The following is a 71837-nucleotide window of genomic DNA, read 5'->3' as shown; positions in this document are numbered from 1 at the left end:
TTAAACTCTGTGCCATTCTATTCCTGTTACATCCGTAGAAAGTGAGAAAGTAGCCGGGTGTTGTATATCAGAGCCACTTAACGAGGAGCGGCCTGAAGAGGAGAACGCTCCACTGTGGGATGAAACTCACAAGGAAGAGGAGGACAATGTGTCCGACCTCGCTAAAGCCAAGGAGGCCGACAATGTGGAAGGAGACATTGATGCCTCGGAGCAAAGCGAAGTCCAACCCCCATGTGAGGACCAACAAGGCGTTAAGGACAATTCGCCGGGTGCCGAGAGCACCTCCTCTCACGCTGCTAACGCAAATGAAACGGGCTTGCACAAAATCGAAAGCACCGATTCAGAAAGCGTGGCGAAGGCCGAGGGGAGCAAGGAAGACACGAAGACTGAAGAGAGTGCTGCAGAATCTTCAGAAGTGAAAGAGTCCTCAGTAGAGGGTGATGATCAGAAAAAGAGGTTTGTTTTTTTCTGTCTACTAGAACAAAAATGGCTGTTAGAATCTTGTTACTTTGGCTCCTTTGTTAACAAGTTTGGGTCTCTTGGGAAGGTGTAATGGACTGCGCATTTCGTCCTTCATTTTATTTTTGTCCCCACCCCATTCCCCCCCACCCCCTTCTCCCTCTTGTTAACTATTTGTTAACGGTTTCGATTGCCATCTAAGACGCCTTAGTGGCATGCTTAGAGACATTTTCTCGAAAATTAGAGTCCACATTTAAGTATTTTGTTCACTTCCTGAGGCTGAGTCATTTCCAGGTGGGTATTTCTGTTAAGCTCCATTGTTGTCACATGAGTTACTTTTTTCGTTTTCTTTTTCTTTTTTTTTGGTTCCAATTTTGCTCTTTTTCTTTTTCTTCAACAGTGATGAAAAATCAGGCAAGCCCGACTCTAAAGATGATAAAGGTAAATGAATTGGATTTGCAGAAATGCATCTCTTAAAGTAAATTCTAATATGATTGGTAAAATGACGGTGTGCTTATTGGGCCGTTAGCAGGCAGTGCTGCAAGTAGCGGAAGGAACCTGTGGGTCAGCGGCCTCTCGTCAACCACAAGAGCGACTGATCTGAAGAATCTGTTCAGCAAATACGGCAAGGTTTGTGTTATTCTGACATTGTGGGGTAAACTAGTAGAGGTTGGCCGGTTTTTACAGATGCTGGTAGCTGGGTTGGATCGTACTTGCCTATAAAAAAAATGTAGTCTGAATTTTAAAAAACGACACTCCATATAAAATTTTACTGACCTTTTATTACAAAAATAGGGGGAAAACCAGTACTGAATCATGAAAATGTGCTGAAGGTAATAAATAATGAATATATTAATTATATAATTAATAAATTATAAATAAATATAATATAGCGTGCTCTGTGAACACGTTTCATCAGTGAGTCCCCCCTAGAGGCCGATTTTGTAATGACAGCAGGCCGGAATATCATTTATATAATTAGGAAATAATAAATACTAAATATAATACAGCTCTCGTTGTGGACCAGAAGCTGGGAAAACAGTACGGGTTTTTGCTGATATTTCCAGATCACCTGATTAATCAAATCACACACTGTTTTTCTACTTGAGAGATTAATAGAATAAGAACACAGCCAGTCATGTTGCAGAGAAACTGCATAGTGTAAGTCCTGTAGCAGAAAGAATGTTCTGTCTGAGAACTTGCAGCAGATGGACACTTGAGACGCTGTGTAAACAAGCATCGCTACGTCATATAAAGCAGTGTTCGAATAAGTGCATTAATATAAACCTGTGACTTGCAGCTGCATTAGTGTCAAAGCTACTCTTATAGAAATGAATCAGCACCTCCTGACCAATCAGAATTCACCAGAAATTGTGGTATACAATCAATTTGAACACCATCAGTTACTATAACTACTAGTTAATGTTACTATTATTACTGTCTTTGGGTCCTACTTAAGAATTTAGGATATTCCATAAACGAGTATAGTATAGATAGGTAGTGTTGAAGTTTTCTGCACCTCTGATTTTTAGGTGGTGGGCGCTAAAGTGGTGACGAACGCCCGGAGCCCAGGAGCTCGTTGTTATGGTTTTGTGACCATGTGCTCTACAGAGGAGGCCACCAAGTGCATCAGCCACCTGCACCGGACCGAGCTGCACGGCCGCATGATCTCTGTAGAGAGGGTGAGTGCACTCTTACAGCACAGTGTACCTTGTTTGTGCTTGGACACGTGTTGCGTTGAATATGAACGATGGAGTAGATCAGATTTCACTGTACATTGTGAAAGAGTTGAGGATAATGTGGAGTAGATGCAGCCTTTTTATTACATACAATATAAAAATATCACAGATTTGGAGCACATTTACACATTACATTTTTGAAAAATGATTTTTGTACAAATTTTTTTTTTTCGATTTTTCGAATCTAGGCCAAGAATGAGCCAGCTGGAAAGAAACCCGCCGATAAAAGCGACGCAAAGATGACAACTAGTGACAGACGGCACTCCTCGGAGTCCAAGACCGAAAAGTGAGACATGTTCATTTCTCTAAAGTGCTGTAGAAACAATGAGCAGCACTGAGTTTGACCCTGATGGTCTTGTCTTTTGTAGATCGGACGGCAAGGACGAGAAAGCCGAAGGCTCCGATGACAAAGGTGAGTAGAAAAATCGGCTAATTGTTCCAGTTTATAAATCACCTTTATAAATCTGTGGTGTGAAATCAGTTTATTTGGGATTCATCGTAGCTGTTTTTGTGTCGCAGCTGGAGAGAGGACCGTCGTCATGGACAAATCAAAAGGAGAACCTGTTATCAGCGTCAAAACCAAGAGCAAGGAGCGGGTAAATGATTCATCTGGGTTCCTGAGGCTCTTTTTTTTTTCTTTCTTTTTTTCTAATGTTCAGCTAACTATAGGTAACCATGAAGTTATGAGAAAGAGTAGTGGAAGCCAGGCTGAGAGAAGAGGTGACCATCTGTGAGCAACCGTACGGTTTCATGCCGAGGAAGAGCACCACCATTATTTGCTTTAAGAATGTTGATTAAGTATAGAGAAGGTCAGAAGAAGTTGCATTGTGTTTGTTGATTTAGAGAAAGAGTACAACAGAGTGCAGAGAGAGGAGTTGTGGTATTGTATGAGGACGTCTGGTGTGTGAGAAGTATGTGAGGGTTGTGCAGGACATGTATGAGGACAGTGTGACAGCAGCAAAGTGTGCAGTAGGAACGACAGACTGGTTTACCGTGGAGGTTTGACTGCATCAAGGATCGGCTCTAAGCCCTTTCCTGTTTGCAGTGGTAATAGACCAGTTGATGGACGAGGTCAGACAGGAGTCTCCGTAGACTGTGATGTTTGCGGATGATATTGTGATTTGTTGTGAGAGTAGGGAACAGGTTGAACAGCCTGGAGAGGTGGAGGTACACGCTGGAGAGAAGGGGAATAAAAGACAGTGGTAGTAAGTCCGAGAATGAGAGGCAGTGAAGTGGTGCGTTTGCAGGGCGAAGAGGTGAAAAGGGTGGAGGAGTTCAGGTACCTGGGGTCAACAGTGCAAATAGAGGGTGTGTTAGAGAACATGAAGGAAAGAGTGCAGGCAGGGTGGAGTGGGTGGAAAAGAGTGATAGCAGGAGTGATTTGTGATAGAAGGATCTGTAAGAGTGAAAGGGAAAGTTTATAGGACTGTGGTGAGACCTGAGATGTTTTATGGTTTAGTTTTAATTCACTAACCTTCATCTTGGAGGTTCTGCTTGTTGCCGAGTAGCATTTTGATTCTTTTCTCAGCGTTTCCGTACAAATTAAAAAACCTCGGCTTTTCGTGTGGAATGGATGGTTGGATATGTACGATTTGGCTTGTACATGCTTATTAGGTCATTTGAAGATTCTTTCTGGTTTACCCTTTGTTGGTGATTTTTGTGCGTTTCAAAGAGTACCAAGAGTCGTGACCGCAAGTCTTCGAGCCGAGAGAGGAAGGACATACTGTCTTTTGATCAAATCAAAGAGCAGCGAGAGCGTGAGAGGCAGAGGCAGCGCGAGAGAGAGGTCCGAGAGATGGAGAGACGCAGGCATTCTGGGTATGCATCTGCACGCTCACATACACTGCGTATGATCGTCACTTTATGTTGCGTTTGTATGGTGGTTATTTCGTAAACCCTTTTGCGTATCGTTGTCAAGCAGCGGCGATCGTGACGGTCGCAGCGAGCGCGAGCGCATCCGTCTGTTCCGTGAGCGCGAGGAGCGCGAGAGGCTGATGCGTAAGCGCAACTGGCTAGAGGTGGAGAAGCAGCGGCTGGACGCTGACCGCATGGAACGCGAGTTCCTTGAGCGTGAGCGCGTGCGAGTGGAGTACGAGCGCCGGCGTGAGCAGGAGCGGATTCACAGAGAGCGTGAGGAGCTGCGCAGACAGCAGGAGCAGCTTCGCTACGAGCAGGACCGCCGCCCGCTCAAGAGGCCTTACGACATGGACGGCAGGTATACGCATACATTAGTGCACCTGTACATCTAATAACATTTAACACTGATAACTGAAGAAGTAACTGGTCGGTTGGTGTGGTGTTTTGCTTATAGGAAAGACGATTGGCCGGTAAAGAGGATGCCCATGGATGAACGATATGGGCGCTCCGATTTTGGTCGTCAGGATCGATTCCAAGATTTTGACCACAGAGATCGTGGCCGCTACCAGGACGACATGTTCATGGAAAGGTAGTTTCTCCTGCTCTGCAGTTATTTTGGACTTTATTGTTGTTTTAAATACACTATTAAGCCATGGACACACAGCATCCACAACAAAATGGCTGTTGATGACTGGCTGATCCACATACAATGACTTGATTAAAATGTTGGGAGCAGTAATGTAACTTTTACATGGATCATTTTCTATAGCAGCATACCAAAATGTTTTTTATTCCTTTGTTAAAATACATTAAAATGTTTGTTTTTGTTTTAGGAGAGATGCTCCCAGAGGTGGCCTGCCTGCAGACCGAGACAGCCAGGTAAAACATGTTCTATTAAATATATGAATGATTAATACAGTAAAACCCTGTTGTGCGAGCAACTAATAGTACGAGCAAATGAAGATACGAGCGACCTTACTCTCAAAATTTTACCCTATTTTACAAACAGGTTTCAAAGGCACGGGCAAACCCACGCTGCCGGTTCCTCGGTTTCGGCCTAGGGTAGCATCAGTCGCTTAGTTGATGACGTATCACTCGGTCGCTCTCGTTGTTCAGTGCAGCAAAAACTTTACTTTTTTAGTGTTATATTTTTAGTTCACTAGAAATCTTGAAAAATGTCTCCCAAGACAATCATTGATGTGCTGTGAAAACGAAAGTTAATAGAATTACCATGGAAACCATAAGGGTTACAAGCGTGGTGTGCTTCTCACACTCGCAATCAACCACTACCACATGGGTAAGTGTTAAATTATGTTTACGTTACGGTAATTTGCGGTGTATTTTTGTTAAAATAGGCTACAAATACTTTTTAAGTGCAGAAATAAGCGATCGAATGAGATCTCGGAACGGATTAAATCGATTTTACATTCATTCCTATGGGGAAAATTTGTTCGAACGTACAAGCAAATGGTCCTACGTGCAATTTTCAGGAATGAATTATGCTCATCCAACGGGGTTTTACTGTAATAACCTAGAGCATACTGTAGGGGGTGCTGCACGACTTACAAATTGCATTTTAAATGCATTTGGACAGATGGGTATTTCCTCAGGGCCATTTTTCCTATACTGACAGGATGGTGTGTTTTGTCAGTGTGTGTATATGCTAATTTGTGTAATTGATGTGATGTTCGGTGGCTAAATCAGGAGATGAAAAGTCATGAAATACTAAAGTATAACTTGGAGCAGTAAGTGTGTAGATCTTTGTAAAATTATCTTTTCTTTCCAGCACTTTTCTGACCGGGACCGGCACAACAGAGACTCTCGGGATAACTGGAGCGGCGGAGGTGGTTTTGACAAGCGGCCAATAAATGCCCCAAGGCCAGTCCCTGGCAGGTAAAAACTCAGACCTATCACATACTGCACAAAAATTGACCTGTTCTTATTTGTTAGTAATAAATAAATTAATGGTTTAGAATATAAATCGTATTTTTTTTTGTCTTGGTGCAGAGACGGACGAGACTGGGAGCCTGGGCGTAAAATGGACGGCGACAGATCCTGGCAAGGTTGTATGTAATTTTTTTCTGTTTCAAACAGCAATTTTAGTGATAAAAGCATGTCTTCTAAACGCCAAGTATGTCTCCTGCTGGTAGTAAAAAAAAAAGAATAGGAAAGCCATCAGTTTAGAGCAGAAATTAAAAATTATAAATGGGCATGAAGCAGAAATACTGTCATAGCACCATCTTTGACTTACGATGGGGTCGTCGTTAATATATACACACTGATCAGACATAACATTGACTGGTGATTGAATAACACTGATTATCTTTTCATGTTAGTGGGTGGGATATTATTAGGCAGCGAGTGAACGTTTTGTACTCAAAGTTGATGTGTTAGAAGCAAGAAAATTTGCAAGTGTAAGGATTTGAGTTTGGCGAGGGCCCAATTGTGATGTCTAGACGACTGGGTCTGAGCATCTCCAAAACTGCAGCTCTTGTGGGTTGTTCCTGGTTTGCAGTGGTCCGTATCTATTAGCAGTGGTCCAAAGAAGGAACAGTGGTGAACCAGCCCATGGGTGGGCCGAGGCTCATCGAAGCACGTGTTGAGCAAAGACTGTACTGTGTGGTCCGATCCTACAGACAAGCAACTGTAGCTTAAATTGCTGAAGTTGTTCATGCTGTTAGTTGACAGGTCAGGACTGTTTTGACAACTAGAGGGGAACAACACAACATTAGGCAGGTGTTCATAATGTTATGCCTGATCGGTGGCTATTAAGTTATGCCTGGATGGTGTGTATAATGGAATTATATATATTACATTACACACATCATGTATATAAATGTTTTATTTGCATGTGCTCTCTAAATGAATTGTCTTGTTTCTTTCAGGACCAGATCGGGGAATGCCTGGTCAGAGTCACATGCCCAGAGGAGGAATGGCCAGGTGAGACATCTACATGGCTTTCTATTTGTCCAAAATGAGGGTCTGTTTTGTTTTGTTCGTGGTATTTGGACCTGCTAATTTTGACAGATTTGTTATAGGTGCTCCAAATTCTGCATGTGCTGCTTTATTACTCTAAATATTCCTATTTCCCCATATAACAGGGGAAAAGATTGATGCATACAATAAAAGATAAATAGCAGAGCACAGATGCATTTAAACACTATGATCAAAGTTCTTATGGTAGAAATCAGTATGTGTTGGTTTTACGGTAACCCCCAGGCATGCCTGCTCTTCACACGTCATGGTTGAAATACAAACTCTTTAGAAATGTTCCCATGCCCACTGTTTCTTGGAATTGAAAAAGAAAGTGTGTATTTGCATGATTTTGTGCACAAATACTTATCTAGTAGAGTAAAAAAAATAAATAAGAGCAGGAATTTCCCTTTCGGCAGTTGGTGGTTAAGAGAAACCTGTATTTTCACTTTTGTTCTAATTTAGTCAGGACCTATGCGAAAGCTCAGAACCTTTAGTGGGTCTGTGTATTGTTTGTTTGGGATTGTTGCTTTGCACAAATAAGGTGAAAATCTGAGTAGCAGCATAAATAGTAACACTTTTATATCTGTACCCAGCCGGGGTGGATACATGCAGACAGGAACGTCCCAGTCTCTTTCCGGAACCATGAACCGACAGAACCAGATGATGCAGGGAGGTGGCGCCGGCACTGGCACCGGGGGAAGCATACAGGGGGCCGGAGCCTTCGGTCGCCGTTACTGATCCACTTTTCCTCTCCTTTTCATCATTTTTTGTACTTGTGATTTGCAGCATGTATATAGCTTCTAAAGCTTTGTAAATTTGTTTAGCTTTTTAAGGATGCTTTCTCTTGGCCGTACACAGACTGACGAAACCATTACAAATTTCTCCCCAACCCCGAAGTTCAGATTCTTTTTTTTTTTTTTTTTTTTTTTAATTAAGGATGTCTTGGTTTTTCTAATGCTCAGGAACGTTGTGCGAAGTTGAAACCGTGCTGCAGATATAATGTATGTTTCAGTGAAGTTTTCACGTTTTTCTTTTATTTAAACGAATACAGTCGTGATTTTTCCTTTATTTCTGGTTATATGGTAATTCCATCAAACCCCTTTGTAGTAAAGTGAGTTGCGTTTGTGATGTTGACAGGTGGCGCTGTTGTGTTCTTATTTCTTTAGGACAACTGTTTGAACACTTCTTACTGTCATTTGTGTGTTTGTGTGCGTGCATGCTTGGCATTTCCCCCTGATTGAGTGAATAAAGTTGTTTCATAAAACATACCTGGTCTGTGTATGTGTGAAAATTAAAATCATTTACATTTAAGTAATATAAGGGTTGAATTTTTTTACTTTTCATTTATAATTTATTCCTATGATCTGCATTTTTTCCACAATATTTTGGGGAGTTTTGATACCAAACGCTTCTTCATTTCTTTGGCTCACTACATGGAGCCAGTTTATCCCAAAGCATTTATTCAAACCTCGTTATTTTAAAACGTAGTGTAAACCCAAGTGAATGGTTTCAGGATGTGTTTCTATTGTGTACACTACCACGCAAATCCCCCGCAACTTTGTTGTGTGGCCTTGAGCTCGGTGTTTTGATTATTTGCCCTCTCCAGACTGACGCACATTGTGCAAGGCAAATAGAAATGTACTCAAATGACCTCCACATTGTAGATGGAGCTTGACTTCACTTTATCTTCCAAAGTATTATTTAAATATTCATGAACCTCTAATGGATCATATTTTTTTTTTAGCACTTAAATGTTTTTCTTTTTTACATTTCTTTCCAAATAAAACATCATTAAAGGTCCCATAGAGGTTTTTCTTTGTTAGTTTTATCACGATCGTCTGAGGTGAAAAATCGGTGCACGTGGGGTGTAACTGCATGTAATCGTACCGAAATTCTTCGGTACAAGGCTTTCGATTTGTTACACACGTGTACCGAATGCAGTCCTTTTTTTTACCTGTGGAACATAATTAAAATCCCCGTGTTTCCTGTGGTGATTCCCTGAGTGCATTTGTTTTATTAATAAATGTAAAACTTAAAACATACACAACAATGGCAGGGTATTAAAAAGAAACGAGTTAGTAAAAAAAATGCCAAAGAATCAATATCGCTAGTGTTATTGTTAGCGTTATAGGAAGTGACTAGCGGCTAAAGCTAGCTATATGGATTTTTTGTGTTTTATGTCCAGCTTCAAGAATTTCTCTTAAAGGGAGAAAATTCTGACAATTCCTTATATCGAGGGAGTGAATGAATTAAGGATGTAAGGAAAAAAGACATTTGTTACAATATGCTGAAATAAATACAGGTAAGTGGAACATTTTTAGAAAATTACTCAATTTAATCAATAAAATGAAATGTGCATGGTATTAGTTTGATTATATATATATCATTTTCTATATTAATTAAACAAGCAGGCATTTTATTTAAAATTGTTTAAAGAAAAATGTAAATGTGCATATTCACAAATTTTAATAATATTAAGCTGCTTGCTATGTTTTGCATTTCTTTCCCCTAAATGTCCAGAAATTTAACTTGAACCATTTCTTAAAACCTGAGGTACGTACTGAACCTGGGTATACTAAAAAAATTTAAATAAAAAAATCTAATTTATATATATATATATATATATATATATATATATATATATATATATATATATATATATATTCTTCAACATACCTCACATGTGCCTTCATAATGAAGAAAAAAAAATTTGGATCTAATGAAATGTTTGCCACCAGTAAAGTTTGTGTAACAGTACTAATATGTTGTATGGGTTGTATGATACGGGATGTATGATTTTTGGGGTCCCTGATTTGACCCTGAGTCCATGTAACATTCTGAATCAATTGTTTTGTGTCAATGTCGATTTGCTTAATGTTTTTTTGTTTCCTTTCACCTCCAAAAACATTACAGTGGGTGACCTGGCCGGCCATCACCATATTATGAATGGATGTGTATCTGTAAGATTCTGTGTGTTACTGGGACTGGCTTTGGGCCAGTGTGCCCCTGACAGGATAAAGCAGACACTGGAGATGAATGAATGAATACACAATGTTGTAAACAGTTCTCTCATGCCACTTTACACTTCTGCAAGTGATACTTTCTATATTAGATCTTAAACAGACTAAGAAGCTTTTGTAAGTAAGTTTGTCTTTCCTCCACTTTTTTTTTTAGACATAAAATATTTGGCACTCAAGTCAGCTGTTTAGCAATTTGACACGTCCTTAGATTAAGAATGAAAAGTGATCTTGCAGCAAAGTGGAGGCTGGTTGAGTAAGGCGTTCTGCAGTCTGTGCTTGCTCAAGCCCGAGGAGACATTTCAGCCTTGAAGGTTTATAGGTCATCTCTTCCTGGCCGTACGACTGGAATTCATTATCCAGCAGGCTGTGGTGTAAAGGGGCTGAGTAACCTGAGGACAGCTCACATTATACCATGCTTCAAGATCAGGCTGTTTCTTGTGGACCAATCAGAGTGAAGCAGGATATTGTGGGTGGAGCCAAGATCAGGTTTACATTCCTATGGCTCTATATAATCATTCCATTTGTACTTTTAAGTCGTTTTTTTCTATCTTTAGGATGCGAAAGAGATGAACATACACATTCTGTGAAAATACAAACAGCTGAACTGCTTCACTGAACTATAACTCGAACTAATGTGACGTTCTGGATCAGAGCTTTAAGAACACTCCCTTCAGAGAACCATCCATCTTTGTTGTCTTTCTTTACTTCTTTTGTTTTTGTTTGAGTGTTTATGTGGAATCTCAGCAAACTTGTAGGAAGCAAAGTAACCAAGTACCTCCATTGAAGATATCTGTTTAGCCTAAGTGTGGATTCTTTACACACACAACAACAAAAAACACTAATTCAGTAATTACAAACATATTTATTCCCATTGTGTTTTGATTCAACAGCTATGTTTGAAATATTTTAGACACATTTTAGACATTTTTTAGATATTACATTTATTTTTAAAAAATTAGTAAATATAATAAAAAATTAGTTTTTCTTATATTTTTGTTATTATTGAAAAAAAGTAATTTTACATATTTTTAGATATTCTAGACATTTTATACGTATTTTCGATATTATTGAATTCAAAACAATAAGATTGGGATATTTTTAGACGTTTTAGATTTTATGTAGATATTTTAGATACTTTTACATAGTATTGAATTTATTCAAAAATGTGTAAAGAAATTAGATATTTTTAGATATTTTAGATATATTTGAGATATTATTGAATTTATTTTAAACAATACGTAAAGAATTAGATATTTCTAGATATTTACGACATATTTTCGAAATGTTTAGATATTTTACACATTTGATATTTTAGATATCTAAAACATCTATGTCCATTGTTATACAAATAAAACTGAGTTATATTGATAAATCATAATATTATTAATAATATAAAATAATAATGATTTGATCTAAAAATAGATATTATTTTTTAGATATTTTTAAATGGTTTTATTCCGCATGTGAAGTGAACAAACTCCTAAAACATGTATTTGTGTTGGCAGCACTGATGAGAAGTATTTCAACATTGCAAAACTTGGATGTAGGTATTCCTGGGATAACACTAGGAAAATATCTTGTTTTGGGGGAAATCTGGAAAATGCTGTCAAAATGGACGCAGTTGGGAGAAGATTGTGATCCTACAGGAAATCAGCTTCCACCTGCTCTCCCACCATAATCATTTCCTGCATTAAAACACCATTATACAATACATTCCATATAAAGTCTACCGAGACAAGGAGCTGGCGTTCTTCCCAGAAATCAGGATTTCACAGTGTCCCGTGTGAAAACACTATGTATACAATGCACGCTGGTGTTAAAGCTCAGATTTTTTCATGAAATAATAATGCAGTGCTCCAGAAGGACTAGTATTTTTCTATATAACATGTACAGCACAGGAAATAGTCTTTTTTTTATTTTTATTTGATGCCTGTCAGAAATATCTATATGAATGTTAAATGGTGAATGTTTATGGTAAATGTTCATTAACTGCACCAGAATAATCAATTCTCAGAAATAGATGTTTCCGTGAACTCTGCCTTTTCTTATTACCTCTTTACATGCCACAATTCATGCTTTAATAATGTGTTACGCCAATTCATTTTACTGCACTAATTTTATTAACAGCGATTAATGCATTTCTGTTTGACCATTTTTATTAAAAATATAAAAAGAGTGAAATTGAGTGAACCAATGGTGGCGTGGAAACGGAAGTGGTAACTCATTGGATAAGATGTTATGCTGCGCACAAGGTCGTGGGTTCAAATCCCAGCACCATCAAGCTGCCATTGCTGGGTCTTTGAGCAAGGCCCTTAACCCTAAAACTGTCGCTATGGATAAGGATGCCTGCTAAATGCCAAAAAGGAACATAAAATACAAGGAAAAACTCCCTGAGATGAAGTGTATGAGGAAGGAACCAGACTCAAAAGGTTCTTAACTGTCTGCAATAACCTCACGGATCTTTACACTGTTCATGAGCAACCATCTTCAGCAGCAGTGAGTGGTTTTCATTTGAAAAGATCTCCATTCAGAGATATTTATATTTACAATTTCAATATACTGAGGTGCAATTTCACATATATTTTTTTTACTTGATTAGTATTACTCTCATGATATATCTAAACAAGATGTTTAGTGTAGGAAGTGTAGCATCTGATTTAAAGTTCGCCAAATCGATGCCAGTGTTTGGTGGGATAATAGAATTATAACAAAATGATTAGCATTTCTATGTGTCAGCTCCGAGGGTCCTGTTATGATACTTGTTTGCTTCAATTGTATTCAGTCTTTTTAGAAAAAAGTGTCTTCCAAAGGAAACAATGAGATGGGAATGAAACTCAAAGATGAGACCCTGTCATAATGTCATGTGCATGTCTGAATTTGCCTCTGCATGTGTGTGTGTGTGTGTATGTGTGTGTTGCTTAGGCTTGTGGAAATGCATGCATTCTTTTCTATCGCATTCACAGACAATCACTAAAAACCAAACCATACCAAAGAAGCCAACATGGCTGCTGGAGCTCTGAACACTGTGAAGATCTGTGTGCTGATCTTATGGCTGGCTTCAGCGGGACACTGTGCAGGTACGACGGCTCGCCTTCTTGTCTTGTATTTATGCATGATAGTAATTTTGCAGCTGCTGGGATTGGAAAGGGCCTCGGCTCAGACGGGAGCGGTTAGCACAGTGTGGCCTGCCCGAGCACGCCTTCCACAGATATACTTTCTGTTGTTATATGAGTTTTATATAATTGATAAGATTTTGTGATATTTTGAACATATTTGTAGCTTAGTGCTGTTGAGTTCTCAAATCTAATTGGTCAGGATGTGATTACTTTGGTAGGCAAAACTATAATAGTAATCACAGGTTTAGATTAATAGACTAATTTCCTGTGGAACAACTTCTATGGATGTCTATGGTCAACACCTGTGATGGTTTTGGAGATGTTTACTGGACAATTATGGAAGGAGTCTCCAGTGTCAGCACTTTTGCTGAAATAGACTGTTTATGCTTTCGGTCCCATGATAAAAATAGATTGCGTCATAAAAGAGGTCTAGGGATGACAATCAAAGGTTTGTGGACACATTACTATCAGACCCTCCTGTATGCACTTTTTGAACACCTTATTTATGGGATTTATTTGTTCAGCCACGAGAGCACTGATGTTGACTGAAGGTTTGTGGCGTTCCAGTTAATCCCATAAATGTTCAGTGGGTTGAGGTCATGGCTTTGCACAGGCCACAGGAGTTCTTCTACACCAACCTTCACAAACCATGTCTTCATAGACCTTGCCTTATGCACAGGCGTATCGTTGTGTGGAATCAGATTTAGGCGTTTGGGTTACATTGAAGGGAAAGCTGAATGAATCAGCATATTAAAACAATATATACAATGCATTGTGTTCTTACATTTACAGCATTTGGAAGATGCCCTTATTCAGAGCTACTTAAATTTATCTCATTCATAAAACTGAGCAGCTATGGAGTTAAGAGCCTTGCTCAGGGGCCCAGGAGTGGCAGCCTGGAGTGTCTGGGACTTAAACTCATGACCTTTCTCATCCAAAGTCCCACGTCTAAACCAATGAGCAACACGAATGTGATTGTCAGGCATCTACATTAACATTCGGAAAAAAGTACTGGGAAACCTGACTTTTCCGGCTGTATGTGGTTCCTCCTAAAAAGCTGAAGGCACACAATTGTATGTCTTATCTTATGGTCAGGTGTCCACAAACCTTTGTCCATATAATATAGACGTTACAATGTACTGCTTTTTAACTGATAACAGAATTTTTGTTATTAATGCGGACGTTCCACAACATTCATTGTAACCACAAAAAGATAATTTCGACATTTCTTATTAAAATTAAAATTTATTTGAACTGAGAACGCAATGTAAACTCCTAATTTCAGAGGACTTCAGGGATATCCGGCAGCTTGTTAGATACTACGAGAGCCTCTCTTATGACAGAATCGCATTACTACAGCAGCATCGACGAGTAAGGCGTCACCTCGAACCAGAAACCCAGGAGCTCCATCTAGACTTTGAAGCTTATCAGAAGTAGGTACTTTTTTTTTAAGATGCCGCCATAACTTCTGCTGAATGCCATTTCATGAGATGTGAGTTTTATAAAGAGGTGGTTTATCTATAGGGTTTTCCGATTACGACTCAAGCCAGACTTTGATGGGTTTGCCGAAGACTTCAAGGTCCAGTCCAGCAACCAGTCATGGAAAGGCGACCTTCCTCACATGTATTCAGGAGTGCTGAAAGGTACAGGATGTATGAGTGTTTTCACAATGGAATAAGTAGACAATGGAGTAAAGACCATGAGTATGTTCACACTAGCTAGCAATAGCTGACCAATTACTTTCTAGGTATGTGTGTAACACAAAGAACAATTTCAGCAAGTGGCTTTTGAGTTATATTTTTTCAATTCTATGCAAATCCTATCTATGACCAAGTCAATAATCCAATGTTTCTTTAGTTCCCCACTTACAACTTTAGTTCCCACCTGCATTAATTCCCCATTAACTAGCTGTGGTTTTATCTTATACTGCCATACACTGATCAGACATAACAATCTGACATAACGTTATGACAGGTGATTTTGTCATCAAATTTGATGTGTTTGAAGCAGGAAAAATGGGCAAGCGTAGGGATTTGAGTGAGACTGATGAAGATCGAATTGTAATGTCTAGAAGACTGGGTCAGAGCATCTTCAAAACTGCAGCTCTTGTCTGCTGTTCCTGGTTTATCAAAAGTGATCCAAGGAAGAAACAGCGGTGAACCGGTGACAGGGTCGTGTTCGGTCAAGGCTAATTGATGCATGTGGGGAGCAAAAGCTGGTCCATGTGGTCCGATCCAACTGACAAACTCCTGTAGCTCAGATTACTGAAGAAGTTCATGCAGTAATACTCAAGGGGTCACGACTGTTTTGGCAGCAAAAGGGGGACCAACACAAATTTAGACAGGTGACTCTAAAGTTATGCCAGATTGGTGTATAAGATCTTTTGTTAAATGTTAATTGCTTAGTTTCAAGAACTAGATTTTTGCTTAGTAAAAATCTAGTTTCAAAGCAAAGCAAAAAACATTAACATCTCTCCACCAATAAGTGTATTTTTTAATTTGGGTATAAAAAGTTGCCTTTAGCAAATATTCTGTACTGTATATGTAGCTACTACTGGTTCGCACTGTACGACAACAAGATACCTACAAGAGGCAAACTAGAAACAAAACTAGTGATTTGACGCTTCTAATAGAGGAAATTGGAAAATACTTTCCCCCTACACACCACTGTTTCCTTAATACAACTGCATGCTTAGTCTTCTGCTTTTATTGTCTCTCCTGGGATTCCTTTTTTCCCCCTTAACTTGACTTTTGTTTACATCATGGCATTTGGCAGACACCCTTATCCAGAGTGACTTACAAAAGTGTTCGACTTTGTAAATGCTGTAATCTTGTTTTTGTCTGAACCCCAAACCCATGTGGTGTGCTCCAACACATAGACGAGGTTGGATCGTCATGCCAGGGGTCAGTCCTCGATGGCCAGTTTGAAGGCTCTATTAAAACCTCCAATGGGACCTTCTTCATAGAACCCATGCAGAGATACACATCCAAGTCGACAGACGATCACTCTGTCATCTACCATGAGGATGATATCAGTAAGTGATTTTGTTTTCGACTTGCTTTAAATATAACATTACAGCAATCAGGTGGTTGGTTGGTGTTATATGTTTACTTGTGTTTTGTACTGGACAGTGAGGGAAGACCATGAATTAATTCGCTAGTATAATGCCAGTGTTTTGCCCATTTTTTACATAACCAATCACAATTTACCATTGTTCTCCACAACCAACCACTAATCACCATTGCTACCAACAACAATCCCTGACCACTAATGTTCCTGACTACCGATAACTGATCACCATCATTTACAACTACCAATCGCTGGTTTCCATTATTCCCAACAAACAATCACTGTACACTATTGCTTCTGACAACCAATCACTGATCACTACGGTTCCCAACCTTTAGCACATTAGCTCATGGCTCTATTCCAAAAAATAACCAATGTTATTTTCTTTTGTTAACCAATTACATTCACACAAATGAATTTAGATATCCAGAATATCGTATACGGCAGGTGTAGTGTTTCAAGACATCGCATCTATGGCTGTGTGTTATTAAATGTGGTGGGGGATGGGATGGTGGGGGATGTTTTTAGATGTCGGTGGAGGCCAGATGTTCCCACAAGGATAGAGATACGTTTATTTTACGTTTCAGCCATATCTAGACTTTGGGGATTGATTTACAAAAATATTGTAGCATTAATTAGCTGCATGGTATATTTTATTGACCTTCTGAATGCGTAACCCATCTCAAGCATTGAACCCATCTCTAATATCACAACAAAACCCTTCCTGAAGACCTGAGTTCAAATACAAGTTTTAAAAAGGTTTTTTTAATTAAAATGAAAGACGTACTGGCTTTTAAAAGTTACTATTTGTAGATTGATTTGTTGTTCTATCCATGCAGTTAGTTAATTGTATGTGTTTTTGAGTGTGTGTTTCTGTTAAATTCTCCTTCCTCGATGTGTGTGTGCTAAAATGCATCTCTGTAACACTGTATATCTGAAAGTAAACAATAACCCGGGTGTGTGAGCCATGATGGTCATACTCGGTCATGTGATTGCAGTCACACCACTATGAGTTCGTGAAGGTTACCCTCGGGCATTTCCCCGGGGTTCGTGCTAGTTACTTATACATTACGAAAAAAAAATAAATGTACACATCCAAACCCTGTCCATTAAGAGTCACGCTAAGGCCTGTAGATTAATGTGTAACTTTATACAGAAGCACATGATCATGTATGTAATCTACAATTGTCCTTGAGCAGACCGGCTCTAATGTGTACATGTCCTTAAACATGTCCTGGTGGAAAAACGTGCCTGGTTTCTGTCACATATGGAAGGAAAACAGCTGGATCACGTGGGCTGCTGGGACGAGATTAGGTTTCACACACTGCTGCCTCAGACTCACAGAGTCAGCATGTTCACTGATACTAACTCAAATCAGATTCCTTCTCTCTGCCTCAGTACTTCACTTTGTCTGAGTGTGATAAATAATATAAACGATTCCAGATGTTTACAGAGGTTTCTATTTTCTACAGAATTTGTGTTAATGCATCAACATGGTTTCTTTGGTTAATTTGACCATTTTACTGATTAATGTTTTTCTTTCTTTCTTTCTTTCTTTCTTTCTTTCTTTCTTTCTTTCTTTCTTTCTTTCTTTCTTTCTTTCTTTCTTTCTTTCCATCCTTTATTACTTCTTTTCCTTCTTTCCTCCTCTCATTTCCTTCCTTCCTTTCTACCATACACTGCAACACAACCCCTCTTTCTTTCTTTCTTTCTTTCTTTCTTTCTTTCTTTCTTTCTTTCTTTCTTTCTTTCTTTCTTTCTTTCTTTCTTTCTTTCTTTCTTTCTTTCTTTCTTTCTTTCTTTCTTTCTTTCTTTTTCTTTCTTTCTTTCTTCTTTCTTTCTTTCTTTCTTTCTTTCTTTCTTTCTTTCTTTCTTTCTTTTTTTCCTCGGCTTTTTCTTTCTTTCTTTCTTTTTACTCTGCATTTCCTTCCTTCCTTCCTTTCTTCCTTCCTTCCTTCCTTCCTTCCTACCATTACCTGCATCACAAACCCCTCTTTCTTTCTTTCTTTCTTTCTTTCTTTCTTTCTTTCTTTCTTTCTTTCTTTCTTTCTTTCTTTCTTTCTTTTCCTCGGCTTTTTCTTTCTTTTTTTCTTTCTTTCTTTCTCTTTCTTTCTTTCTTTCTCTTTCTTTCTTTCTTCTTTCTTTCTTTCTCTTTCTTTCTTTCTTTCTTTCTTTCTTTCTTTCTTTCTTTCTTTCTTTCTTTCTTTCTTTCTTTCTTTCTTTCTTTCTTTCTTTCTTTCTTTCTATTTTTCTTTCTATTTTTCTTTCTTTCTTTCTTTCTTTCTTTTTTTTCTTTCTTTCCTTTCTTTTTTTTCCTTGGCTTTTTCTTTCTTTTTACTCTGCATTTCCTTCCTTCCTTCCTTTCTACCATTACCTGCATCACAAACCCCTCTTTCTTTCTTTCTTTCTTTCTTTCTTTCTTTCTTTCTTTCTTTCTTTCTTTCTTTCTTTCTTTCTTTCTTTCTTTCTTTCTTTCTTTCTTTCTTTCTTTCTTTCTTTCTTTCCTTGCTTTCCTTGCTTCCTTATAAGAAAACAGCTGTGTTTTTTTTTTTTGGCTTCATTGTGTGTCTTGGTCCCTTCAAGCACAGGCATGCAGCTTTAATCCACAGTCTGGAAGTCATTTTTGTAAATAGGCCAATGGCTGAGAGTAACCCCACTCTTCCCATGCACTGGCTCACTTTCTAGATAAAGAGATAGTCACTTCTGCTCCATTTTACTCCAGCCTTATTAGTACAGTCAGATTTCTTTTGGCTGGTTGGTTGCTGTAGACCAGGTGCACGTGAACTAGTCCCATAGGTTCTAATCGGATGGTCATTTGGGAGAGGAACATCATGCTGTTCTTTCAAATCCTCCCAGGCCATACAAACTTAACCAGATTAATATGATTCAAATAATAAAGAAATAAATTAACTGTAAAATATAAAAAAAACCTAAAGTCCATTCCAATCCTGTCTGTTGTGTAATGTTGAATCATAGTTTTATGTGTATAAACTTTGTTTAGGCACTAATGTTAATAGCTCCATGTAAAAATAAATATCACAACATGCACCACTGTTTTGTTAAATTCCAAGTGTGAAAAGCAGACGTGTGTAGAACTAAAGCCTATAATATTATATTCTGTTCAACAACCATTAATAACATCATATCAGTGGCAGACCTTCAGTGCAAGCAAGGTCTTCTATGCTGACCTTAACTCAGTGACTTACATTTTAATATATTTTGTCTATGATTATGTATTAAATTATTCTCCAATAGTTTATTCTCATCATTTCATAGATTTCTCTCTGATACACTTCATCTAGTGATTAACTGTCAAATTGTTGGGCTGAAAATAATCTGCAATGAGCGTTTGCAATCAGCACCGCGGGTGCCTGTAGCTTAAAGTGCATGTTGTTTAAAGGCTGTTGCTTTTACCAATATTTTAATTTGGACGTTTTGAGGCCCTCTAGCACGCTTACAATACCATCTGCATTTTAACATCTTTTGATTGGATGGTAAGAGAGTGCACTATTTAGAGCTTTAATTAGAGATTTACTAGATGTTTTTTTGTTCCAGAATGGCTGAAGAAAAGACATTTACTTGGTCGCAGTTATACTACATAAAAACATTTACAAGACAGACTATTTACTGGTGTGAAGCCAGCAGAAATGAACAACGTGGGCTCTTGTTAGATATGCACACATTAAACCATTTGAGTTAGACTTTTTAATGCCTACAGAGGAAGAGACATTTATTTGGTGTCGTACATACTTAAAAATTAATTTTCAAGAAAAGCTAGACATCGTGAGAAGAGGTCGGCCAACCCTGAAGCTTGTCTCAGCCTGGAAAAGGGTTTGTTCTCTGTTTCCAGACCAGTAAATACGAGCGGTACCACTGGCTTACAGCCTCTGAGGAGCAGTGCAAATTATGAGTCTGCATCTCTGTTGAGTAGCTTGTATTTTATTTACATTGAATTTTTTTGTCATGTTATTATGATGTGGGTGCACAGTTGCAGTTGTAGTGTAGAGGTTTGGAGCTTGCTTTAGCAAAAATTGTATTCACCCTCCATATGTGAAATGCCTCTCTCTCTGTAATGCCACATGTTGATATATTGCATTTTTTGTATTGTATTAATGATTTCTATAATTGTGACATGATAGTAGTGGTATTAAGAGGTGAAAGACCAGTGAAGGACCAGGTTTCAAATGCACGGCCCACCACTGCATTTGTGAATTCAGGATGGGGTGCCCTCATATGGTTAATCAAGATAGGATGTTGTCATTTGGGCTATAGGATTAGGCTGTTGTCATTTGGGTAGTCAAATATGATGTTATCTGGGTATTTAGGACTATTGACATGCATCGTTTATAACTATTGTGTGTGTGATCAGTAATGTAGTATTAGATAATACGTAACAGGTTGATGAAAGTCCAATAAAATAGTATGTCATCAGAGTAAGTTAGGGCCAATGTCAATGAATCTATTATTTGCAATGTCTATAATCTGTTTTTAGTAAAAGCAATATTTTTCAAAGCAACTACATCCAACAATGTGATGTTCCAGTACTGAGGGTCATTCTGGACCTCTGCAATCAGTGTCTGTATGCTCAAAGCTGAAACATTCCTTAAAAAGATACAGCCCTTTGCCAAAGTGCCTCATGGCCTCTGTGGTACAGTTCAGAAACTGCAATTTTACCCTTTCATCTAGAAGCATCTGTTTGCCAGAACAAAGCTACTTTATCAACATCGTATGCATTATATGGACAGAAGAGTGAGTAATTATATATTATGTATTAGATATGGTTTGTTACATATTGGCAATTATTTTGTGGGGTTGAAAATACCATGAAAACTATAAATGTGTCTTCTGAAACCTAAGCAATGTTCATCTGACAGTACAATCACCTTTTCCTTGATAACCCTGTCTTTAAACTTGAGTCTATTTGGCATGGGATTTTCTGCTGGCTGTATATGAGCCCAATCACAAGACTATAACATGTTTCAATATGTTGTGAAATATTGTTCTGAATCCTTTTAGAACCTTCACAGCTGCTCTAATGAATATAAAGTAACCTAAATGCATACATCAGCAAAGGAAAAATACTAAAATATCAACAAGACTCAGCTATTAGACATATTACAAGGAATATCTTTGAAATCTGAGTTTATAAGCACATGGTTGGACTAACACTGGAGTACTATAAGCACAGTAAGTTGTCCACAAACATTTCACTATTAATTAGTGTGTATATATATATACATAAAACTGTTCATATAGTTCTTCATATACACACAAACTGACATGATACTCAATAAAGAAACGGTATTTAGAGAGCCACAGTCCATGTAGTCCTCATTCTGTACACAGAACAGATTCAATTCAATTTTAGTCTATTAAACTTTAATGATGTTTTTTCAAAAAAATATGTTTACCATCATTAAAATAAATTCTTACAACAAATATAACATATAGGCACCCATACTCATGGAAAGCAGAACTTTGCTTTGTCATAGATTCTGCTAGTGAATGTTTCTCATCTTTGAAAAGTAAAAAAATATCATATAATGTTATGCATGGGTATTGTTGACCATGAAGAACAGCTTCCTGGTTTGTATGAGGTTGCTAACCCAGTTACTAAAGAAAGAAGGCTTCAGAAGACATCTTGTAGAGACGTAACATCTGGTCTAGACCATGTTCGCTTCCGTTTCTGTTTCTGACTGCAGAAACAGATTTGTTTGATTATTTCAAGAACTGGTAGGAGAATTCTTTTGACATTTAGTTACGCTAATTTGGCATGTACTCTTTATTTACACCAGCATAGTTAACTTGCAGTTTGGTGTTTCCCCCCTCACTCACTCACATTTAATACTAAAATTGAATACGCTGTAAATATGCTGCTAAAACCTTTAATAGATATCAAAGTTACTAGATTGTGATTGTGACTCATGATCGGCTCAACAATCACACAAGCCAAATCTGCCTACAAACAGACACATTCAGATGTATTACAAGGTCACTGTCTTCATTTACATGGAAGTTAAATCATGAATATATGTGTTTGCAGATGATGTTCCAACAGAAGGCAGCCGTGCTGGATTCTGTGGTACGGACCAGCTGCAGCGTCTCTTCCGAGGCTTCAGACAGGTCAGACATGATGTGACCGTCAGACACATATAAACACACTCTGTTACACTTCACTGACTCCACTCCCATCCTGGGTGTTTTCAAAGCCACAGTCATTTATACACATTAATCAGCTTCATCAAGAAATGCCAACCGCAGAGGTTCCACCCATGGAAATGTCCAGAGTAGTTTGTATTTTGTAAAATAGCTAGGCAGTAGGCACTAATTACACCTCTACACACATTTTCGACAGCTTTTTGGTACTTGTGCTGATTATAGAGACAGTCTGTGGCCTTTCTGTAACAAATACATATAAATATTAATGCTTTCATTTATCTGAATCTAGGTAGTCAAATTACATTAGACAGCAGTTTTTCATGTTCAGTGACAACTTTATTGGAAAAATCTGGAATAATGATTACAAGACTTCAAAATGATAAGTGTGGGTCAGATTCAGATTCTCCAAACATTTCCTACATTGTGTACTGTAGGCTCAGAAATGCACCGTAGCTAATAAAATTAAGAATAGAAATCAAATTAAGTTTTTACTGCCATGCTGAATGCACTTAAAACACACTATATATACTAGTGTCAAGATACTTTGACATGACAGGAGCATTTAATGATGTTTTCAATGCATTGACCAATGATTTTAGAGGTGTTACTTCTTTTATCTTTCTGTAAATTTTGGTGATCAGCAGCCAAAGCTTGAAAACATTATTGCTTTAAGTTCTGTAGCTGTTTCTTGCATTAGCTATACTACGAACAGTAAAATTATTGAATAGAAATGTAAAAAAAAAACACGCAAATGCAAAGAAAACCTACTTCAGTGCAGAAAATAAGGGACTGTCTAAATATGTAACACTTTAGAGTTTTCATACCCAAGCAATGACCCTGCTGTAGAAATACTTTGGTTTACTGATTTCAGAATGTTCCGGAGATTCACTACTTTTAACCTCAGGTGCTTTAATCGTCTGGTTGTTTTTCGGTTTTGTTGAATTCAGGAACAATTTTTTAAAATCATACTTCCTTTTACAAGCGTTTGCTTTATTGCAACAATTGTGTTGAAAATCTCCATCAAATGTGTGGAAAATTTCTATGCATACTGTAAAACATATAGGTAGAATTAGGGAATTGGTTTATTTGCCATCATCAGGTTTGTTATTTATTGTATTCTTTATATTTGGTTTGAATTTCCAGATTTCCATTATAATATATGGTTACACCTTCATACAAATCCCTCAGCTGAAGGTGTGGTATTGATGTCAGATGCTAATGACTTAAACAGCAGTTATTGTTTATGAATGGGCCACGCAGTCATTTACAGTACAAAAAAAACCATTGTTTCTGCTTTAATGACAATAACAAACCCTCTTGTCAGGCGACCTGTAAATTCCACTGTATTTGTGATTATTTTTAAACGTCGTCAAAAAAACAGATGTGCTCAATTCCCTTGTTTTGCTTGTTTGTCTTATATTAACCCCCCTAAAGAAAAAAACTGCCCATTTATATTTGTGTTCTGCAACCCACAGGATGAACCAGTGCCTAGGTCAAAACGTACAGTAGACCAGTCCAAGACTAGCTGTCTCCTCCATCTGCATGTGGACTATTTGTTTTATCAGAGGTTTGGCAGCATCGAGGCCGTCATTGCCCAGGTGAATCCAAAATAAATTTCAGTACACACTGGTCATTGAACCCAAACGCAGCCTTGATACTGTGACCTTGAGATGTTAACCATAAACTGTTTTTCCAGTTAAAACTGGAGCACTTTATGCATGGTATTTATATTTACCTGTTCAAATCAACTTGTATACAAATGTCTTTCTTATTGGTAAGGGGTTCGCATAATTGGTAGGGGGAGAACATCAAGCTCGCTCGAGTTCTCTCTTCAGTTCAGCCGAGTTCATTAGCCTCGCTTCCTCGTGATTCTGGGAACAACGTGTTCTCTGAACAAATAATTGAACAACTGATGTTTGTATGCGAAAGATAAGACTCGTGTGCCTCACTGTGATTATGAATGTTACGTTCGGGTCACTTTAGCCGCTTTTGCACTGCATGAGGTCACTTATCGGTGTATTATTTTCGGTTTGGACATTATGTAACGATATTGCTATTCTAATAATCTCAGATAAAGGTTCATTCATGGGCTCTGAGCCCATGTTTATTTACCTCCGTCACAGGTCTGTTATATCAACACAGATTTCATTCATATTGTGACGCTAAATCTTTGCCAAATGACCCGATGCAAGCGAGTCCATTTTTAAATTTAGATTCAGGTTGTTATATTGGTTTCGACTCAGTTTAAGCACCTACCTACATTCTGAAAAATATTAATATTATTATTTTATATTGTATATCATGTTTATATTGAATATGTATAATTACTTGTAGTTTATCTACTATCCGGTGTAGTTGGAGAAAGATGGTAATATCAATTTTAGACGTTTTTGCTAACATTAACACTATTTTCAATAGCAGTGACTAGCCACCATTATGATAGTCATGCTAATCTGGCCTTAATTAGCCATTACTGACAGAGAATCAGGACATACTGAGTTGGACAGTGACACAAACCAGGCACCAAAATCATCTGCAATGCGAAATCATTAATGCTTTTGCAATTTATCGGAATCCCAGAGCAAAGGCTTTTATTGGGGACAGAGGTGAAAAGTATTACATGTAATCTTTGCTGTTTCTCAGTTATGCTTCAAGCTGAATTTCTTCCCTCCTTTTAAATTTCAAGAGAAAAATACACATTAGGCTATTGCTTATTGTGTTATTCTTTGTCTAAATTTGTAATCAATTATGCAATGATTGCATAATGTAAAAAGAATTATGTATAATTAACTGTTAGTATAATTATTGCACTGTGCTGTGGAGCTGATTTATATTTAAAAATAATTAATGTCTTGATTATTGACTTTATCTTCACTGTTAAAACGGACTTTTCCATCCATATGTGGTTCTTCCCCAAACTGTTACCACACAAATATATAGGATGTCTATGGATGTGGTAATATTACATTTTTTATTCACTTGAACAATGAGACCAAAACCTGTTCCACTATTAACAGGTTGGATTGGAAGATCTTGAGTGGCCTGCTATAGCGCTCTGACCTATTGAACATCTTTGGAATGAATTGGAACGCTGACTGCACCCCAATCCTCCTCACCTCACCCACATCAGTCACCACACCTGACTTTACTTACACCATTGTGGCTTAAAGAATTTTAGACAAATCTCCACACACACACTCAAAAGTCTAGTGGAACATCTTCCTAGAAGAGTGGAAGTTATTAGAACGGCAAATGTGGACTAAATGTGGAATGGTATGTTTAAAAAGCGCATAGCAATCTTATGGTCAGGTGTCCACAAACTTTGGTTCATAGAGTGTAGTTCTTCATGAGTAGGCCTTTAGTACTCCTCTATCTTTCTACACTTATATTTGAACTCCATCACTTTCACAGGTTGCCTCCTACATGAAAGCAGTAAACAATATATTTCACAAGGCAGAGTTTGCCGAGATCGATGTAATTGACTTCAAGGTGAAATCGATGAGTGTAAGATCTATTCCCATTTCACTCGTTTTACTCATTTCAGAAATATCCACATAAGGTGGGTCATGTCCAGTTCCTCTAGAGCATCTAGATTGTTATTCTCAGATTATTTCGGAAGAAAACCCAGATGACCCTCTCCAGGAGACTTTCATCGGCCCGGAGAAGCTGCTGAGTATTTATTCGGAGATGAACTGGGGAAACTACTGCCTGTCCTACCTGCTGACCAGTCGAGACTTCAACGGCGTCCTTGGCCTGGCCTGGGAGGGGAAACCAGGTGAGATGTGAGATGTGTTTAGCTTCTCAAAAGCATCAAGACCATATGCAAATTAATGCACAAATTATTTTGCCATGTAACACTTGAGTAGATAGTTGTTTTGCAATCTCACCAGCAGGGAATTGCTGTAATTTCCGGACTATTAAGTGCACCCACTGAATTTGACAAAGATTTTTATTTTGAACATAAATACGCCGCACCTGTCTATAAGCCGCAGGTTCCTACACTGAAACTAATGAACGTTACACAGGCTTTAATGAAAGACAGTGTCTGTTACATGGCTTGTATCTAAACAGAAGCCCACAAAGAAAGTCATAGTTCATGTCTTCTTCCTTCGTTTCACAACTATTTCTCTCGGGAGTTTTTATTTTTGGCATCGTCGTGCGTTTAAAAATCACCATCGGTGAAGCTTTTCTCCCAATGCCGTGCAGCTCAGAACACAGGTGAAGTGTGTTTTTATGCCCGGTTGTTTTCAGCATGACGAATGATTCGCATTTCCTGTAGACAGTCCGAGTGAGCGGCAGGTCAAACGTCAGAGAAACCTCATCCATATTTATGATGTGGTGCGGCCCGATTCAGTGGGAGCGCATCTGATTTAATATAAAGAGTTTCATTGGTTCACCTGAACCCGTTCAGCAATTTCATTGGTCTAATGTTATGGGGCTCAGTTTTTTGGCTTGAAGCTTGTGAAACCGGGAAAAACCCAGGAAAACTCTATAAATTAGCCGCTTCATTGTTTAAGCCGCGGGGTTCCAAGCGTGGGAAAAAACTGGCGGCTTATAGTCCGGAAAATATGGTAAATATGAAATTTGAACAAACATGTTTGCCTGAATTCATTCCTATTGCTGGTCTTCACAAATGGCTGGCATGGCTGCAGGCTCTTATTGTAAGGCAAGATTAAGGGTTTTGCTCAAGGGCCCTTGGCAGCTTGGTGTTGCTGGGATTCAACCACACTGACTTGCAGACCTTTGGTTAACATTTACATTTATGATCCAGAGTCCAATGCTGCACACTGTACAACTGATGCTGCAGCATGTACAACTCTGTTTATGTATATCCAGGTTATATTTAATCAGATCTAAATATGTAAGCATACAGGGAGCAAGGTTTAGTGTCAATGTTACGATAACAGCATAGTGTGTAGCAACGTTGAATCACTCGGGTTTTTAACAAGTTTTGATGATTGAATGGACAGTGAAGGGTGTTTAAGGGGTTTGTGATTACAGAACAGTTTCCTATTTGCCCAAGCAAGGATGCTCAGTTTGTTGAAAATGGTAACATAAAGTACCATTGTCTGGGAAGAAAGAATGCACAACAAAAAAATTAAGTGGGCACAAAGTTTTATACAACTATTATTTAGCTGAACACATTGTGGGATGAATTGGAATGCTGACTGCACCCGGCCTCCTCACCTCACCTACATCAGTATCTGATTTTACTAACACCCTTGTGACTGAATAAGCAAAAATCTCCACAAGCAAATGTCAAATTTAGTGGAACATTTTCCCAGAAAAGTGGAGGTTATTATAACATCAACTAGGATTACTTATGAATCTTATTATCAGATGCACACAAACTTGGACAGAATGTCCATATAGTGTAAATAATATCAGAATCAGACTGTGTGTTGGCACTCACAAGGAATTTGGTTCCAGCTGTTGGTGTCTCTCAAAAGAATTATTACACACCTTGCACTGCACCAAGCTGTCTGAGATCCTCCAGCACTGCTTGACTGGTTACCCTACCTTACTTACCTCCCAGAATGAGAGGTAAGAATACGTCAAGGCTCTTCTCTGTTCCGCACGGAGGTGGTGGAAGGAACTTCCACTAGATGTCTGTACAGCAGAGTCCCTGACTATCTTCAAGCGACGGTTGAAGACCTACCTCTTCCTGAAACACTTAAATTAGCACTTTCCAAGTTTGCTTTGTAGAATTCAAGAGTTATATTTATATTAAGTTTGTAATCTTGCGTACCAGTGTAGATTTATTCATTGCTAGAGACTAAAAGCACTTTTGTACGTCGCTCTGGAGAAGGGCGTCTGCTAAATGCCGCAAATATAAATGCAAATGTAAATGTAAGTACAGACCAGACGAGACTATACAGACAATACAGATTAAATAAGAACACAATATACAGAGTATATGACATCTGTAAGGTACATAAAGTGTGAGAGTGCATGGTATTGCAAATTGTGCATCATAAGATCAAGAGGTTACTTTAAGACATTTGTACAATATACAGCAGTAATAGTGTGTGTAACATATGGGGATAAAGTGGAGTGACTGTTCTTACAATGCAGTACTTATAGATATGAAGCAAGGCATATCATTAAGATCACTTAATTATGCACTAGTGGCTGTAGTCACAGGTTTATGCAATATTTAATACAGACATAATATCAAATCTAAGAAGACGTTTCCCTGGTGTGTGAAGTCTAAGCGATCCTCTACCACAATACCGTAACATCCTGATTTGTGATAACTGTGGGAAATGTCTCGTGGGAGTATTCCATACTGTGAAGTGTGCCCTTGCTTGCAGATCCTGATTAGGGTTCAATGTGGAAAAGTTTCTGGAATGTTCCTTTTGTCTGCAGCTGTTCCTGAAGTGACTTCATTCGCGCTAAAAAAGTGCGAGCCAATAACATCATCCACCTTCCAAAATTTCCTCCTGCAAATTGGTGTGATGAGGGGTGTACTTGGAAAAAAGAGCAGCCATGATGTAAAGTTCGGAGAAACGACCCATATAGATCGCTTACATAACTAAAACGGAAGCATCCTGCACATGCATTAAACACATTAACCAGATGCTCCATAGAAGCCCAGGTCTTTTTTTAGTCATTGTGACTTAATCGCTGTTGACCTTCTCACAGTTCAGACAAAGTCTTTATAAGTGCTTATTGGGGGCCTTTTTTTGTACATGGGAGGCCGTCACCCTTATTAACATTCCTCGTTAACTGCATGCCAGGACTTTACATCTTTTCTTTTTTATCTCCAACTGCTCAAGACTTCTTTTCTGTCAGAAATTCCTTTATGTGTTTTTTACTATAATACTTTAAAAAACTTTCTTTCGGCTTCTCCCATTAGGGGTCGCCACAGCAGATCATCCGCATATTTGATTTGGCACATGTTTTTACACTGGATGCCGTTCCTAACGCAACCCTATATGGTGTATGGATTTATACCGTAATTAACAGCAACAGTCTTCCACAATGGCTCAGGACCACTGGTTGCATTTAATTGCAGACCAATGCACACCTTAGCAATGATTTACTGTAATAAATGGACATTCGGTGCCACCCAAATGAGGATGGTTTCTTACCTCATGCCATCTCAGAGAGTTTTTCTTTGCCACAGTCACCACTAGCTTACTCATTAATCAAGTCAAGTCAAGTCAAATTTATTTCTATAGCGCTTTTCACAACAGACATTGTCTCAAAGCAGCTTTACAGAAATCAACAGTGAAGGTGAACGGTGTGCATTTATCCCTGTGGCAAGGAAAAACTCCCTTAGATGTTATGAGGAAGAAACCTTGAGAGGAACCAGACTCAAAAGGAGAACCCATCCTCATTTGGGTGACATCAAGAGTGTGATCATAAATCTTTCAACAATACAGAACACTGGAGAGTGAGAACTAACATGAGTACTGGAGTATAAGATTATAAGTAATGTTCTTTCTACAGTCTTATACAGTCTATATGGTTAGTAGCTCCTAGTTTTATAAGCTCAGCATTTGTGATCATCACAGATCCAGCATCAGCTTCTCCATGCCAGAGCCTTTAAACACTCCCGGAGGTCCAATGTCAAAACTCCACACATGTAGTGGGATCCAATTGGCACTGGTACGTCTCTAGATGGTTCGGGATGTTTGCGAGTTCGGCATCTACTTCTTTAAAGTCCATAATCTTCATGAGGTGAGACGTGACTGGAGCTGGCCAAACCTCAGGATTCCTCGGGATGGGGAGAAAAAGAGAAGCAGTGGAGAGCAATTAGCGTAGCTGCTGTTCATGATATTAACAGCACAAGTTGATAATGTGCATGTGATCAGATGTTCTGGAGCACAAGGTTTTGATATGTGATGTGTGTTATGTGTAGGCTTTGCTAAAAATATATGTTTTTAATCTACACTTAAACTGGAAGAGTGTGTCTGAGCCCCGAACACCGTCAGGAAGACTGTTCCAGAGTTTAGGAGCTAAATGTGAAAATGATCTACCACCTTTAGTGGACTTTGCTATTCTAGAAACTACTAGAAGTCCAGAGTTTTGAGATCTCAGGGAGCGTGACGGATTGTAGCGTGTTAAAAGACTGGAGAGATACATGGGAGCCAAACCATTTAGTGCTTTATAAGTAAGAAGTAGTAGTTTGAAGTCTATTCAAAACTTAACAGGAAGCCAGTGCAGGGACGATAGGATTGGGGTTATATGATCATATTTTCTTGACCTTGTAAGAACTCTTGCTGCTGCATTCTCAACTAACTGAAGCTTGTTTATTAATGATGCAGGACATCCACCTAGTAATGCATTACAGTAGTCTATTCTGGAGGTCATAAACGCATGGACGAGCTTCTCTGCATCGGATATAGACAACATATTTCTTAGCTTCGAAATATTTCTAAGGTGAAAGAAGGCTGTTTTTGTAACTTGATTGATATGATTTTTAACAGACAAGTTGCTCTAAAATAACTCCAGGTCTTTTACTGTTGAACTAGTGGTTACAGAACATCAGTCTAAATGCAGGTTGAGATGCTGGAGCTTCTGTATACTGGTTTTTGGGCCGATGAGCAAAATCTCAGTCTTATCAGAATTTAGTAGTATTAGGAACAATCCTATACATTCTTTTATAACCACTTTATCTATGTAAAGCTGCTTTTTCGACAATGTCTGTTGTTAAAAGTGCTATACAAATAAACATTTATTGAAAAAATAACTTAAGCATGTTTGATAAATAAATGTTAAAATATAATAATAATGAAATAGAGAGAATTTTGGTCCAGCAAGTTAGAGTTTTTTTCTGTGATGATGCAGCTTTTTTTCATCTACAGAAATTTTTAATCAATGATTTGTTCTTTGTCCTTTGTACTGTAATATATGACCATAGCTTTGATATTACCTGGTCAGCATTTTTTTTTCAAAGTTTATTAATTTATTATATCATTATTATTATTATTATTATTAATGATTTTATATAATAAATTACTGGAACATATTTTTAATGGAATATTTGGTTCTTCACGCATAAGTGTGTTAAAAGAAAGTGTAATGGTAACTTAAGAATAGGTTTAGGTTTATTAGTGAGTGTTTGTGTGTCTGTGAAGTCAGTGGAAAGATCTCATTCATACAGCTGAGTGCTGCATGTTTCTTCTGGCTGATTAAGATTAAGATTAAGGACCAGAGTGAGCAATAGACATGCCACCTCATCCTTTTCAAACATAGCAAAAAGCATCCTTTTCTTTTTTTATTTATTTATTTTTTTTTACAAAAAGTAAAAAGAATCAATAAATTAAATAAAAATCATTAATAAATGGGTGATGAATTTATAGTAAGATTTCTACTCTGTTGTCTTTTATAGGAGGCCTATAAAAATAAGACTAATAAGGCAAGGAGGTAAATTATGGTTAAAAAAAAAAAAAGAAAGAAATACAGATCCTGTATCTTTTTGTATATCTCAATATTTGAGGCTGGTAATAAAGCAATGTTTCATTTTTGCAAAATTAATATGAAGTGAGCAGTTTAAATAGGAATGGAAACATAATCTAATGGAGATTTAAAAATTTGCATTTCTGTGTAAATGTGGACCTCACCGAAATTTTTATTCTGATTACGTTCCATTGTGATTTTTAAATTTCGGTTATGTTCTTCTGCTGTACAGATTGGGAGCAAAGCCGGCTGTGTTTTTCTGCCTTGTCATTTCAGCAGGAGGTCTACTCCACTCAGACTATCACTTCAATTGTCAGTTGCACATACGCGATTGGTTGAAAACAGGGGCGTGAGCCTTTACAAAAAGTGACAAGAAAGTTACGCGGCTTGACCTGCCGTCCTTGCCTCCCCCTTTCCCCCCAAATCTGAAACAGAAACAAGGAACAGGGAATGACCGCATTCCTCATGCTGGATTAGTCTCCATGGTGGGAGATTCACATGGACAAATTTATGCACAATTTTTTTATTATAATAACCTTCTTTTCCATCCAGTGATTTTGTCATGACTATTTCCAGACTGGTTCAATGATCGAACGCGTGATCCAAACATTCATGTGCCGGAGTTGTTGTGTTTTGTGTTTTGGATGCATAAACTGGACTAATCTGGTTTTGGAGTGTTGGAATGTAAACCCAGAGACCTCCCATGTACAATGCTTCTACCACAACAAAGACCCCTCATGGCTTTGGTATGAGCAGTGGGAGTTATTTATCCTTTTCTGTGCCATGCCAATGGACATTATTGGGAGTTATGGGGAATGCCTGGCACCCACACACCATGAACTGGTTTATAACCACACTTAACCAAATACAATTGGCTGAGATAGAAGTTAGATGTTTTTCTATTGCTCCTTATCAACCTATATATATATATATATAAAATGTTATTATAATGCATTGAAAGATGTCTTATAAAAAATATTCGAGTGCCTCCAGCTTTGTGGTAACAGTTTGGAAAAGAACCACATATAGCAGGAAAGGTCAGGTGTATACCTTTGGCATTATAGTGTATATATAATTAATGCTAAATCTATCTAGACTTCTTGTTTTATTCTGAGTAGTTGTATTTCTGTGTGAGCCAGTAAAAAAATTATATGAATCTTAGGCGTTCTTTATGCATCGTTGCCCCATAAAAGTGTGGCGTCTTTCTGGACTGTTTTGGTCAAACTATGTCCTTTGTAGAACATTTTGGAAAGCTACACAGCTTTAGTTTCTTTCCTCCTGCTGTTGCAATGCCATTGAAAAGTAGTTTGAAACCCATTTTGAGAGGATTTAGCTTGTATTACCTGGCAGGGTAGAAAAGCATTCTTAAGTTTATAAAACAGCTACATTATATGAGCACTTCACTGAAGCCTAGTTATGTTGAATTTGTATTAAAGCAGAATAAATGTACTATTGTATCACCCTGGTTGCCAAAACAAACAGCAATTATGACACTTATCATCAAACATCACCAAACCTGTCCCAGTGTGGCCCTTTACAGCTAACAGCAAATGTCATTGCAAAGTCCTGTAACTATTTTAAAATGTTCTGTGAAGGTTAGGCTGTACTATATGTCCTAAATACATCAAATATGATAATGCTTTGTAAGCCACAGCACTGCCAAATTCTTGCATCTGATTGGTCAGAAGTTGTAGATTAATTGTATCATTTCTAACAATAGTGCAACTACAAATCACAGGTTTATAGGTCAGCATTTACATTCATGGCATTTGGCAGACACCCTTATCCAGAGCGACTCACATTTATCTCATTCATACAACTGAGCTATGGGGTTAAGGGCCTTGCTCAGGGGCCCAGGAGTGGCAGTTTGGTGTGGCTAAGATTTGAACTCACACACTTCAGATCAAAAGTCCAATGCCTTAACCGCTAAGCTACCACCTCATATCAAGGGACTATGGGATATGAATGGACTTGTTCTAACTTATTATTTTCATAGTAACAGCTGGCACAGGGATTTATATGACAGATGTGCCACATAAACCAATTTTAAAATCACTTCTAATCTTTGGTAAAGTATTTTGAAAGGAGACATTTATATAACCATTAATGGATGGCGTTCAAGATGGATTGAAGCTGTAAATGTAAGACCTTTGGCAAAGGAGTATAAAATAGTTTATACTTTCCTGACACATTACATGTTGCTTGGGTCAAAAATATATAACATTAGGCCTTCAGGATCAATGACCTGCGGACATTTTAAGCATAAACGATTTGTTGTTTAAAGCTGTTGCTTTAATTTGTACAATCCAAGGCCCCCAAGAAGGCTTTTTTTAATTGCATACCCTAACTAACAAATAGCAAAACTAAAACTAGCTGGCTACACAAGACTAAGCTAACAAAAGGGGTTGGCACCTGCTTGACTTGAAAATAGATTGTGTAGACTATCACAACACCAATGTGGTGAAATGTATTTCTGTGTGCAGTCCTACCTGTTTTTAAACCAAGTGGGCTAGTATAAGACAGAATGCTAACAAGGCTAACACACATAAGGTCACCAAGAGAGCCAAAAAAATGGGGTGCATTTATTGAGTAAACAGTAACCTGGCTTCTGGTTGTTATTCATTTGCAGCATGACCCCAAGACTTGTAATTCTTACATACAGTCAGGGCTGTTTTCTGAGATTCCTATCGTTACCCCATGACTACGCCCTCCCACCACAATGTTTCACCCCACACCATACAAATCATTCGCAACCTTCCCAAAATAAGGTTAAACACATTTACAGATCATAGCAATATACCCTGAATTCAAGTATGTGAGTATATACCCCTGTTGGTTACACCCTAGTTTGCATATACCTGGAAACAGCACAGTCATTACGAACTATATTTTACAAAGTGTTTTATTTCGCTCCTTTTGGATTCATATTGACAACAATGTTTTAATATTTCAAAACACTTTTAGAGACTTTTTTTAAACAGTGATGGGTCACATCCCCAGTGTCCCCTGCAAATGTTACAGGAAAGCAGTGGTGGGAAGTAATGAAGTACAAATACTTCATCATAGATTTTTCTGGTATCAGTACTTTACTTTATTTTTCTAACAACTTTTTACTTTCACTCATTAATTATTTTAACTCAAATATCTGTACTTTCTTTTTCTTACATTTTCAAAACAGGCTTGTTTCTTTAGTATTAATCTATTTGGTGACTATTTGATGACATATTTTTCTTCTCATTGCTCACCGTTTTCAGCCCATCAACCTATTTCTTGTCATTGTGTGGCTTTTTCAATCTACCACTGAGGTATTATTTACTGGCCCCCACACTAGGTTAGCCTACAAAGCTAACAACTAGCAAGACAGAATGCAATAAGAAGTATGGGGCTAACAGAGAGAGAGGGAGTCAGCGATGTTAACATGACTGAAAACAGAGACATTCCTGATCACCTGATCATCATATTTTCTCTGATTGTGTTCTATATGGTGGATGTTCAGCCTGGATACATTCATTAGAAAACAAAATTAGAAATTCTTTAATATCAATATATTATGATGTGAAGTCCAGTTACCAGCATAACACTAAAACAGGTAGTAGTAATGCCTAATTTTTTACTTAAGTACATGTCAGAGCCCAAACTTCTTTACTTTAACCTGAGTAAAAAGTTTAGTCAGTACTTTAACTTTTTCCAGGGGCTTTTAGAACATGTGACTTGAGTGAATGGATGTGTGTACTTTTGCAAACTTCTGCAGTAAGGCTGCTAACCGACAACTGTTAAACTAGAAATTCCAGCGGTTACTATATTTTACTGCATATGAGGCATCATATGAGGTCATATGAGTTGAATATATCAGAGCAAAGAGACGTGACTTCAGTGGGAGATAAGTGAACTTGCCAAAGCCCTTAGCCAGGGCTCACGCTGTTCTCCTGTCATCTCATGTCAAGTTTACGGTTTTAATGAGTTGAGGTCTCATGGATGAAAAATAATTTTGGCAGGAATACACATTACTTGTCCCAATTTGTTCTCTTTCCAGTGCTGTTAGCCTGCCATCAGCTCTCTGAATCTGTACAAGCTTTATTAGACGGTGAAGAAATCCCCTATTGCGTTAAAGAACTGATTCTGTTACTTTCCAGGAAAAAAGTGTTGCAAAACAAAAGCATTTACAAGCTTTTCAGCTGTACTCTTAAGCAACTGATGCAAAATCACACAAATGCTTTTGAGGAAGTGGCTAAGGGGGTGGAAATGATGGGTAAACAAGGTCATGGAAAAGATTCATTTAACCTTCAATACCTTGCAGGCTGTGCATTTGGTACTTGGGCTTTCAGTGGGGATTTACCCGACTTAATATACAACGCATGGCATTACAGAGAGAGAGCCATTTCACATATGGAGGGTAAATACCATTTTACTAAAGCAAGCTCTAAACCTCTGCACTACAACCACAACTGTGCCACCTACATCATCTGGAGCAGTTCAGAATCAATATTTGTCTAATAACATGACAAAAACATAAAAATGTAAATAAAATACAACCTACTCACCAGAGATGCAGACTCATAATTTGCACCGCTCCTCAGAGGCTGTAAGTCAGTGGTACCGCTCGTATTTACTGGTCTGGAAGTGGTGAACAAACCCTTTTCCTGGGCTGAGACAAGCTAGCTAGCTTCAGGGTTGACCAACCTCCTCATGATGTCTAGCTTTTCTTGAAAATGGATTTTTAAGTATGTCCGAGTCCAAATCAATTTTTCTTCCTCCGTAGGCTTAAAGAAGTCTAACTCAGATGTTTTAATGTGTGCAGAGCTACAGACATGATTTCTGAATATCTGATTGATTAAAGAAACAGAGCTATTTCCTAAAAAGACTATAGTAAAAAGGCCAGCAGTACAGGCTTTGAAGGCCCTGGGCAGATTAGATTGACATGGCTGCAGATAGATGCTGAAATCTGATTAGACAATAAATCTAACATCCACATACACGTACTGGAAGCAGTGCAGCCAAGAGAAACACTACGAAATGAAGAGAATAAACTGTTGAATAAATTTATACAATTTCATGGAACAAATATTAGAATTCATGTTGTAAATGTAGGTCAGTGCTTCTGATAGTGTTTAGGCCAGCATGGAAGGCTTAACTGGCCCTGACTGCCAACCACTGCTATATACAGACACTATTTACATTTTGATCAGTATTTATTGGCAAGGACTTCTGTGTTAAGAAGCTTAGTTTAGCAATGAGCAAGATAAAGATGAAGTGAGTAGAAAACATACTGAATTAGAAATTAATTTAGATCATTTTTCTGTGGTGGTTCAGTGGTTAAGCTGTTAGACCACAAGGTCAAGAGTTCAGATCCCATACCATAAAGTTGACACTGCACTGCATTCATGATATCTCAATTCAATTCATTTTAATTAAATGGACATTGTCACAAAACAGCTTTACAGAAATGAATAGATTAAATGTATAAACTGATTTGTTTCTAAAAGTTTCTTAAAGTTACAATAAGTTCAGACACAAATGGGAAGCCGTACTGATCTGGGTGACACTAATTGTTCATTCTTTATATTTTGATCATTGTTGTTCACTGATGGACATTGAATTCAAATCTGTTTGCGGCAACTGTTGAACAAAGCCACTGTCGCAGAATTGTTTGTATTAATTAAATTCAATTGTTTTGTGTTTCTGTGGACTCATATTTATATTATAAATAGAATTAGCCTGAAAGTCTACTAAAGTCTACTGTAGGCTCCATCCTGCTAACATTTTGTCCAGATTGCAATACTTGTAACTAAGTCTTTTTGGCTTCTGTCCATTGTCTGCAAAGCACAAGTAAGAACATATTTCTTTTAATGCATGGAAGGCCAATTACATTCCAAAAGAACAAACAGATTTTAGGTCCAGCACACCTGGTTTTATATTTAAACTCTATCATTAAATGGGTTGCCAGATCCGTAATTTCCCTGTTGTTTTAGGCTGCTGATGAAGTCAAGTGAGTTCTATTGTCATTTCAAACAAGTGCAGTTGATAAAGTATGCAGTGAAACAAAACAGTTTTTCTCCAGATCAGAAGTGCCAGACAACACAAAACTAAGACAAAAGCAGACCTACATTCAGGACTACACAAAGTGCAAGAGTGCAAAAGATAAGAACAAAATAACAATCGCACAATGAGTGAATTTATACATCAGCAAATAGTATAAATTGATATAAATGTATATATATATATATATATATATATATATATATATATATATATATATATATATATATATATATATATAAAGACTGTATATGTAAATATACATATATATATGTGTGTGTGTGTGTGTGTCTGTCCAGTCTCTTTGTGTGATAGCTTTTGGGGAGGAAACAGTCTGGTTGTGAGGCCCCCAATGCTTTTGAATACTAAGTTGATTTTCAATAGCTGGACTGTACCAATTATTTGCAAGGCAAATTTATACATGTTGCTGGCTGAGCTTTTACTCATGCATAATTACCATGTAATCAGCATGTGAAAAAAAGTAGAAATAAAACACTCTTCATATGTTTTAAAGCATTTAAATATGTACAAAATAAAATACTACTGGCTGTGGTTGAGGATTTTCCAAAAACACCATATTTCAATGTGTTGTATTCCTTGATCAGACCGATGAAGTGTCCGATAATTAGTTATATCAATATCAATATTTCCAATAATTACAATTGGACATGAGAAAATTCTGAGAAAATCTCAGAATACTTCCAATTACACACATTCTTATTTGTTTATGTGGATTGTCCAGTTGTCTGTGTGAGCTGTTGGAACTCAGAATCCTTCTCTGAGCAGACACATCACGGGTGGAATCTCTGTTGTAGTTAATTCCCTATGTAACACTCTTAATAATTAAAGCAATGATTCTAGAATAAAATAAAATAGACCTCAAAAACCAATGAAGGATCTTCAGTCTCTAATGAGGAAAAGCAAAACTTCTTTATTGCAGTCACATTCCAATGAGCTCATAGAAGGTGGTCACTCAATCACAATCAAGCTGATCAAGCCCACATAGTTTCTCCATATTCTCATATTTATACCCCCCTCATCCTCCGTGCGTGAACAATCATTTTCCATCTTTTTTCTCTCCTGCACCTGCAATGTGTAAGTTTCTGCTTTTATTCTAATTTTTATTGCTGTTTATATTGTCAAGCTGATATCCTTCTACTTTGATTAAATGTTTATATATGTTTAACTATTGTTCTACTTATTCATGTTAGTACTTTAAGTTATATATGCCTTAGAGCTGATTGAGTCCTGTGGGCCTTGAGTGCAGGTTATGTTGCCTTGAGAGATAATATTTGCTTATCTTGTTCCTTTTTTGATTTAACCACCTGCATATTAATCTTATGTCTAGTTCTTGTGATGTCCTTTACACTCTCTTTATCGGCTCCTTCTATCCAGCTTCTTCTCGCAGACGTTCCGGATCTCTTAGGAGCTCTTGGGAGCATTCTCCGAAGACATTATCACTAATTTCTACTCCTCTCCCCAGCAACTGAGGTTGCACAATTCATTTAGCATCTCTTTACTCTAACTGTTCTACATGACACGTGATATGGGCACACAGACCTCGCCTAACCTCCCTGCTGTTTTCCACCATGAGACACATACCGATACTAAAGATCTGGAAGACCTTCGTTCATCTGCATCAATTCTCCTTTCTCTCTCTCCACATCCCACATCTTCTCCCTATTCTTCCTACTGGTCTCCTACTGATTATTCTCAAACTTCCCCAATCTCCAACTTTTACTCCTGTGTATTATCCTTCCATACCTTCTTCTTAACTTGATTGCTCTCCCATGTCTCCTTCAGTTTCTAAGACCTACATGTTCTTTTTCCCCAATAAATCTACCTGATATGGTTGTTTTATTTTTATTGACACATTCACAGCCCATCAGTCAAGCCCTATCCTACTTTATGTGTTGGTATCAGTTAAATTTTTACTTGGAGTAAATAGGTTAAATGAGTTTGATTCAAATATAAGTTTGATTAATCTAGTTATGTTAAACTTATGGTATCTCATAAGTTCTATACTTAATATATTGGATTTAATACACTCTAAATGATGATTAAAATGATGATTAAAAATGATTAAAATACAAGCTTAATAATGTGGATTAAAAGGTTTACCTCGACAGAGCTGTTACTACAGAAAGAATAATGTCTGTCAGACTGTAAACTGTAAACTACAATAAAAACACTTTTATTCAAAATTGTATTATGTAAGTTGGGGTTGAAGTTGTTCTCGGTGGGTTAGGATATAATCACAGCATTGTGGGGAAAACCGAGGGTCACGAATACCTGGCAACCCGGATTGGCTGCTTTGATTAGCTGGCTCAATTCTGAAAAATAACAGAAGTAATCCCACAATTGCAGAATTTCAGACCCTTAGCACGTGTAGATCAGCGTAGCGTTAGTATTCATTATCGTAAAAACAGATCAATAGCTGTGTTTCATCTTAGGGAGGTATAACATGGTAAGGTCTGGAATTAATTACACATTAGACCATTGAGGCTCACATCAACCCCATCCAGGCCCTTTTAGGAGAGATGACGTCACTGAATGGTGATGTGTAAAAATCCCAAAATACCATCTGTTAGTGATCTGTGGTGGAATTTTGGATGGCTTTATTTATTCTGTATTATTTCAAGTACATAAGAAATGCTTGTGAGAGAAGAAATGCTAAATTGGTTTACTTCACAGTTCTTCTTGGACCTGTGTAGTGATTTGCTTCTTGGCTGGCTGGAGAGTCCCAATTCTCCAACTGTATTGCACAAAAATGTTTTGCAAAGAAATAAAATAAAGAGAAAAAGAGCAGCTTCATACATCCTTTCTTCTTCTATGTTCTCTGTAGATAATTGGGGTGGGATCTGTTCCAAACCTGTGCACACTAAGGATGGTCAGACATCCAGCCTGAACACCGGTCTGATCACGCTTATGAACTTCGGACGTTACCTTCTACCCAAGTTCGTCCAGTTGACCTTCGCTCATGAGCTTGGCCACAGTGTCGGAGCTCCTGTAAGTCCAGTGATTTCTCACTTTGTGCAGCCATGCTTTTCACACATTCAATAAGCTTATGTTTAAAATGTATGTGCTACTATTTGAGTGTTTTCTCTCAAGGTATCTTCCTCATGCCATCTCAGGGAGTTTTTCCTCACCACCATCGCCACTGACTTGCTCATTAGGGATAAACTTTATTCTAAAATTATAATTAACAAATGTATAGGGATCACACGTCTACACTCTCATACAACTTTATAACCGCTTTATCTCTGTAAAGCTGCTTTGAGACAATGTGAACTGTTAAAAGCTTTATACAAATAAAAATTAATTTCATTATTCTATTTATTAAATACTATTTAATTCAGTTGGAGTAAGACAGAGTACATGTGCATAAATGAGAGGGAGGGCAGTGGAGTGGTGTGTTTGCAGGGAGAAGAGGTGGAGAAGGTGGAGGAGTTCTGGTACCTGTGGTCAACAGTGCAAAGTAATGGCGAGTGTGTTAGAGAAGTGAAGAAAAGAGTGCAGGCAGGGTGGAGTGGGTGGAGAAGAGTGATAGCAGAAGTGATTTGTGATAGAAGAGTATCTGCGAGAGTGAAAGGGAAAGTTTATAGGACTGTGGTGAGACCTGCGATGTTGTATGGTTTAGAGACAGTGGCATTAAGTAAAAGACAGGAGGTGGAGCTGGAGGTAGCAGAGCTGAAGATGTTGAGGTTTTCATCGGGCGTGGTGACGATGGACAGGATTAGAAATGAGTTTATTAGAGGGACAGCGCATGTGGGACGTTTTGGAGACAAGATAAGGGAGGTGAAATTGAGATAGTTTGGACATGTGCAGAGGAGGGACATGGGGTATATCGGTAGAAGAATGCTGAGGATGGAGCCACCAGGAAGGAGGAAAAGAGGAAGACCAAGGAGGAGGTTTATGTATGTGGTGAGGGAAGACATGCAGGTAGTTGGGTTGAAAGAGGCAGATGTAGAGGACAGGGGGGTATGGAGACGGATGATCTGCTGTGGCGACCCCTAATGGGAGCAGCCGAAAAGAAGAAGAAGAAGATTAAATACTATTTAATGTTTCCACAGATTTTATTTCAATTATTACAAAATAAGCTAGACAACAGAGTTATTTTTTTATTTATTGAGATTTGGAACTTTTAAACTATTTATTCTAAATATCTCTTTGTCTCATGGACGCTCACTTTAAGAACCATAGAGACTTAGAGACCATAAAGTCTTCTATGCAATGTTTGAGAACAGAACAGTCAACAGTTGAGTTCAAAATATAGAAGACAAATTTTTTATTTCAGTTCAGTGTCCCTAATGAGTGAGCCAGTGGTGAATGTGGAAAGGAAAACATGCTTGGAGAACATGCTCAGCTGCAGAGATCGATTTCCTGAATAGAAAAGAACTAATTTCATTTAGGGCATCAGGATAAAGTAGGGCATCAGGATAAATCAGACAGGTCCAAAGAGCAGAATGAGACAGGATTCATTTTCTGCTGACTTTATCTTAATAAGCATCATATCGTTGTTGCTTATTTATTAGAAGTATTCATTCTCTATTGTTTGGTCCTCAGTAGTTGGAGCTGATTTTGAGCAGACAAACACAAACACTTTGATACAAAATTTTTGGAAATTGATGGGAAAAAAATAAATAAATCGGGCTCCATGTCTGGGGCTTTTGAAGTGTTGAAAAAAAAGGACTGTGGGTAAATATAATTTGGGTGCTTTGTCATGTGCTCTTTGCGTCTCCGCTGCTCAGTGATGTGACCTTTCCTCCAGCTATGAAAACACTTTTTTACTGTTCCTATGTCATCTACACCAGTGCTGTTCAAACATTTGATTTATTCTATAGCTTCTTTCTCCATTCTATCTTTTCTTGTCAGGGTCTCAGAGTCTGTATAAATGAATATATTTATATACTATGTATATTTGAATATACTGTCAGTAGTTGTATGGTGTGCATAACTGATGCATAACCAGACATGAAAAAAATAAATAATTGATGCTACCACATCTAGACACCCTATACAATTGTATGCCTACAATTTTGTGGTAAGACTTTGGAGAAAAAACACATATGGCTGGAAAAGTCTTATGTCCCAATAGTTTGTTTATATAGTGTATGTTGCAGCAGTTGCTTTCAGGGAGGCAAAACAGTATGACTTAATTTTGAGGTAACCTAATAAAGTGCAGCTGTGCAAGTGTGTGTGTGTGTGTGTGTGTGTGTGTGTGTGTGTGCTAAATACAGAGATGTCTATCCTGAAAATGTCCCTATAGCTAATACATGAACCAAATATATGAACGACTACACAGCCAATTGTTACACCCCTTTCAGGAAATATGTCCTTGCCATTCGGTGCTGTAAAATAAATATTTCTTAATTATGTTTTAAAAAGCATTTATATTGTGTAAGTTAATCTATAAAACATATATTAGAACAAGTATATTATATAAACCTTTGATTCCTGATATTATCGGAAGTGTTTGAAGACTCATTTCACACCCAATCACACTTTGTTTGCATGTTAGCATGACGAAGGCTCGGATTGTGGTGATCTGGGAGTCACTGAAGGGAAAGGATACTTCCTGATGTTCCCACACGCTGCGAACGAGGTTAAAGAGAACACTGACCGCTTCTCGCCGTGCAGCCTCCGGCACATGAGCCGTTTGCTCAAGCTCAAGAAGGACAGGTGCTTTGTAGGTGAGACATCAAACGCAACATGTCAGAAGAAGTTGCTAGATCAGGGATGGGCTCTTGTACACCTGGAGGGCCACATCGCTGCATATTTCTGTGTATGGTAAACTACCTACACTTGATTCAACTCGTTATAGATCGTTATACACGATTAGACAATGACTCAAACCTCATTTGTATCTCAACCAAGATTAATTGTCTGAACATGTCTCAGGTTACAGTTTGTAAGTTGTAGGGGGAAAAAATAAATAAATAAGACAGAGCAAATTACACAACAAAACCAAAAGCACAACAGCAAATTCAGAAGCATAGCAGCAAGTTCAAAAACCTGAAAGCAAATTGGGAAACATGACAGCAAATTGGGAACCATAACAGCAAACCGGGACAAATGACAGCAAACAGGGAAAAAAATAAGACAGAGCAAAATTACACAACAAAACCAAAAGCACAACAGCAAATTCAGAAGCATTGCAGCAAATTAAAAAACCTCAAAGCAAGTTGAGAAACATTACAGCAAATTGGGAAAGGTGACAGCAGATTTGTAAAAGTGACAGAAAATTTGGAATCATGACAGCAAACAGGAAACATGACAGTAAATTTGTAAGCATAACAGCAAATTGGGAAATGTGACAGCAAACTGGGAAATGTGACAGCAAACTGGGAAATGTGACAGCAGATTGGGAACCGTAACAGCAAACCTGGACAAATGACAGCAAACAGGGAAAGATGACAGCAAATTGGGAAACGTGACCACAAATTTGGTAATAGTAAAACAATTCTAAAAAAGGGAGGAGATGCTGAGCAGTTTAATAACACTCTAACATCACATTAAAAATTATTTTCAATGATAACCTTTTTGCAATACTAATAGGCAAAGTCCAACCCGTAAACAAGCATTCGACATCTTTCTGCTTCTGAATTAATTCTGATGTGTTCCTGAATTTGTTATCGTGTTTTTATTTGTGTTTCCTGATTTGCTGTTGTGTGTGTGTGTGTGTGTGTGTGTGTGTGTGTGTGTGGTAATCCTTCAGTCAGCGATCAGCCGATCTGTGGGAACCGTATTTTGGAGAAAGGAGAGGAATGTGATGTAGGACTCAACGCAAGTGATCCGTGTTGCTACAGTTCCAGGGAACCAATAGGAATTCAGTGTCGGCTAAAACCCAACAAACAATGCAGGCTGGTATTCGGTCTCACTGCTCGATCCACACATAATCTTCATTAAGCATTTCTTTTAGATTGTTTGTTAATTGAACCCTGATGGCTATAGTTAGTTTGGTATGAATGTAAGAGAAATATTAGAATGGAATAAGTATAATTATGCTTGAGAAGTGTTTGTGACTCTCATTTAAACAAAGATTTATTTATTCATCTGTTTCTCGGTTGTGTCTTTTTATCCCTCAGTCCTAGTCAGGGTTTGTGCTGCAGCTCAACTTGTGACTTTAAAACCCATGGACTGCTGTGTGAGAAGGACTCTGAGTGTCGGATGAGAAGTGTGTGTACGGGAACCTCTGCCACATGTCCTCAACCTGCTGCCAAGCCAAATATGACAGTGTGCAGTCTGGGCACACGGGTTTGTCTTAGTGGGGTGGGTACAACATTATCTCACATCTCAAAGAGTGTGTCCAGACTTTATTGGCTTTATAATACACAACATGTCCTTAAATATTATGTCCACCAATATCCCGAGCAAAGTAATTATTTTGGCTTCATGTGAGAAATATGGGCCTGGAATAAAGAGTGAATTTTAAACCCATGACTCTCAAATAGGGAAAAAGATCTGAGTGGTAGGAATAGAAATTATATTATAAGGAGCTCTTCAGATTAATGGAAAGGATTTTCGTGATTTTATATTGTTGTTTTTGTGTGCAATGTGTGGCACAGGAATGTTCAGGCTCCCTGTGTGTGCTACATGGCCTGGAGCAATGTGACTGCCTGGGCGAGAACAAGAAAGACAAATGTCACTTGTGCTGCCAGCAGAGAGGTAAACACAGTATTTTTAATCATCTTTATAAACATCAGCATTTGTTTTGTTGTTGTTGTTGAAAAGTTACTGTCCTCTCGCAAATGGCTCATGTCTAGTAGATGATCGAGGATATGACATTAGATGATAAAACATGACTTTATAGCTCAAAGTAGAATTTCTGTATAAGTTTTGCGATTAACAGTTTTTAATGAGCTCATGTATCTATATACAGCTCACAGGAAAATAGAGCGTGTTTATTATCTGCATATAGATTTTCCACACTAAAGGTCCCTGGTGGTCTAGTGGTTTGGATGCGACGCTCTCACCGCTGCGGCCCGGGTTCAATCCCCGGTCAGGGAACCCACCCCAGCCACTCTTAGTGCCGGTCCCAAGCCCGGATAAATGGGGAGGGTTGCATTAGGAAGGGCATCCAGCATAAAAACATGTGCCTAATCAAACATGCGGATGATCTGCTGTGGCGACCCCTAATGGGAGAAGCCGAAAGAACGTTTTTTATATAGATTTCTCACACAATTATGGGTATCATATTAATAATATTAATACACCTACATTCATACAGACACAAATATTCAATAGTAAAACTAAGGACACTATATGGAAAAAAAATTGGGACACATGACCTCACCAGTCATAATGTGTTCCTTCCCCAAACTGTTACCACAAAGTTGGAGGCACACAATTATATAAGATGGATTTGGATTTGGTAGCATGACATTTTCCCTTTATTTGAACTAGAAGACCCAAACCTGTTCCAGCAAAACAGTGCTGATGTGAACAAAGCTCCATGAAGATATGCTTTACATTGGTTGGAGTGGAAGCTCATGAGCGATATAGAGCTCTGACCTCAACCCTACTGAACACCTTTGTTGTTGAATGAGCCCAAAACTCCACAAACATACACCAAAATCTAATGGCACATCTTCCCAGAAGAGTGGAGGTCTTGTGGACTAAATGTGGAATGGGATGTTCAAAAAAGCACATATGTAGCTTATGGTCAGTTGTCCACAAACATTAGTCGCCATAGTGTATATTGAACTGATCAATCAAGAATGTAGGTGATACATACAGTATGGATAAAGAAGGTGTTTGTATAAAGGTGTATTTTGGGTTTGACTATTTTTAACACTGATATGAGTATCCTGTAGGATGTCCTACTTCAGTACAACAAGTACATTTACTTTTGATTGTTAATAACAATCTTAATGTCTTAACTAATCAATCCACATTTTGTGATTTAGGAAACCCCAAAACATGCGCAAGTACCACTTCCTCGGTGCTTTTAATGTACTTTAAAGGACAGAGGGTGGCGTTGGTGCCTGGATCGCCGTGCTCCAAAAACCAGGGCTATTGCGATCACTTTCAGACATGTCGTATACTGGATGCAGACGGCCCCATCGCCAGACTAAAAAACTCCTTCCTGAACCTGCGAGAGTTCGATGACATGGCCGACTGGATAAAGGTTTGACTTCGTTCAGTCCACAGTTTCTTATACACATTCATACAATGTATTACAATGTTTACAATTTGAAGAAGTAGTGGATCCATTAAGACACATTTGTTCTGCTTTGAGTTATTTATTCTCGAAATTAATATTTATTTCGTCCCAAACCACATTCAGTATGTTCTGTTGTGGTTTTAGAGATAACAGGACTCAGTGTTCTCTAAAAAAACAGAGGACACAATGTAGCTGGACATTGTGCAGGCGATCATTTTGGACTGGAAACATTTTATTTTGCAAGCGCCACAGTTTAAAGTTTAAAGCCAGTTTTTGTAAACTAGTAAGTCTAAAGTAAATAAAAGAAATGCGTATAATGATATACACTAAATATTAACTGTTTCTACTGTTACCAACATAAGTTGAAGCAATAATAAGAAAATGTGTCCACATAGAGTATTTACAGAAAAGAATATTGATTCATGCTCAAACTATTCATGGAAATGTAATACATTTAACCCACTTACAATTGTGTCCTGGTTCCAATAGTTTTTTAAGTTTTACACAAGAAATACACAAAATGGATTTTTTTGTAATATATACACATACATACATTAGCTTTAAAAAAGGAAGCACAGATATTTTTAAAATAATTGGCAGTTGTATTGTTGTCATCAAGGTTAGCCAATCATCCTTGTTCTATATGAATATGTTCCCACTGTGCTGTTTGACAGGCCCACTGGTGGGCGATCCTGCTGGGCATCCTGGGAGTTTCGGCTGTAATGGCCGGCACTGTCTGTCTGTTCGGACACACATTGGAGAGTGTCGAGAAAGAAGAGACGACACTTTAACTGAGATGGAAATATGTCATTCAATGCAAACGCGAATACAGGCCTAGTGCTGTTACATATTTGTATACAAATTCTTTTTTAAAATCTCTGTAACTTTCACTACGTCTTGGCTGCATTTAGTCTACGTAAGCAGCTCACATTTCATTTTTAGTGTTTCTACTTTCTGTATGTGCATCTTGAAAGCAAGCTAACCATTTTATCAAGAATTCAAGTTAGCTACTCTAACAGCTGACATGGCACTAAGACTCGAGGCATCCCCCCACAAATCAATTGCACACATGTAAAGTGTGTATATTTCCAACAATGTGTTATTCCTATAGAAACAATAACATATTAGAACAAGCATCCATGCATTTATATGAAGCTGTGATTGGCAAAAAGTAGTACAGAAAAGTAATCAACAACTTCTGACCAATCAGAATTCAACAGCACTGATATAAAATTGCCGTATCCAGAGCTACTTACAACTGTCTCATTTATTAGGGTTAGGGACTTGCTCAAGGGCCCAGCAGAGGCAGATTGGTGTTCCTGGGATTATAACAAAAACTAATGATCAAATCCAACATTTTAACAACTGAGCTACTACTTCAACTACCTAATGTACCACTTGCATATTAAAAACAGAGCACTGAGCTGAAGCAGTGCAGTAACCCTGTCTCTAACTACTTTCACTTTCCAATCCTTTAATTTTTCAGCAATAGATATGATTACAAATATATATCTATACATATCTTTATCTTTTTCTGTCAAAGCAGGGTTTAACCGGTGGATAAAACTAGGTAGCGCTACACAACTGCAGCCTGGCTAAGTAACCAAGGCAGATTTATATATATATAGTACATTTTGTACACCAAGGTAAAGGCAAAGTGTTTAAAAATAATCTATAAGGAGCGTTAGAATAAAATTCACAATGATATATAACTTTTGAAATGTGTGAGATTAAAATGCCAGGTGTAGTGTACCACAGCTAGGTAGCTAATGAGCTGAGGAAGTGTTTTTAAACACATCATTTCAATTTACTAAGTGTTTTCTGTGATATTCCGAACTGTGAACCTTTCATTCTCTTTATTTCAGTAGCTGTTTGTTCTTATTAATTGATTTGTATATTATTTTGAGTTCATTATTTATTGTTATTCACTTGGACACATTTTTTATTAAAGAAAATCTTTTATTGCACAATTTAAAAGAAAACAATATTAAAAATGTTTACAGAAGTTTCTGTTTCAGAATTTTTTACAATTCAATAAATTTTTGTTTAAAACATTTCCTTCAGAACCTTTTGTTGGAAAATTTTATATAATAGACAATATTTCAGTGATTTTTTTACAGTAATGTACTGTCACTAGTGTTAATGTTATACCTGGTCAGTGTATATACTATGACATTATAACATTATGTGCAGTGTAGTGAAGAACACTGATTATCTCTTCATCATGGCACCTGTTAGTGGGTGGGATTTATTAGGCAGCAAGTGAACATTTTGTCCTCAAAGTTGATGTGTTAGAAGTAAGAAAACCAGGAAAGCGTAAGGATTTGAGCGAGTTTGACGAGGGCTAAATTGTGATGGCTGGACGACTGAGTCTGAGCATCTCCAAAACTGCAGCTCTTGTGGATGTTCCTGGACTCCAGTGTTCAGTATCTATCAAAAGTGCTCCAAGGAAGAAACAGTGGTGAACCAGTGACGGGGTCATGGGCGGCCAAGGTTTATTGATGCCCATGGGGAGTGAAGGCTGGTCTGTGTGGTCCAATCCAACAGACGAACTCCTGTAGCTCAAATTGCTAAAGAAGTTCATGTGGTGGGATATGAACTCATGACCTTCTGTTCAGAAGCTGATGATTCGCTGTGGCGACCCCCTAATGGGAGCAGCCGCAAGAAGAATAAGACCTTCTGTTTAGAAGTACCTAACCTAATCTAATCATTTTATGTAGGCAAACCAGTTTATAATCTAGTATCAGATTTATTATCAGATTAAACATATCTAATATAAACTAATATCGAATCTAATAATTAATCAAATGTATCCCAATAGATATATATAGAATGTCTAATATAATCCAATTTACCATAACTAATCCTACTCAATATAATAGATAATTAATTTAATATAATATCCAACTTAATCTAGTATCTGATCCTGACTGACTCACTGTTTAGTTCAATGCTCTGATATATTTGGTTTATCAACTCTGGCAAATTTCAGGATGAGATTAAGTTTCTCTGAGTGCTATGTTCAGGATCACAGTGGTTGAATATGCAAAAGACAAGTCTTTGGACCTTCTGAAATCTCCAGCACAAAAATGTATATGAATGCATCAGACAGCCATGAGTTAAAATGTAAGTGCTTGTAACCCCCCCCACTCCCCCCCAAACCCACAAAAAACAAAACAAAATATTACAGTATTACAATACAAGCATATAAAATATGCACACAACATTAAGGCCAAATACAAATTCAGAGAAATAAATAGGATCACAATAAATAATCATTCTCATTAACAGTGCTTCATCTCTGTGGGTGACATTTTATCTTCTCATTGGCCTCTATATTTCTGCCTGTAGAGTTTGAAAGAAAAAAAGAAAGAAAGATTTCCATGAGCACTTTGATTAAGTAAAATCCGGTTGTCTTTGAGTTACTGGCAGTCAGCTTACCTTATAAATGATCTTCTCCCATTATTTTTGCATTTCACAAAAATCACCTCATGATGTAGATTTGTTTTGTGGAGATCCTTTGAACAAAATACCATCCTGATAAAAAAAAAAAAAGCAAAGTTTAATATTTTAGAAAAATCCATCCACAAACCTATTAGGACAGAACTGAGCTGCTTCGTCCTACACGATTATCAGGGGAATGCTGTTGAAAGGTAACTGGCGTTAAACAAACAATGTGAAGGTCAAATCAAATCAAACTAATCAACATGACCCTCAGATGTGTTAGACAATAAAAATATTCCAGTGTATTGTAAACAGTGTACTGGAATAGTGATATGTTTCTATAATTTAGCAAGCATACCTTTTTTGCGTCTCCCCAATCCAAATGCTAATTTTCTGGACTTGAAGTTCAGGGGTGTCACTGTTCCACCAGGGCCACGTCATGTCGAGCAGTGAGGAAGAGCGCTCCAGCTTTAATTTCAGCAGAAGTAATTCACCGATATTCACCTCCGTTACCAAGAGGAAGGAATGGGTGGTGTCGGTGCTGATTTTTCTGTTTCTGATTAAGAAAGAACGTACTGAATGCTCACTAACATGCAGTTACGGCTAAGCAGCATATCTGCATGAAAACGATTCAGTGGCTGATAGTAGAAGTGACTTACACGTTGAGATAGAGATCTTTTGCATCACCGTTGCTGCCGTAAAGGGAAGCGGTTATTATTGGGTTCGCCTCAGGATGATTCATCTGTGAAGTGAAGTGAATCTTCAGCTGATAATGATGCACTGTGCAGAGAAACATAACCATAACCACCATGAGTCAACAAACTGGTTCTCGCTAAGCCGTATTAAGCTACACTTGTTTCATATAGATTCTGAATGGAACTTTCTAGCTAGTTGGCAACTTTCCAATCTGGATTCTGTTTGGAATTACAAAAAAACTTGCATTATTTCCCGCTTGCAAACTCATAATATTTAAAAGAATCTTGGTCCAATGCATTCCTTCTTGACTAGCATCTTCTTTTTCCAGCTAACATGCAAATCAACATAATGTAACCAGAAGTTCTAGATGTAATCATGTAAGTCTATATCCTAATTAGTGATTACAAATGTAAGTGGTACTCGTAAGAATAAAAAATATATATATTAACATGTTTTTCAACAATAGTAAGTGAAGGCAACGTTATCATAGTATCATAGCTACTGACCTTTAAAAGGCATTGAAGCACGGGTTTTGGTGAACATTTTCACGCTGCGGGCTTTGTGAACCCTCTTGGCATCATAGCCCACATTATTACAATGGTTCTTCGGGCACCTGAGACACACCCCACGTTCGAACATGGTGCTGCTTCCACAGCTGTAGGCTTTACTGGCCTCTGCTCCATTTAGGAGGGAGTCAATAAACAGGTGGATTGATCGTTCATGTTCACACTTGATGGCATCACTCATTGCTGGAGAGAAATTGGATAAAGTACAGACTAAGGAGCCACACAGAAATGTATAGAATTATAATAATTATGTTGGAACCTAATATGTGGATGTAGTGCATGCTATACGCCCAGAAGCCACACCCCCTTCACTGGGCCTAACATGTATAAAAGCCATGCTCTGTTCACTGAGCTAGGTGAGAATAAAGGCCTCATCATATTTAAAATTCTTACCAAGCAACCCATAATATGCCATGTTCTCAAGGGCTCCTCGCAGGTTGCAGCCAGGCTGGAAGCTTCCTCCATTGGGGTAGATGTCCACATGGCCAAGTGGCTGTTCAATACCAATGCTAAGGCCCAGGGTTCCTCCTGAGAAGGTGTGAAGAACGTCCACAAAATGGGCATCATCAGGAGAGAGCCGACGATGAGCATGGACTCCTTCAAAATCTGGTCCTGCTGGATCAAGACCTGCAAAAGACTCAAACATCATCTTCTGTATCACATATTATATAGCATAAAGTAGGTCTTAGTGTAAAAACACCTACCTGTAATTCTTCCAACTTTGTTGCTGGCATGGCTGCCTGCGATTCCAGCAACATGGGCACCAAGGCTGTAGCCAATTAGATGAATCTTCTCCAGTGGTATATTGGTCGCCTCCTTGTTTAAGTAATATAGTCATATTTAACAAAAAGCAGACATCATCATACTTCATTTGCATACGTCTTGGTGGTGCAACAATATTTCAAACAGACAATTGCACTGCTTGCTAATTATAACTAAAATTATTGCACTAGCTTCATAAAATCTTATTTTTATGTTAGGAGACTACACTTCTGAACTTCTGAATTATATTATTCTTCTATATTGCCCTATGAATATTCTCGCCTGGTTGGCTAATAGAACTTCTTCGCAAAGAAACCACAGATCTAACAATGGAAAACAAGACCGACTGTGGAAAACGGAAAAATGTATAGAAAGTCTTGGGTCACTTCCACATTCAAACTTTATTTCCCATTAAGCAATAAGGCCTTCAAACGTCCTGGACCCCAACTCCCAACACACAATTGCATGTTTACAATCTCCTTCATGCTGATTAGTCACATCTGTTTCCTATTACACACTCACTCACATTCACAGTTTTAAACGACTTTCATTCTTTTGAAGCTGCAGAGCATATGTTCAGCTGCTTTTGCCTCCATCATTGACCAAGCTTTTGTATAGTGTTTTACTTTTGATTTTCACCTATTTTGTTAACCACTCCTACATCCTAAATCTGTCTAAACCTGCATTTGCATCTCTCGAGCAATCATAACATTGACAGGAAGGAAAAACTGTGTCTTTTTTATTGACTGTAGTCTTTTTTTAATACAGATGGTCCCATAGTTATGATGGTTCAACTTAAGATTTTTCGATCTTACAATGACAATAGCAGTACAACAAAATCGCAAAAATGTATTAAGATTTGCGCGGCAGGCTCCGCCCTCCATTAGTGATCTGGCCCTCTTCCATGCGCCCGCTGCCACATGCATACATAATCTGCATAGTTTTTACAATAGGGAACGATAACTCATTCTAAAAAGCTTTTTTTCGGCTTCTCCCATTAGGGGTCGCCACAGCAGATCATCCGCATATTTGATATGGCACATGTTTTTACGCTGGATGCCCTTCCTAACGCAACCCCCCATTCATCTGGGCTTAGGACCAGCACTAAGGCTTGTGCAACCCTAATGGCTGGGGTTGGTTCCCTGACCGGGGATCTAACCCGGGCCGCAGCGGTAAAAGCGCCGCATCCTAACCACTAGACCACCAGGGAACCTACAGTAACTTACTCTGTTTTGCTAAATGATGTACTGTAATTGGTTAAATTATTATACTTGTTACGATATTTTCAAGTTACAATGGGGTCATCGGATTGCATCTTGTTAAATGTTAAATGTTTAATGAACAGGTACAATTTTAAATGCAATTAAATTTAAGTAAATCAAAATAACAATACAAGACGGCCTCCAATCCCCTCCCCCTCATTCAAACACACACAAAACAAGTCATACAACATGGTTTTGGTAACTATGAAGTACTGTAGGTAAGACAATTGACAAAGAGTTCAAAGGAAAGACTTAAGTACAGTGAGGCTACAAAATGAACAATGAAGTGAAAGATTTAGAATTGAATCTGTAATATTTAGATTTAACTGCTGTTAATCTGGTAGATAAAGCTTGGCAGATCTGAGAAATAACTGATTTGTTTTTTTAATTTAATGGGAAGTGACCATATCAACAGGCCATCCATAAAAGCTAGTTTTCTTTTGCCAAAACCACTCCAAAGTGACAGATGACAAGCCAGAAACATCAAATTTAATGCCTGGATCAATCTCTACAAAATATGCTTTAAGAAGCTAGATTCTTTTAGTCACAGTTGGAGCATATGTGTTATGGTGTTTTATGGTTCCCCTTTAGAAATCGTAAATCAGGTGCAAAAAGGAGACAGAGTGAGAACTTTCCAGAAACAACAAAGATCAAAACAACTAGATTGGGAAGGTAAACAGCTCAGAAATGTCACATGGACATACTTAATGAAAGCCAGCAAAAGCTGAATGAAAGTCCAGGCTATTTAAAGGATGGATGTGCCTCCCTTTGTGTGTGTTGTGTGTGGGTTTTTGTGTTATTTTGTGCTTACAAGTTCCTTGTAGGATATAGATTTTGACCATAAAGTTTGTGTTTGGTCTGGTGACTGAGAGTCATGTGACATGTGTTCTAGCTGAGGGTAAGGGGAGTGACTTCCATGTCCAAATGGTATCATGTGTTCTTAATTTGCAAGTCTCTACAAGGTCCCCCAAAGCTGAAAGCTACCCCATGTGCATGCTTAACATATCCTTAACATCTTTTCAATGTTTAATATGTACTCTCAATGTACTTTTTATGTCCTATTTAAGGATTTTCTCAATACAATTTCAATGTACCCTCAATAAACCACAAAACACTTACAGTACTGCATACAGTTGGTACCGCTTCTGTCGTAAACCTCTCACATTTATTTCCAATCTTATATCTTATTTCTAAACATAGGTTTCTTGTCTATTTGGGTTCTATGTGGGCTCCATGCCCATCTCACATGTACATATAAATGTGTATGAGTGTTTGGAGAGCATACTGAGCACTGTATGAAAACATACCTCTATCCAATCGATGAAGAGACCAACCTCTTGCCCCACCTCTTGAGTATTATGGGCTGCCACACCATAGTGATCATGTGCTTTGTCCAGCCAGTCCACCACTACCACATTGGCATCTTTCTCTCGGTCATACAGCGCAGCTACCAGTTTGGCCACCCAGCTCTCAAACAAACCACTGACCTAGCAGTTTCAAGATTGCACATCACTTACAACAGCTTACAACAAGTTTGAGCGAAGGTTTTACATTAAAAAAGATTTAAGAGAAATTACCGTCCATCCATGTATCACCAGAAACGTTTTGGCAGTACTGTTGAAATTGCAGTAGTGCAAGGTTTCGGGTTTGCCTGTTACAATGTAACAGATGTCATCATCAGGCAACGTGGGTTTCCTTAGAGAAAACTTAGAATGGGCCTCACCAACCTCTCTTGATATAATCAGACTGTCCAGGGGCTTCAAAAAGTTATCTGCGAAAGAATAGGAAAAAAAATGTGTCATAAAAATGTTGGAATGCTGAGGGCTTATCTTTCAGATAACAAGTTATAGGGTAGCATTGGCTACTTCACGGTTTTTGAGCTAAATCTTTAGCCTTTAATCTTCTCCCCATGCAGGTTGCTTCTCACCTCACAAAACGTGCCAGTGCAGACTCTGGATTTGCCTTAAAGTGTGACTGAGAACATAATGACCAGGATGAGACACTTGAAGAAATGAATGAATGAATGAACTTTAGAAGTAGCAAACAATAAAAAAGTACAACTATAGGCCATAGTCTGGATCCAATTCCATTTTCACTAAGACTTCCATGTTTCCTAGATTTTCATACATAGATTGCATGCAAACACAGGTTGCATGCATTTAACATGATAGCAGTAAAATGCACATAATAATACAACTGAATAACTTAATGCGGGAAAAATGCATGTCTCTTGCCAGACTTGAAATCTTCTCAGGTAAAAACATGTTTTGCATGGAGGTACTCCAAAAAAAAGAGCACATATCTCAGTTGATCTTGATCTGGGTTTGCACATTGTCGATGGGAATGTTAGAAGAAAAATAAGAGCAATGATTTTCATTTTGTATGCACTGAAGCGGCGTATAGAAATGTACAACTGGTCCAAGGAACACAATATGCATGATGAAGCAGTTTCTGTTTGTGAATTTGTGCATACTAATAATAATAATAATAATAAGTTCGATCAAGACTTCACCATAGGCTTTATGGGTTTACAGGCTGAACATCTTGCAAAGCAAATCACGATTGTAGTATGTAACATTACAATCCCAGTATGTTATTTCTGTCCATTTCAAACAGCTGGAGCAGACACTAAAAATACCCAAACCCTTATAAATTATGATTCAGTGTTTCTGAGTTTGATCAGGACATTCTCAGGACAGTAAAATGGTGATGGACTGGTTAGAGTCCTGGTTTTCAAACTGAAGCATCTTGACCCTCAGGAGTCCCTGATGTGTATTAAGGGAGTCCCTGACATTATATTATGTTACAGTTACTAATTTATATCCTCTATATGTGATCAGAATTGACTTTTTACATGAAATGAAAGGGATTATCCAGATCTCAGCTATAACACAATTATCTATAACACAAGTATCTATAACACAAGTATCTATAATGTTACCTTTGGATACAGGTTTATTAATGTCTTATGAAGTTACCTTTATATGGATATGGATTAGATACAGGTTTATTGATGGTGCAAAACCTGAAAATTCTATTTGCATGAGCACTATGTGGACTTCAGTATTGTAAAATTAAAGATTATGTGCAAAAAAGGCAGAAAATGCACATTTATGATATTCAATGAATGGAGCTATAAGAACCACGTGACTGTTATAAGAACTATAATGAACTATGCACATGGAGTTGTAGAAACAGTGCACTTACCGTGGACAGTGAGACTGCAGGAGAACCCCTCCAGAGCTGCCAGGGACAGCGCACAGAAGAGACATCTGAATGAGTGAATGTCCATTCCTTGAGAACGCGCGAGCCCGAAGGAAACGTGAGACGGAAGGAAATGAAGACAGCAGTCTACAAACCGGAGTAATGACTTGACAGCCACCTGCGGGCTCCTGCATCCTATTGGCTGCGGTACATGTGCTGGGCGTGGCCTAAACACATTTTTCTGCTGATCCCAGGTCAGCTTGCTTTGGGTGTGATTCTGTTTCCCAACTGCAATATATCTGCTTTATTTTCAAATCTTTGTGTTGGATTCTGAATTTATTCCACTGATATTCTTGGGGTAAAAGATCTAAGATCTAATCCCAGAGATGCCTCATGTCAAGTTGTTACTTGGACCCTGACTGTCTTTAAACTATTGTTTAATAGAGAGCATACCTAATAATCCTTGTTTCTCTCTCTCTCTCTCTCTCTCTCTCTCTCTCTCTCTCTCTCTCTCTCTCTCTCTCTCTCTCACACACACACACACACTCTCTATCTCTATCTTCTTTCTTTATAGTTGCTCCTGAGATACCAGTGACCACCAGATTCATCCTCTAATTCAATTCAATTCAATTAATTTTTATTCGTATAGCGCTTTTAAACAATGGACATTGTCTCAAAGCAGCTTTACACAGATAAAATGGTGAACAAAAATGAAATAGATGTTCTTTATAAGTGTAAGTTTGTCCCTGATGAGCAAGACAGTGGTGACTGCGGCAAGGAAAAACTCCCCGAGATGGCATAAGGAAGAAACCTTGAGTGGAACTAGACTCAAGAGGGAACCCATCCTCATCTGGGTTGCACCGAATGTCCATTTATAACAGATAAACGATGTTGCGGGGTAGAGTGATGGTGATCAGAAGCAAACTGTAGTCCTGAGACAGTGTAGCAGACTGTTCACATTAACTACAGTCCAAATCCATCCTCAAAGCTCCCATTCTTACTCCCTGGCTGGCTGCATACATCCATCAGTATTAAAAAGAACATACATGTAAAACACTCATTCAGCCCAATAAAATTCTTTATGCCGTTGTTAACAAGTTGGGGTCAGAGCACAGGGCCAGCCATGACACAGTCTTCCTGGAGCAAAAAAAGAGTTAACACACTGGCAGGTTGGCTGTTGCTTGAACCCCTGTCTATCTCAATAGCACTCCAAAGCCTCATTCACTGAGCCACCACAACTTCAAATGTGTCTTTCCCAGGAACACTGGATATGAGGTGAGCTAAACACTGTACAAGAATAATGCAGTCCACTGCAGAGCACTATGTACACAGTTCGAGATTCAAGATTTTCATTCGTCACCAACAGAATACAACTTGCAGGGAAATGAAAACCCAAACAGCCGCTCAGGAATGGCGCAATAAGTAGAAGGTCTATAAATATTAAATATAAAGAATAAGAAAAAAATAGAGTAAGAGAAGACATGAGAAAATAAAAACAATAATGTGGTATATAAAAAAATAGTGCAAATATCATTCGATGTGCAAAAGGAGGTATTATGTACAACAGGTAATAAGGAAAACAGACCAAAAAACAGTGATTATGACAATGTAAGGTGCATCGTGCAGTTGCAGAATAAAGACTTGTGGGATAGTTCGCATGCTAACTCATTGCTAAAGATATAGTAGTTCAGAGTGCCTGTCAGAAACCCCCTGAAATGTGGAGTAAACATGTACAGAAAGTCCACAGACAGTTGAGTGAGGATCATATCAGGGATCCCGGAGAAGAGATTAAGCAATGCTACCCACTTCATACACAACACTTTATTGAAAAATGTAAATGATCCAAGAAAATATCAAGGATAAAGGAATCTATTAGAAAAATAACAATGGGTAGATTACAAAAACTATAAAGTTTTTGCATTTAAAGACATTTTTGAAAATAGGTTTCTTATATTGTATCTCCGTAGTTCAAATATGTATTATATTGTATTGTATGTCCTTTTGCAACATTTTCTCTTATTTGTTATGCTGTCATGCCAGTAACAACATGTTTTCTGACAGGAAAGTCTTCAAGATAGAGGAGTTGACACTTTACAGTTGCATAACAAACTCCTTTTTTTTATTACATCATAAGGAATTAAGAGTGTGACAGTTAATACCTGCTAAAATCAACACAATAATAGGAACTAATAACTAATTTCATGGACAATACATAACATTAACTACTACATACGCCTACTGTATAAACAGAAAAAATATAAAGTGTCATTCTCTTAAACAAAGAATTGCTTAGGGGTAGTAACACTGACTCTGCTTCTTTACATTATTCAGTTGCATTCATAAATTTATAAATATACAATTTAAGGTTATAACCTGTTCACTGATGGACGAAAAATGTTCATCGCAATTGCAGCCCTAAGCCACTGTAGTAGATGGTTTACATTAATTACAATACAAATCCATCATCATGGTTCTTGAGTTTAACCCTCCATAGTATCCTTATGTTTCTTTAGGGTGTTCATGTTGAACCTTCCTCCTCAGCTCCATTCAGAGAGAACTCAGAGAACATTCAGATGTGGAGCATCAGGGTAAATCAAGCAGGTCCAGAAAGAAAAAGGGGACAAAGCATGATCCTGTAAGCCTAACCATGCTTACTCTTTCTAGAGCCCTTTTAGGATTCATTAGCATGTTAGCATTAGCATCTCATGTCATCTTAGAAATGTACAAAAACACAGCAAACCTACATTTTTTGTAAATTGTAAATGTAAATTATCACATTATACATGTAAATCGGCCATCCCCAAACGTTTTTTGCAACATGGAGCAGTTTCATGCTAAATGTTTCAATGGGATGGTGGGTGGGGGTCACGCACATTACTAAACACAATGTGCATATTATATTATACAAATTTTATACATACTATATGATTTTAATCATTAATTTAATTATTACATATATAATGAAAATATGACTCAACTGACCATAATGCAGAATCAGTAGGAGCTAAATTGATAGATGCATAGAAAAAAAATGGGACCTGAAACAAATGCGGGAAAGTGGTCAATTTTCAAAATATGTGAAAATGGAAATAAAATGAATATTGAAAGGTTTTTATACGTCCTGTGTGGCCTGGTACTAAATGATCAATGGCCCAGGACTGGTCCATGGCCCGGTGGTTGGGGACCCCAGATGTAAATGAAATTAGTTGTTTAAGATCAAACTGAAAACTGTGTGTATCAAACTGGTAGCCCTTCACATTAATGGTACCCAAGAAGTAGCTCTCAGTTTCAAAAAGGCCGGTGACCCCTGGTTTATTTTATATATATATAAATCTCAAATTCTCCACTATTGAACCTTTAAATATAATCCATCAAAAACCAGTAAAGGAGTCAAATCTAGCCTCTGATAAAATCATAGAGGGAGCTCTTTGAGCTTCGAAGAACAGTCTGGAAAGTGCTTTTGTTTGCTCTTCACATGACCTGTGATGTCATGCACACTCCTTCAGAAGCCTGGATCAGTAACGTGACCTGAAGTGGACAATATATTAGACACTTCAAAAGCCAGAGAAGCGATCCTTCTTGACCCGAGGTGCATGTGAGCTTAACAGGCTTACAAGTACAGAAGTAATGCATCCTGATCTGCAGGCTTGAAATACAAAACAGGAGGTTTTTAGGCAAACAAATCCTCTCTGAAAGTCAGGATATTGGTGTCAGATGAAGCCATAATAACAGATGCATACTGTAGTGCCATAAGACTTTGTTTTGAGGATGAAGGAAAGGGTGTCACCTGTGAAAACATAATGCTACATGCTCTATATGAGGGCATAAAAAGCCAAGCAAAGACTTTTGAGGGACAAAGGACTTGCAGCAAATTGTTTGCTAATGAGTAGCTGTGTAAAATGTAATCATGTTATAAAATGCCTGTTCTAAGTCAGTGGTCCCCAACCTTTTTTTGTGCCACGGACCGGATTAATGTCGGACAATATTTTCACGGACCGGTCTTTAAGGTGTGGCGGATAAATGCAACAAAATAAAATGATACGACCGGCATGAAAACGGATATTTTCTAAATATAATAATAAACGTGAATCCACTTTGTTGTTTTTTTGTTCATTTTGTGAGCTTGGGGGTTTCAATTTAGCAGTAATGTATTATGTGTTAGCGGCCGGAGCCCCTTTAAGAAGGTAGCGGATGGAGGTAAGACATGTGACCGAGGCATCATGACATGCATCAAGAGTGAGTCATAGACAGATGTGGCTGAGAGAATCCGGTAATTGTCCAAAATAAAACATCGTTCAGAATCATATAATAAATAAAACGGAAATAATGTAAGTTATGTATTCTTTCTGTGCGGCCCGGTACCAATTGGCCCAGGGGTTGGGGACCACTGTTCTAAGTAAAGCAATATTGGGTGACCCTGTTCCTGTGCCAATGCCATCTGTGGCCTTTTCTCTCTCTCATATCAATCACATTGACACAAGCCAATCATGGGTGAGTTCAGCCATGACAACTCTTGGGATGAAAATAGCAAAACTATTTGGTGTTTGGTAGTGGAGCCTGAAACTGCTTCTGCTTCTGATGCTGCTGAGAGCAATTTTATTTAATAACATAATCAAGATAATGAAATAAATCCAATCCAAATCCTACGATTAAATTCCTGACTTCATGAAAGTCCTGGCAGTTCTGGTTCAGTTTCTATTTTTAAGCATGCACACATGAAGTGCTCTCTGCACTGAACCTCAACATAACCAGCTTCAATAGACAATTCATTCCCAACCCAAGTTTCCATTTTCCTTGAAAAAAAAACAGGTTCAGAGGAATTTCTTCCTAATTACAACCATGTTTACATCACATGCAGTTGAGTCACAATGTTGATGTTGTTCTGCTGGATGTCAGGTGGCTGCATCGGTTTCTTCTGTGTTTGTGTAGAGACACAGCAAGTGGCCTTTTGAGAGTTTTTGTATCCAAACTGAACATTGAGTCTTGCCAAGATCTGAGACAAATCCACAGTCCTCCTTGATGTTCCAGGCTTTCCAAGAATTCCATATAGAGAGCCCAATAAAAGGCATGTGACATGGATCTTTGCCAAGAATCACCTCCTGTTTTTGAGGGAAGCTGTTTAGTTCCACCAACAGGACTAAATGGGTGGGGAGAAACAAAATTAAGCCAAATTTTACAACGTGTGTTTAGTTTGCTGTCTTAATCAGAGAACAAATGTTCCCAGAATTGCAGGAAACAATGCCTGTTTAGCAAACAAACTTCAGTAAACAGTTTTACAAAACCCAGAAATATTTGAAAGTCCTTTTTCTTTTTTTTTTTAGTCATTTGCCTTTGACATTAGATCATTAAGCAGATACTTTGTATTCATTGTCTGAAATCAAACCAAAGATTAAGGACCAAAGTTAGCAATAGGAGGCTTCTCCTGTATGTGGAAGAGTGTAGATTAGAGATGTTTATCTCCATAACTAAGGCCAATTTGATTTGCCTCTCGATGCATTGGCAACAATATGATACAGTAAAGATACATATGAAGCAGCTACCGATGCGATGTGATACGATTTACCAATATGTTACAACGCAGTTTGATCACAGTTCAACGCAATGCGATTTAATGCAATATGATGCAATGAAATAAATATGATGCTATGCAGTTTAGTATGGTACAGATAATTCACTTTTATTTCTTTGGTTCAGACAGAAAGCAAATCATTAATTTACTCATGTGCCTTCTGACTTCTTACTCATGGCCCTTTCACACACCATTGTAGCGCAAAAAAAAAAGAAGATTAAATAAAAACCAAATGATCTTTTCCTGCTGTCACGTAACACACACTCATTACTCATCTCAGTCCATTCCACCATCATTTATTTATTATTATTTATACTTGACCGCATTACACTACCGGCTGTTTTTTGCACCTTTTGACTGTATTATACTGTTTACATGCTGGTTTTTGCACCTCTTGACTGCTTTTACTGCTGTTTTTTGCACTGCATTGTGTCTATTTATATTTACTCCCAGTTATAGTTTTTACAGTTTACTCTGCACAGTACAGTATAATCAAAGTGTACAGTAGGTGTACTGTGTGTTTTGTCTTGTGTTGTCTATCTGCACTGTCTGTCTGTACTGGTTTTCGTCTGCACCGTTTGCACTCGGTTGCACTCAATGCACTTTATGTAGCTTTGTGTTATGTGTTTTAGCTCTATGTTGTTGTTTAGTGTAGCACCAGGGTTCTGGTGAAACGTTGTCTCGTTTTTACTGTGTACTGTGTAATACTGTGTATAGTAGAAATGACAATAAAAGCAACTTGACTTGACTTGATGTAGTAGCAGTGGCTTGAGAAACAGTTCAGAGTCATCGATCTACATATAAAATATTAGTCCTGAATTATTAATCACTTTCTAAATAATTCAAGTATAGCACGTTAACTAATAATTCTACATAAACAAATATTTTTTTATCTATGCAAATATGTTACAAATTATGTATACATTGAAGCACAATTTTTTTAAACGATGCATCACATTAAATTTCATGCATATGCAGTGAACCATTTAAATGCATATAAAACAACTACAGTTTCTTTTCACCTTATGCTCTTCAAGTCAGACTCAAGTTTAAAGAAAGAGATTCAAACGATTATAATGCAACATTCTCTTTATTAAAATATGCTTATGCAGTGCATTGCATATGAATATCGTGAATAATCCCAAGGTTATACATGGTTTATACAAGGCTATGTACAAATATATACAATCAATAAATAATCTTGTTGTATTTATGGGTCTGGTGGTGGAAGTTCCACCAGGTGTTCTTTTTATTAAGCCCATTTCATTTCTGATTCGCTGGGTTTCTGGTGCATGCTGGGAACTATGATAATACAACCCATCTGGAAGATGATAATCAATCTAGCATGATCATTGTATAAGGCGATGTGAAGTGCACGATTAAATGGCGAAAATCAGTCTAAATTTTTTCATGCCTCAAAAGAAGTTTGACAAATATCATCTATTTTGATTGAAATGTGACCAACTGGTCAACTGAAGGAAAGCACCTGATTGTGATGAATGGGTCGAACAGGAAACTAATCCAAGCCTATAAAGTGACCTGTGCCAAACACAGTAACTCTACACAGACCCGAAAAACTTTCAACTTACACATTTCCAAATAGAGAAAATGTAAACTTATTTACAATTATAATTTTTATATATAGGTTCAACTATTAGAGTATTTGATTCCGTGCTAGCAAGTGGTCAACATACTACTACTATCTGAACACTACTGTTAAAAGTGGACTGCTCAAATTCCTGTATGTAGATCTACAGCATCTACAGCATATCTGATAGGTAGTATATAGGTATTAGTCGGCTTCACAGTTTTTCATTGTACAGTGTTTTTTTTTGTATCTTTTATACTCCATAGATTTTCACTACGACATCTTATACACAAAGGTCATACACTAGGAATCGCCGTATTGTGAACTTCCTCAATAAGGCATCATCAAGCACTTCACTGTGATCGAGGACACTCAGTGTTTGATTGTTTTGTAGATAATTAGAGGTATAAATATCCTGCTTGATTTCCCTTCATCAGGTGGTTTCACCTTCAGAGCAAGTCAGTCAGTCAGTCAGTGATTCAGTGAGTGATTTCATTCAGTCAGCTAAGTGCAGCCCCGCGTGACACCGGCTTTACTCTATATTGTTTATTACTTTTGCTTCAATTGGGTCAAAGCTAAGAGAAAGTCAATACACACATTATAACAGTGTAACAGTTTACTTACATGTACGCACATATATATTTATATATTGCATAACAATAAAGGAATTCTTATCTTTCATTTAAAGAAATATTTAGCATCTAGGCATGAGCACGGGTTTCCTATCATTATTGCCTATCACTATTACCATAACATCAATGCTGGTCTCATTGGTCAGACTATTCAGCCATAAACAAACCTCAGCAGCTTATTGTTCATGATGTACGTTCCAATTTAAATCCAATTTTTTTCACCGGCACATGTCTACTTAGAGCCAATAAGAAGTTGTGAGGCTCCAGTCACGTAAGGTTGAAGCTCTTCTCTGAGCTCCTCTGTGACCTCAGATCAGGTTGGGCTAATGGATAATACTGCGTGATAATCAGAAGTTAGGCTTTTTCATTAAAACTGCTCTGCAGTTAAAGGCTGTCACATGTAAAAGTTCCTTACAGGATGTGCTTATGGGTGAAGGTCACTTAATTGCTACTATTCCGCAACACGCTTGGATCAGAATGTACAGAAACTGCACCGTCTTTCTCTCCCTGTCCGGTTTCAGCAGGTTCCTCTTGGGTTCTGTCGAAACGGTGGAGGTGTGAGGGGCATCTTTAAACGCCTTTTTCTAAGGCAGGCTTCTGGAATGAGCTGCCATGCATCTTCATCTTGTGCAATCTGTCAAAGACAATGACACATTCAACTATTAGTACGAAATATAAAAATAGTTGCGGCTAATTAACATTTTATTTTCACTTTGCTTGACATTAAATGAGGGAAGCTTTCGGGATGTGCTACAGTAAGTCGGGAAATAAATCACCAAGGGTTTACCTTTCATTTTTGTGGCTTGACTGGGCTTCTTTGCCTTTCACAAACACGGCAGCTTCACCTCCACGGGCGAGGTAGGAGAACTCACCTTCCTTGGCGACGAAGATCACCCTGAAAACGTGTAAAATATTAGGAGGGGTAAAATTGCTGAAAAAATGGCACATTGACACAAAGGTATCAAAAATGTGCAAGCTTGAAACTGCCTGAATTGTAACAAATAATCACTAACAATACAATACAATACAATACAATGCATTATAATTTTATAAATTAGAGTTTGAGGCCATGCCTCCTTCAATGGAGCCAAAAAACACACAGGCCACGCCCCATTCAAAACAAGTTTCATAACTATGAATTACAATCCACCTCTAATATTCACCTGGACTGAGTTTCCCCAGATTTGATGCGTAGCTTGCGAATGTGAAAAGTGTCCGGGCTCCACCAGGGCCAGCCGATGATGGTGTCCTTTTCCCAAATCAGCTTCACCATCAGCAGCTCGCCGATGTCTACGTCCGTAGTGAGTAAGAAGGAGATGGTGGTGTTGGTTTTCATGGCAGGCCTGCATGGTCGAATCAAACACACATACACCATAAAATACACCACCATGGACAGGCAGCTTTGCTCGGTATGTGGCCTGGCAAACAGAATCCGACTTACATGACGTAAGGGATGTTCTCCTTCTCTCCAGAGAAGCCATACAGGGAAATCTTCATGGGCTGGTCGGTATAGCTTATCTTGCTCTTGCTGAAGAAATGGACTTTAACTTGGTAGTGGAAAACTGTACAGAATACAAATGGAAAAATTGTTGAGAAACAGAAATAGACATGGGGAAATCCTGCCAGGTAGTGACAGGAAGTCATCAGAATGATCTAGAAAGGAAGCGTCAGCTGGCTTGCAGCCATTATTGTATTGGTGCAGTTGCCTCTGTTGTTAGACACGCCTTTTAATTTCTCAAACATATTAATACCAATTACTGTTACTAATAACCTCACGTGTCAAAGCTCTGCACTAAGGATTCACACTAAAGCTACAAGCCTGATGTTTTACCTTTGTACGGCATCATCTCTCTGGTCTTCATATACATTTTGGTGTTCCGGCGGTTGCGCACCTTGTTGACCTCGTAGCCCACCTTGTTGCAGCGGTTCTTGCGGCAGCTCAGACACACACCCTTGTTGAAAGTCTCCTTGGAGCTGCAGCGATATGCCATGCTTTGCTGCTTCATGTTGACCAGGGAGTCGATGAAGAGGTGAATAGAGCGCTCATGGGAACATTTCACAATCTGGTCCATGTCTATTGAACAGAAAAAAAACAGGAACACAGTTGATGACTGATCTAAAATTTCACCTATTATTTTGTAGAAACTTTGACTAATTCTTTCCACTTTCAAAAATCATGTCCACTCCCACAGAAAGTCTGACCAATCCCACCCACTTCTGAAGCAAATGTCACCACTCTTATCTGCTCCTGGTCCAATCCAGCTCCTGCTGCAGAATTTTTTAATGAAATTGGTTTTGTTTGCCAAAATTCTACAGTTTATTGACCAGGATAAAGCAGTTCCCAATGAATGAATAATGCAGTTGTAGCACACACAGGTAACCCAGTGTTTCCTCATAAAAAAACAAACAAACAAAAAAACTTTTGTGCCCAAAAAGTTTTATATCTGGTCCCCCAATCCTGTCTGCATGGCAAGAAAGCTTTTTATCTCTACCGTGACACTGCTACTACCGTGTCATGTTACATTTACAATTACTAATTTTGTAAAAAAAAAAATTTGCATAAAAAAACGGGAAGTGGAAGTCCATGATAAGCTACAAGCAGTTTGTATTTAATAATCTAATTTAGTAATGTGTAATTTCAAAGGCACACACTTCTCAACCCTGTGGTGGCCACCATCAACATGGTGTTCTGCAGATCACAGCCAGGCTGGAACGTCCCTCCGTTGGGGTAGATGTCTACGTGACCCACAGGCCTCTGGATGCCAATGCTGCGGTCCGGAGAGCCACGTGTGTTTGTATGAAGCACGTCGACAAACTGGGCGTCATCTGGGGACAGTGTGCTCTGCGAATCAGCATACTCAAAGCTCGGGCCGGCGGGATCCATGCCTTACGGAAAAAAAATGGCAGACGATTATTGACAGTCAAACCGCAAAACTGGCTGTAACAAAATGAGGGACATTAATTTTTTTATCCAAACGCCATTGTATAATCTATTGGGACCCTTCGCAGGGTGGTGGTTCTGTGATTATTGCAATAATGTTCAATAAATGATATATTGTTCAGCACCAATGTCAATCCTCTACAGAATTACTGTATTTAATATGGAATAATTGAAGTTTGGCATTTTTCATATGAGCAAACTACACAATATACCATCAAAAACAAACTATGTACACTTTTTTATTTGAAAATATATGGAATTTTATATATAAATCATATTTTTTAATGATGCAGATCGCTTACATAGAGAAAGTCACAGTATGATTTTTACTAACTACACTAAAAAGACCCTGTATGCAGATATGTCAGTGAGGACTGTACATCTGAAACCAATAACAGATCCTGGCTAGTTATGAAGTTCACAAGAAAAAACAAACCACACAAAAAGTCCAATAAACTATATTAATCAGAGCTCTAATATAACTCTAATAGTGCAATAATGACTTTTTAGTTTAGACCAGCCGGGCAGATGTACTGTATATTGATGAGTTACCTGTGATCCGGCTGACTTTGTTCTTCGTGAGGAGTCCTGCGATGCCGGCTACATGAGCACCCAAACTGTAGCCCAGGATGTGAACCATCTCCCATGGATACTCCAGCTCGGCCTGTCGGAAATGAGCAAAGCAAAATGGTTTATATGTAACTGTGTAACAGAGGAAAACCTATTTCTAATCAACCTTATAGTATAACTTTTGCAAACTGGGAGAAAACCCATTTATCGTTCAACGTTTACAATACGTACAAAGCCTTTCACCTGGAAATGTGGGTACAGTGAACCTTGAAAACAGACTAATTCTTTCAGAGAAACTTTACTACTTCATGTATCTGTCTAGTTAAACACTACATACTTAAACGTACAATTTATCATCTTTTTTTACAATATCGAGATGCACAGTACAAAACAGAGGGCATGATCTGGGGCTGAGTGTTTTCAAGCTTGTAAGAGTTCACAATACACTTACAAACTAAAAGAATGCATTCAAAGGTAAAATAATTTACAAAAAGAGATTTGCTTAATATTTTCTATATTTAAGTTTTACATACAATAATTTAACAACCAGACAGACAGACAGACAGACAGACAGATAGATCATTAATACAACCTTTAGAAAATTATTTTGAAATATATTTTCAAGCAAAAGTAGTAAATCTTATAAATGAGAAGATCCTAAGAAATGCCAAAGAGTTTGTAGGTGGTCATAAAAGCAAAAGACATAAATGTAATTATGTTATAACTACATAGAAGCTACACTAAATACTACTGGATTGATATAATGGTCATTCAACTATATATTTAACGTCCATATGCAGCTACTTTGCATCTATTCACAGATCGGTGGAGTCTGAGCTTATTGTCTGACCTGTAGCCAGTTGACAAACTTGGCCACATCGCGGCCCACGAGCTTGGTGTATGCGGCTGAAGTCGGGTAATGTTGCTGTGCCCGGACCAGCCAGTCCACCACGATCACATTAGCCGTTGGCTCACGTTCTTTCAGAGCAGTCACCAGTTTGGAAACCCAACTCTCATACATGCCAGTGACCTGAACACAGAGCAAGTGATCAGTGTAATTAAAAACACATTCACACTCAATTTTTTCTTTTAATCGCTTCATGAATGTTAATCTCTTACCGTCCAGCCATGAATGACTATAAAAGTCTTGGTGTCTGGATTGAAATTGCACTCTTTAATGGTGTCCCGCTGGCCAGGAACGACGTAACATAGATCGTCCTCAGGTTCCTCGATTGTTCTCAGAGCAAACTTGGACTCGATGTCACTGAAATCTACCATCCAGTCTGTTGAGTTGTTTGAGATGTTGCCTACTGCAATACAAGATGACAAACAACGTCAACAAGACGACAATACAAACAACATAATGCTCTCGCAAACACTCCTGGGCAATAAACGAAATTCGCAAAAATTTTTGGTAGCATGCATGCGCTCGTGGAGACCTCGTTTAATTTTGTTTTGTGTAGAATTATTTAAATTGTAACACAATGCACACATAGTTGCTTCAAATAAAACTTTTAGTTCATTCGTAAAAATTTGCATTTGCAAATTGGTTCATTTGCATACACCATAAGAACATTTTCCAGTATTAAACTAGATTTCTGTACTTTTGATGTCTTGCTTGCATTTGTATGAAATCAGGAGTGTATGCATGGGGCCCCAGCACACTGACTCAGCACTGTGGGCTCCACAATCTGGTTCTTTTCATCTCAGCTCCTCCCTTCATTTTTACTCAGTTTACATGTACAGCAGCCAGAAAGAGGGGAAAACTTTTTCCCCCCCAAATCACATGTTACTGCAATATAAAGAAAATAGTAAAACAGAAGAATAAAATCACAACCATTGCTACTTACTGAATGTGCTTGTTTCCACTGCTGGAGCACTTGTGGTTGAAAAACTGGAGGCAAGACTCAGAAAATACATCCAGGTGATGAGCAGAAGAAGGTTTTGCTTTCCCATATTCTCTTTACAACAAGTGCTTTAATAGTTACTCGGGGTTTGTAGGAAATGATCGTTGGAAACTGCAAACAGGACTTTACTCCAGGATGTCCAGAAGGTCTCCAGCAGTGGATTGAAAGAGTCGCCGCTATAAGAGCGTCTTTACGCTGTAAGAGGAACTTCATGTTCACTTTCTATTGGCCCATATGCAAATAAGATGTGAAATGATTGGTCTCTTTGGAGGAGAAGGGCGTGGCATGAGCGGCAAACAAAACCCTCGACGCCCCGCCCCCGTCTCTTCTTTTAATCAGTCACTGCTTGAGCGCGAGCTGTAAAACTTTATAATAGAAAATAAATAAATAAATAAATAAATAAATAATTATTGAACACGAAGACAAATAATTCATGATAATTGATTAGTTCTACACAATTAATAATTTTAAATATTTAAGAAAAAAAAAGAAAAATATTAATATGAATAATAATAATAATTATTATTATTATTATTATGTAGAAATAATATATTTGTAATAACTTTACGATTGATAAACAATTAGTTATAATTAAAAAAAGTATAAAATAGACTCTCATTAATTTTGTATTCATTCAATAATTATCTTTGTATAAAAATTATACATAACATCTACAGAAATAAGACTTTTCCCTACATAAACACACATATGCATATATAGACGAATATGAAAGTGAATAAAAAATATTATAAATATAATAATATTATTATATTTATATTAATAGAATAATATTATTATATTTATATTATTATAAATATAATATTATATTTATATTATTATAAATATAATAATATTAATTCATTAATATAAAATCAATACGAATAAAGTGTACTTCTGCTGACATGTGCAGAAATCTTAAAATATTTTTCTTTTTAAATAGAACTATCTATATTCTATTAAATCTCAGGACAATTAAAAAAATTGTATCAAGAAATTAAGTTTTTATACTGAAAATCTATCTTTGTACATTTTGTCATTATTACTTATTGTGTTATATCTTTACAATGATATGTACATACAAATGCACATACACTATTTGCTTATTTGATTTATTAATTTATGCTTCACAAATATCAGCAGATAAATTTCAGTTGAGTGAATGCTTGTCCAGTTCATCTTGATTATTATCTCTTTTTTTTTTTTTTTTTGCCAAGTGCCACATTGTTTATTTAATTGATCATATCACATTTTGGCTCCTGGAACAATGGAAAAGCAGCAGAGTTTCCCAGCAGGAACAGCAGTGGTGCTAACCGCAGTGTGGAGACTGATCTGTAGTGAGGAGCCCATCCTGATCTGGCCACTGAGAGAGAAAATGTCACAAAGTTTAGACATGAAGTTCTGGGGAGCAGGTCAGTGGGTGTGTGAGAAAACACTGAAGCTGATTGGCTGGATGGTTTTGAGTCCAGACATTTTTAATCCCACTCTGACCAGGGCCCTGAGCAAAGTGGGGGATGATATGTGAGCATGTGGGGGGTTTTCTTGTCTGACCATGTTCCAGTTTGGCTACATACCATGCAAGGTATTATGTAAGAGATCATGCGAGCACACATACACATAACACATACACTGAAAACACTGTGGCAAAAAGCTTTTTTGAAACACATTTTGAATGTGTTTGCAATTGCAACTCT

The 71837-nt window shown here is 37.9% G+C and overlaps 4 protein-coding genes and 1 non-coding gene across 9 annotated transcripts in view; 2 read left to right on the top strand and 3 right to left on the bottom strand.

The window, feature by feature from the left end:
- The window catches only part of safb (scaffold attachment factor B), a 12895-nt gene extending 4596 nt beyond the window's left edge, over nucleotides 1–8299 (top strand). The window contains exons 7-21 of one of the 5 annotated variants that reach the window (XM_046857673.1): nucleotides 39–456; nucleotides 860–900; nucleotides 992–1089; nucleotides 1992–2141; nucleotides 2387–2484; nucleotides 2567–2610; nucleotides 2718–2794; nucleotides 3871–4016; nucleotides 4120–4413; nucleotides 4510–4644; nucleotides 4889–4934; nucleotides 5842–5948; nucleotides 6063–6118; nucleotides 6941–6995; nucleotides 7625–8299. In XM_046857673.1, the coding sequence (XP_046713629.1) occupies nucleotides 39–456; nucleotides 860–900; nucleotides 992–1089; nucleotides 1992–2141; nucleotides 2387–2484; nucleotides 2567–2610; nucleotides 2718–2794; nucleotides 3871–4016; nucleotides 4120–4413; nucleotides 4510–4644; nucleotides 4889–4934; nucleotides 5842–5948; nucleotides 6063–6118; nucleotides 6941–6995; nucleotides 7625–7769 (1910 nt within the window). In that variant the 3' untranslated portion in view covers nucleotides 7770–8299. Of the gene's footprint in view, nucleotides 1–38; nucleotides 457–859; nucleotides 901–988; nucleotides 1090–1991; nucleotides 2142–2386; nucleotides 2485–2566; nucleotides 2611–2717; nucleotides 2795–3870; nucleotides 4017–4116; nucleotides 4414–4509; nucleotides 4645–4888; nucleotides 4935–5841; nucleotides 5949–6062; nucleotides 6122–6940; nucleotides 6996–7624 lie in introns of those variants that run through there. The other 4 variants (XM_046857670.1, XM_046857671.1, XM_046857669.1 and 1 more) reach the window with 4 other exon arrangements.
- A 3850-nt stretch (nucleotides 8300–12149) lies between these two features.
- Nucleotides 12150–49281, top strand: si:ch1073-396h14.1 (disintegrin and metalloproteinase domain-containing protein 10). The gene is made up of 16 exons (XM_046857990.1): nucleotides 12150–12547; nucleotides 13015–13128; nucleotides 14453–14600; nucleotides 14692–14810; nucleotides 16046–16201; nucleotides 22280–22359; nucleotides 23871–23993; nucleotides 25807–25899; nucleotides 26002–26170; nucleotides 40685–40848; nucleotides 43361–43532; nucleotides 44558–44702; nucleotides 44928–45111; nucleotides 45408–45507; nucleotides 46749–46969; nucleotides 47680–49281. The coding sequence occupies exons 2-16, from the start codon at nucleotides 13053–13055 to the stop codon at nucleotides 47794–47796; spliced, it is 2067 nt and encodes a 688-aa protein (XP_046713946.1). The 5' UTR covers nucleotides 12150–12547; nucleotides 13015–13052; the 3' UTR covers nucleotides 47797–49281.
- A 261-nt stretch (nucleotides 49282–49542) lies between these two features.
- On the bottom strand, nucleotides 49543–57091 carry LOC124391426 (lipoprotein lipase). Its single transcript, XM_046857991.1, has 10 exons — nucleotides 56943–57091; nucleotides 55313–55506; nucleotides 55043–55222; nucleotides 52416–52527; nucleotides 52105–52338; nucleotides 51652–51894; nucleotides 51109–51229; nucleotides 50808–51005; nucleotides 50447–50542; nucleotides 49543–50350 (listed from the first exon to the last, which is right to left on the bottom strand). The coding sequence occupies exons 1-10, from the start codon at nucleotides 57025–57027 to the stop codon at nucleotides 50329–50331; spliced, it is 1485 nt and encodes a 494-aa protein (XP_046713947.1). The 5' UTR covers nucleotides 57028–57091; the 3' UTR covers nucleotides 49543–50328.
- On the bottom strand, nucleotides 53612–53683 carry trnak-uuu. The gene has a single exon. It is a non-coding gene; the product is annotated as a tRNA-Lys (tRNA).
- A 6488-nt stretch (nucleotides 57092–63579) lies between the features above and the next one.
- lpl (lipoprotein lipase) lies at nucleotides 63580–70333 on the bottom strand. Its single transcript, XM_046858064.1, has 10 exons — nucleotides 70090–70333; nucleotides 69359–69549; nucleotides 69090–69269; nucleotides 68222–68333; nucleotides 67381–67614; nucleotides 66560–66802; nucleotides 66170–66290; nucleotides 65892–66071; nucleotides 65516–65623; nucleotides 63580–65362 (listed from the first exon to the last, which is right to left on the bottom strand). Exons 1-10 carry the CDS (start codon nucleotides 70193–70195, stop codon nucleotides 65299–65301), a joined length of 1539 nt encoding a protein of 512 aa, XP_046714020.1. The 5' UTR covers nucleotides 70196–70333; the 3' UTR covers nucleotides 63580–65298.
- Nucleotides 70334–71837: the final 1504 nt, after the last annotated feature.

The sequence above is a fragment of the Silurus meridionalis genome, chromosome 9 (genome assembly GCF_014805685.1).
Source record: "Silurus meridionalis isolate SWU-2019-XX chromosome 9, ASM1480568v1, whole genome shotgun sequence".
In the NCBI taxonomy this organism is placed as follows: Eukaryota; Metazoa; Chordata; class Actinopteri; order Siluriformes; family Siluridae; genus Silurus; species Silurus meridionalis.
The sequence above is the reverse complement of the archived record's forward strand: the minus strand, read 5'-3'. Positions and strand labels throughout refer to the sequence as shown.

Bases quoted from the DNA above. Each gene is read 5' to 3' on its own strand.
- lpl (XM_046858064.1), bottom strand. From the start codon at position 70,195: ATGGGAAAGCAAAACCTTCTTCTGCTCATCACCTGGATGTATTTTCTG. The intron at 68,334-69,089 runs GTCAGACAATAA...CATTTCCGACAG, and splicing joins AGTTTGTCAACTGGCTACAG to GCCGAGCTGGAGTATCCATG. The intron at 65,624-65,891 runs GTGAATATTAGA...ACACGTTTTCAG, and splicing joins TCTGGGGAAACTCAGTCCAG to GGTGATCTTCGTCGCCAAGG.
- LOC124391426 (XM_046857991.1), bottom strand. From the start codon at position 57,027: ATGGACATTCACTCATTCAGATGTCTCTTCTGTGCGCTGTCCCTGGCA. The intron at 52,528-55,042 runs GTATGTTTTCAT...TACTTAAACAAG, and splicing joins TCTTCATCGATTGGATAGAG to GAGGCGACCAATATACCACT. The intron at 52,339-52,415 runs GTAGGTGTTTTT...AGTCTTTTGCAG, and splicing joins CAAAGTTGGAAGAATTACAG to GTCTTGATCCAGCAGGACCA.
- si:ch1073-396h14.1 (XM_046857990.1), top strand. From the start codon at position 13,053: ATGGCTGCTGGAGCTCTGAACACTGTGAAGATCTGTGTGCTGATCTTA. The intron at 45,112-45,407 runs GTGGGTACAACA...TGTGTGGCACAG, and splicing joins CACGGGTTTGTCTTAGTGGG to GAATGTTCAGGCTCCCTGTG. The intron at 46,970-47,679 runs GTTTGACTTCGT...GCTGTTTGACAG, and splicing joins ACATGGCCGACTGGATAAAG to GCCCACTGGTGGGCGATCCT.